This window comes from Alnus glutinosa, chromosome 4, assembly GCF_958979055.1.
Source record: "Alnus glutinosa chromosome 4, dhAlnGlut1.1, whole genome shotgun sequence".
NCBI lineage: Eukaryota > Viridiplantae > Streptophyta > Magnoliopsida > Fagales > Betulaceae > Alnus > Alnus glutinosa.
In genome coordinates, this window is record NC_084889.1 from 30141549 (window position 1) to 30213637 (window position 72089).

General features: G+C 34.5%; 4 protein-coding genes across 13 annotated transcripts; 2 read left to right on the forward strand and 2 right to left on the reverse strand.

Moving 5' to 3' along the window:
* Positions 1-1718: 1718 nt before the first annotated feature.
* LOC133865669 (uncharacterized) lies at positions 1719-18643 on the reverse strand. Of its 3 annotated transcripts, none has more exons than XM_062302097.1 (16): positions 18483-18643; positions 17238-17651; positions 17038-17123; positions 15844-15998; positions 15245-15309; positions 14947-15141; positions 14722-14776; positions 8204-8449; positions 7933-8066; positions 5955-6144; positions 5760-5819; positions 5419-5673; positions 3685-3943; positions 3401-3606; positions 3200-3250; positions 1719-2460 (listed from the first exon to the last, which is right to left on the reverse strand). In XM_062302097.1, the coding sequence occupies exons 2-16, from the start codon at positions 17411-17413 to the stop codon at positions 2170-2172; spliced, it is 2424 nt and encodes an 807-aa protein (XP_062158081.1). In that variant the 5' UTR covers positions 17414-17651; positions 18483-18643; the 3' UTR covers positions 1719-2169. The 3 variants fall into 3 exon arrangements, with proteins under 3 accessions (XP_062158081.1, XP_062158082.1, XP_062158083.1); XM_062302098.1 differs by having other exon boundaries at positions 17238-17662; positions 18483-18640; XM_062302099.1 differs by lacking the exons at positions 3401-3606; positions 3685-3943.
* A 12082-nt stretch (positions 18644-30725) lies between these two features.
* On the forward strand, positions 30726-37970 carry LOC133866835 (amino acid permease 6-like). Its single transcript, XM_062303486.1, has 7 exons — positions 30726-31014; positions 31117-31350; positions 31542-31635; positions 31949-32163; positions 32317-32462; positions 36038-36265; positions 37018-37970. The coding sequence occupies exons 1-7, from the start codon at positions 30903-30905 to the stop codon at positions 37441-37443; spliced, it is 1455 nt and encodes a 484-aa protein (XP_062159470.1). The 5' UTR covers positions 30726-30902; the 3' UTR covers positions 37444-37970.
* A 1541-nt stretch (positions 37971-39511) lies between these two features.
* Positions 39512-48524, reverse strand: LOC133865836 (RNA-binding KH domain-containing protein RCF3-like). Of its 6 annotated transcripts, none has more exons than XM_062302326.1 (10): positions 48379-48524; positions 46899-47617; positions 45669-46133; positions 45289-45543; positions 44679-45020; positions 44286-44353; positions 44070-44181; positions 43562-43718; positions 43361-43410; positions 39512-39864 (listed from the first exon to the last, which is right to left on the reverse strand). In XM_062302326.1, exons 2-8 carry the CDS (start codon positions 47586-47588, stop codon positions 43575-43577), a joined length of 2076 nt encoding a protein of 691 aa, XP_062158310.1. In that variant the 5' UTR covers positions 47589-47617; positions 48379-48524; the 3' UTR covers positions 39512-39864; positions 43361-43410; positions 43562-43574. The 6 variants fall into 6 exon arrangements, with proteins under 6 accessions (XP_062158310.1, XP_062158309.1, XP_062158313.1 ...); XM_062302325.1 differs by having other exon boundaries at positions 39512-39891; XM_062302329.1 differs by having other exon boundaries at positions 43514-43718.
* A 9242-nt stretch (positions 48525-57766) lies between these two features.
* LOC133865432 (probable inactive poly [ADP-ribose] polymerase SRO3) lies at positions 57767-67002 on the forward strand. Of its 3 annotated transcripts, none has more exons than XR_009899720.1 (5): positions 57767-58753; positions 58837-59078; positions 59169-59281; positions 61134-61217; positions 66671-67002. XR_009899720.1 is itself a non-coding variant. In XM_062301837.1 (4 exons), the coding sequence occupies exons 1-4, from the start codon at positions 57819-57821 to the stop codon at positions 59468-59470; spliced, it is 1392 nt and encodes a 463-aa protein (XP_062157821.1). In that variant the 5' UTR covers positions 57767-57818; the 3' UTR covers positions 59471-59719. The 3 variants fall into 3 exon arrangements, 1 of the variants encoding a protein (XP_062157821.1); XR_009899719.1 differs by having other exon boundaries at positions 66744-67002; XM_062301837.1 differs by lacking the exons at positions 61134-61217; positions 66671-67002 and adding an exon at positions 59369-59719.
* Positions 67003-72089: the final 5087 nt, after the last annotated feature.

Consider the following 72089-nt stretch of genomic DNA (forward strand, 5'->3'; position numbering starts at 1 on the left):
TTCCCATGATTAATTTATGCAAATTACAATGTTTTTCATTAATTCAGCAAGTTATGATATTCTCATTGTTAAACTCAATTTCCTATATTTAACTTGATTTTTCATTTATCGAAAGTGCCACCAAGACAATCCTTTGAGTTATATTATTATTAGTAGTATTATGTTTTTATATATGAACTTAAAATTGATGGTATGAAACTTTTATATGTACTTTGAGTTATGTTATAATTTTTGGACATGGATAATACAACATAAAACATATTTTTGTATAAAAAGGTGAAGATTTAGTCTTAAGTTAATTGTTAACTCTCTCTCTCTCTCTCTCTCTCTCTATATATATGTATTTTAAAACCATATTAGCATTATACAAATGATGTATACATTATTTGTATAATGATGGTAAAACAAGATAATGTAACAATAACATTTTTTAAAACTTTAATGAATAAATCAAGGCAATCGATAGTTCTTTTTAAAGTAAAATACGAATCTGTTACTGTTAGGAGTCTACAGTCATATGAAAAGAGATATTATTTATCTAATGAGAATATTATTTCTTTTAATATTCTAGTAGTAGATAACGAGAATAAATGGATAATATGTTAATCTTATGTAGTTGTATCATGTTTATTATTATTTTTATTAATAGTTGTTAGTGATAGAAAATTATCAAAAGAAAAAAAAAAAAAAAAAAGGTTGTTAGCGATAGGATAGTCAAATGATATATTTCTATGAAGTGTTAGTGACGATGGGATATATATATATATATGAGAGTAGTTTATGTTTATCATATTTTTTTGTAACTCTATATAAGCTTATTGAAGATTATTAATATTCAGCTCTTGAATTAACTTGGGAGGTATTAGGATTCCTCGAACTACCCTTATTTATCCGTTGCGTGTTTGAGTAATTAGGCACGTAATAATTTAATAGTTCAAAAACTAAAATCACATTTTAACCATTCTTTTCTGTCCTTGAATCTCCAAGCTAATAAAAAGAGTGAGTACCATGACGATTTAAATGAATATAGGTTTTCTTTTGCTGAATCTCAAATTTAATCATATTCTAATGAATTATAAGCATCATGCTCGTGCAATATTACCGTCATTATTACTTTTTCCAACTATTGGCCCATTTAGCTTAAGCTTTGGATTTACCACTGGCTTGGCTACTAATATTTGTGGCTTTCCTATTCTTAATCCGAAAGGAAGAGAGAATGGGAGATCCTAAATAAGAACAAACAAAAACCGGAAAATTGGTAAACTCTCTAACAATAGAGCCAAAACGAACACAACAATGCAAAAATACAAACAAATGGTAGGAAGTAGGATAAACAAGTATCCCGGTCCTCTCAATACGGCCCCATAAAGGAGTAACAAAAGCAAAATGAGCACAGATTAAGACAAACCCAACTAAACCCCCACTTGAAAACATCAACTAGGGTTTGCAACTTGAATATTGATATTAGCATATAAAGGATTTGGATTTGTCCAATTAGTTGCCTAACATGTAATACGGACAACTAATGTGAGAAGACAAATGAACTCTGCACCTACTTGAATAGGGTAAATGAGTAGCTTGTGTAATATGGGCAGCTAAAGTGAGAGGGCAAATGGGCTCGGCACCTACTGCATAGGTAGGAGCAACCCGTATTGCATGCTAATTGCACAGGATACAGAGATTGAAGTAATGAAAGTGGCCTATGGAGAAGTTTGAAGTAATGAACAATAGAAGGGTAATATACCAAACATTATTATTGCAGACCAGTTGTGCCGCCTCTTGTTCACCTATAAAACGACATGAATCTACCTCTTCTAAACATAATTACATCACTATTTCTTGGAACAGTCAGAATAACTAAACAAACGGTCTACCTTAACATTCACTTGGCGGTTTGAAGTATTCACCTATATCCCAAGGCCTCTTTGGAAGCACACCATGATTCACATTCAGCTTTCCTTCTCGTGGGACCTGCTTCAACCCAATTATTCACAATAGCCAGTGGCTATATACGCCTGCCCATCATGCCATCATATACAAGGACATGGCTGTCATAATGAATGACATCTGACCCCAAGATATACCCACCATTCTTGGTCCTGATGCTGAAAGACAAAATGTGAGAATCCCCCACCGAAGAGAGGCTACAGAAGAAGGCTTCCACACCCATCAACGAAATAATTCCGGGAAGGACCACAGTATGAACCTCGCAAAAATGTCGGACTCCAAAAACTCGATATGGGCAGCGCGTCCGATGAATGTGTTCAAGTTCTTGCCATAGGAGGACATATCAAAGTTGACATCACAGCGCATCAACACTCGTTGCTCAGAAGAAGGGGTTCGCATTTGGTCCAAGCAATTATTTAGCATCTCCAGAAATACCTTGCATTTTTTTGAGGAGTCCCAGGAAGCTGCTTGACAGGATTCAATTCTGGCTGAATGGTACGGGACATAACCGTCCTGAGAGGCATAATGAATTAAGAGCATCATGAATCATGATTAGCAGGGAAAACATGACCCGGTCGGTGAAAAGAAAATGCAAGGAAGTAATTCAATATTTTCTTTCCCATTTACTCAATTAACTAAAACAGTAGTAGTTTTTAATGACATTTGATGCAAACGTCAACAACAATTTTAATTTTTTTAATTAAGTCAAATTTCAAAACAAACATAGGGATAAAAAAAAATGCAAAAAGCAGACTCAGAAGTAAAAATAAAATGCCTAGTCTTTCTTAATCGCTAACTTTGTGAAACATTAACTAAACCTAATGACATCCATCAAAAGTTCAATAAATTTATCATAAAATCACCTAGTGTTTCCATTTGGGTAGATTGAAGACTTACATGAAGTAGTTGCATCATAATCTAGCACTTCTAAAAGTCGGTACAGAAATCATTAAATACAAAAGCACCATTTACCATTTCTTTCACCCTCAGGCCAACATTAACCCCTCAATATGTACCAAAAAGTACAATTTATAGACTCCAAGGGTCCAGCATGTAAGATCATGAACATTATTAGAACAGGAGATTTTACAACAGAAAGCGGAATTATGTGTGGTGCCCGCACAATAAAAACCCAAATTAAAAAAATAAAAACCAATGGAAAATTACTGTTAAATGCAGCCCAAATGAATGTGGCGAAACCAATAATTTGAAGTAGAACTATTCCAAATAAGCCTGTGAAATAAGGGCATACCTGGGGTGAAGATAACAGGATTATATGCCTGAATCTCGCTAGTGTTTTTTGCTGAAATAAGAAAGAACGGTTGTTTTAGGCTTTAGCCAAACAGTTAGATTGCAAGAAAAAAGCATCCCTCTGTTGTTTTGTTTGCAGAAAAAGTGAACCAAAAATATACATGCACCTAAATATGATTAACAAAAAGAATTTTTCCATCACCTTACACAGTTTGTAGAAGAATGTATTTTGGAGATCTGGATTATCCGTGAAAGTAAGCTGATGAATGCATTGTGTGCCCTTGAGCTTTTTCAAGAGCCACAGCCCAGAGTTAAATAAAGAGTTCGAACTATAAAGATACCCCAAGTGCGGACCAGATATAGAAACATACGTATAGAGGTAATTTAGGAAAGGCTCCATAATGCTCTCTGCAAAAACAAAGGCCAAGATCTAGAACCAAACTAGATACTGAGAGAAAAACATGGCATCCAAAGCAATGATCCTACCTGCTAATGCTGTTCTTACAATGATGTTGCCAATAGAATGTCCCACAAAACTAAGCTTAATGTCTCCTAAGGCTCCAGATCTTGAAACTTTATCCATTTTCTTTTTAACGAAAGAAACTACTTCCTGAGCCAGCCTCAGTCCCATTTCTCTGAAATCATCAGTTGTTTTGTCTTCATTTGCCTCTGACATAAGAAACTCCGTCTTTGGATCTATCAGAAGCCACTGATTACGAACAAGCCGTAAATCCAGGTGATGCCCCTATAGTGTTTTGAGTTGTAACAAATAAAATTAATCGGATGATATCAACATGAAGTGAAATATACCATTTTTATGATAGTTAATCTGGGATGAAACCAGTGTACTAACGATGTACTGTACCACTTTCCTATTGATCTTTACAAAATGTCCTTGATGAGCAATCTTGGCTTACAAGAGTTACAAACATTTTTTTTTTTAATAAGTAATAATGCAACTTTATTAAAAAAGCGTAAGGCACCCCTACGTACATAGACAATATACAACAGAGCTCTTACAAACCCAAAACCCATAAACAATAAAACGACCTGTCAAACCCTCCCGGCTAGAAAGCACCTACAACACCCAAAACCCACGAAAAACCCAAAACTCAAAAAATAGTTGAAGCCCTTGTCAAACACCCAAACCTGCCCTGAAAGCACCCCAACCAAACAAACCCCCCAAAACTCACCATAAACCCCGAACAACCCTCCCAAAAAAAACCCACAAACCCACGTGAGACACCCAAAACCCAAGACGACAGAAGCCGAAATAAAAAGCAAACCCAAAATACAAAGGAAAAGCCAGAGCTACAGGAAAGGGGGGAAAAAGAAAAAAGAAAAAAAAAACCAATGGCGGTCAGGTGGAGCGGCGCGGAATCTGCCGGAGAAGCCATCGGAGAGGCCCGTGTGCGGTGAAAAGGTCTCAAACACCATAGATCTAACTGCAAAGCTTCAAAAACTTCCTCGGCCGCACGCGCTGGAACGACACGTGGCAGCTACCCCGACGGCAGGGTAGAGCCAGAACACAACGTAGAGTCCCCCGGTGAGGCACATGCATGGAGAGGAGGTTCCAAACACCATAAATCTACATCATAAGATGCAAAAGAACCAATCAGCCTTGCACACCGGCGCGGTGGCCATCCACAAAATCGACGTCAACAGTTAAGACTAGAACAAGCCAGCGAGACCTCGGGCGGGGTGCGTGCGAAGAAGATGATCCAACCACCGTAGATCTACTCTCAAGATGTAGAGAAACCCAAAACTAAAAGACCAAAAGAGGAAGAAAAAAACACTAAAGGACCTAGATTGGATGGGAACTGGATGAGGAGGACGAGGGAGGGAGGGAGGGAGCTCCTCCCTCCTCACAAGATGTTATTAGAAAAGAGACCTAAGGGTTTTTTGTTGAGAGGGAGACGAGAGAGGGTTTTTTGTTGATCGATGCACCCTGTTATCACAATTTTCCTTTCCAACTTTTAAAGAACATGTACAAGAGTTACAAACCTCAATAAAGTATAATAAGACATGTATTTATTTCAACTGCATAAGCAATAAATTCAAACTAAAAGCAACTTTAGAACTATGAAACACACCTGTGAGAAATATTACTTAGAATAGATTCATTTTTAACAAAAAAATGAAACTCGACACATGAGGATGAAACAAAAATAACAAATGCATTTACATATTTAAGAGAAGCTGTAGGAGAGCACTACTCGCCTGAAACCCATGCACAAAGACAACAATCTTCAAAACACGACCACCTTGTTGTCGGCTAGGACCAGATTGATTGTTCACAGCTGCAGAGCTGGGTTCAGTGACTGAGTCGAGGGAATCTATCATGTCCAAATGTCTCAAGTACGAATTTTCACTAGTACTGCGGCGTGGAGCATTCATCACACGTTCTACAATTACAATAGGAATATTTGAAGGATTTCCAAATATGTGCATGTCTTGAATTGAGCGATTGTTGATCTGCATGAAGCAATATAAAGTTATGGAACTCCAATTATATTGAGAACAAGGACGAGAAAGCAATCCATACAAGAACAATTACTCACATTCATCTGTGAAATGCTTCGCCTATGACGCACAGCACGCATAGCTGCAGCCTGGGCAGGCTGTACAGATAAAACAAAATTCCCAAGTCAGGGACTCTTAAGGGAAGAATCTATTTGTCCATTGTGAGATTAAACCAAGATTAACATTCTGTAAACGTGATAATAAAGCAATGTAGTACCAATATGAGTACTTACATCATCAGTTAATTTCCACAAACTTGAAACTCTTTTATGTACACCATGGGGGGAAGACTCATCGCCTCCACTATTTATATAGTGATGAGGCATCTCAACCTTGGAGTATACCATCCATATTGACCATTCAGCTCTCCGATCCTTAGCCCATGCATCACGCAGAAATTCCAATATTTTCCTTTCATTAGCCCTAGAGTGAATTTCTAGATCAGCATGTAAACAAGCCAAAAAAAAGAAGCAAAGGTAATCAATATGTCACGGCTCAAGACTTCTTCTCATTGACTTGTGGCAAAGGACAGATATCGAAAAATTCACCTAGAAAGAAGTCCCAAGCTGATTGTTCAATGCTTTAAAGGAATTCAGGTCGCCCTATGGAACATATCAAGCTAAGTATCTTAGTAACACTACCCTTTATCTAGATATATATTCTCGAAATGCATCATGCTTCAGAATTTACTAGTGGACAGGATAAGAAGGGATAAAGCAAGTATTTGCTTACTTGTATACGTGCATATGTAGGTAATCCATGTAAATATGCAGGTATCAATATTATATATAAAATCATCAAAGATTCACGTAGGAGGATTCTCAGACACAACTTCAGAAGAAATCTCCGATTTAAACAAAGTCTGCTAATGCTAAAATTATTTATCTCAAATTGGAGCCTTTTAATCTGTCTCAAAGTTTTTAATTTTTTTTTCTTTTGGTATGCTCGTCACAAAGTTTTCATCGGGACTACTGTCAGATAAATTTTCTGCATCTTGGTTAATTTGTCTTTTCCTTTCTTTCTTTCTTTGTCTAAGTGTGTGCATGTGTGTATGTGTCTAAAGGATTACTGCTTGGAACGAATGGCATGAGAAACAAGTTCTTTTCAGCAACTATTCTAGCCCATACAACCAAATTGCTTTGTTAAGATGATATAGAATATAAGAGCTTACTGAATACTATAATTTTCTTCTTCTTATTATTATTCTGATTTTATTATTATTTTTTTTAATGTAAAAATTAGAGGAGAACTCAATTATATATGAATTATACAAAGGAGCCCCAAGTAGGGGTGGGCAGATTGGCCGCCCACCACCCGCTGCCGAACCGTCACCAGGTGGTAGGTGAAATGAGAATTCTGTTTCAACGTCGGGTCAGTTCAGTAGGCAGTAGAAAAGTTTTGAAAAGTCGATTAACTGACTCGAACCAACAAACAAAACGATGCCGTTTTATCCCCAATATATTCATCGCTTGTGAAAAACCCTAACCTAACTCAAATTCTCTCATTCTCACTCACTTTTTCTCAAACATGACGCGTGACTCTGCTCTTCCAAATTTACACTCTGCCATTGAAGTGACACTCAATAGCAGATAACTCAATGCTGTTGAACATGCAGTTATTTCTCTCTCCAAACTGTCCACACAAGTGAAAAGAAGGGCTGCATTCCAGATCGAACTGTTTCTATGCTATCCAAACATTCTTTGCCCCAAAAGTACACATCAACTACCTCCTAAGCATCACCAATTTGACACCAAATAGTCAGAAAAGAGAAGAAAAAAGGTCTTTAATGAGTAACCACCATACAATGAAGTACCTAGTGTATGGTAGATAGAGGTACCCTTAGCTGGCTAGGTCTTATTCAACTTTGGCAATGGATACTATGTTATTTTTTGACAAGAGATATTATTAAAAGCGCAAACCAGGTATACATGATTTTTTTTTTTAGAAGTAAACGAATTATCATTAAAAGCGCAAAGGTGCAACTCAAGTACAAAAGGAGTATACAAGAAAAACACCTTGCTGAACAAGTCAAGAAAATCATGAATACTAAGCAAATTAAAATCTAAAGTAGCTGTCTAAAGAGAAAGAATTTTGAAAAACAAATATTTAAGTTCCGCCACTGTACTTTCAATGTCTTCAAAGCTCTCAAAATCGAAATTAATAAAACCAGGCATAGTCTATACAATTGTAATTATATTGAGTAAATCTAACCTGTGGAACTTCAGAAAAGTGTTCCATAAATATGATATTTGATCGCCCAATGAATGAAAAGAGTTCAATAAATCACCCCTTGATAAGCAGCGAAGCAATTGCTCACTCCGAAAATCTAGAGTACCATTTGCTTTCTGTTCAAGAGTAGAAGAAATTGTTAAGCAAACATTATAAAAAAAAAAAATAATAATAAATAAATAAAAAAAAAAATCCCAACAGAACTTGCAAAATAGAATCAAGAATACTCTGCTTGATAAAATTAAGTAAGGACCTCAAAACCATTTTGTGGCTTGCCTTGTCCTGAAACTTCTCCATCTACAGCACCCGGATTTGCTCGCACAACAGAATCAAACAACTTCATATCATCCATTTTGGATATAAAATCAGTCAAATCAATAGGTCTGCCAATTGCTCGGCTAAGTGTTAGTAGCTCTTCAAGCAAAGTGTCACGAGCAGTTAATAATGCTTTAACAAGCATGACCTGTTTTAAATCTACAGAAGCCACCTGACCCAATGCCTAGCCAATCACAAATTTCAACTGTCAATACATGAAAGACCAGTCTTTAAAAAGCCAGTAGCAAAACAATCATAAGTGAATAAAATAAAATGTGCAAGCACCTCCATACTGACATAGATGAAAGTACAGTTCTCCATTTGGTTGGAGAGACCCTTCTAAAGAAGTGGTCTTTGAGGTTGTGAAAACCTTTTAACTATGACAAGGCTCCGAGCCTTGACATATTTACTATGAATTTCTTCCAAGCATGCTCAAATTAATTCATGAATTTTTCCGTGATTTTCACGCTAAAGGTATGTTTAAAAAAAGCATCAATGCCACATTCATTTCTCTTATACCAAAGAAATCAGGGATTATTGACATTAAAGATTTCGACCAATTAGCTTAATGGGTAGAGTAAACAAAATTGTCACTAAAGTTCTAGCTAACATGTTGGAAATGGTAGTGGAGAAGATCATTTTCAAGTCTCAGATTCATCAAGGGTAGACAGATTTTAGACTCTGTTAGTATTGCCAGCAAGAGCCTTGACAATAGGATTAGATTTGGGGAACCAAGTATGTTGGCAAGCTGGATATTGAAAGGGCTTATGACCATGTCAATTGGAACTTTCTATTAAATTTACTTAGGAGATGTGTTTTTTTGGGGAAAAATGATGTAATTGGTTAACATATTGTATTTCTTAGTGCACTTTTATATTTCTTTGATAGGTAAGAGATCAATTGTATTAGAAAAGCATAAGGCGCCCCTTGGTACACTAGAAGTATAAAAGGAAAACACCTAACTAGAAATAGAAAAGCAAGAGAGAAAGTCAGAAAAAGAAATAAACAAAGGATGGACATAAGCCGAAGTCCAACAATACAAAGTATGATAGAACAAAGAAAGAGTCTCTTCCAAGGTTCTTTCCAAGTCTTCAAAACTTCTATTGTTTCTCTCCCACCAAAGGCACCAGAAGATACAAATAGGTGCCATTTTCCAAACAACAGTACTCATTGATCTGTCAAATGACCACCAACATGCAAGTAAGTCAATAACCCGTCTAGGCATAACCCAAGACACACCGAAACGGCTAAAGAGAGAATTCCACACAACAGAAGCTACGTCGCAGTGGAGAAGGAGATGATCCACAGTTTCCTAGGTCTTCTTACACATGCAGCAACGGTTGATCACAATGACATGTCGCTTCCTAAGGTTGTCCTGAGTAAGGATCTTACCAAGAGCCGCAGTCTACACAAAGAAAGCTGCCCTAGGAGGAGCTTGAGTACGCCAAACACTTTTCCAGGGAAAACGTCTGCCACCAGTGCTAGTTAAGGAGTAGAAGGACTTGACTTTGAAAACTCCTTTTTTGGAGGGGACCCACCACAAACTGTCTTTATTGTCTCTGTTTACTTTAACTGAATGTAGCAATTGGAAGAAAGAGGCAAAGACATCCACCTCCCAATCGTGAACCTCCCTGATGAAGCTCACATTCCACTAGAATGAGTCACCCAACCACTCTAGATTATCCGCAACAACTACGTCCTTAAGGTGAGCAATGTCAAATAAAGCTAGAAAGGCTACTTTGAGGGCTGTGTCACCACACCACAAATCATGCCAAAAACTAATCTTGGAGCCATCCCCCACGACGAATCTAGTGTAACGAGAGAACAAATCCCAGCCTTTCCTGATTTTTTCCATACCCCCATCCCAAAGGCTCCTGTCGGCTCGAGAGAGCACCAACCACCCCTTAGGCTGCCATATTTAGAATCCACCACGACTCTCCACCATGCATCTCGCTCAGTCCCATAACGCCATAGCCATTTGCCTAGAAGAGCACGATTGAAAGTCTTCAAGTTTCCGAAACCCAAACCTCCCTCAAAGATCGGAGAGCAAACCTTTTCCCATCTGACCAAGTGATATTTGAATTCTTCGCCTATCCCACCCCAAAGAAAGTCTCTTTGAAGCTTCTCAATACAGTTAGCCACATGAGTAGGAATTGGAAAAATAGACATGAAATACGTAGGGAGGTTGAAGAGTGTACTCTTGATGAGGGTAACCCTAGCACCCTTGGACAAATACAGCTTTTGCCAACTGGCCAAACGATGCTCCATCTTAACCACAATATCATCCCAGATGGACGTAGCCTTGTGGCGTGCCCCAAGGGGCATGCCAAGATACTTCAAGGGCAGAGAGGAAGTCCCGCAACCCAAGATAGAAGCCAACTCGGCAACATTGTCCACATTGCCAACAAGAACCAAGAGAGATTTAGCCAAATTGACCTTTAAACCATAGACAGCTTCAAAGCAAACTAGTAGTACACGCAGTAAACGAAGATGGTCAGGATTAGCCTCGCAGAAGACCAATATGTCATCTGCAAACAACAAATGAGAGATGTTGATCACAGGAGGCCTAGAACCCACCAAAAAGCATGAGAGTCGACCACTATCAACAGCACCAGAGAGCATTTTGCTCAAAGCCTCCATGACGACAATGAACAGGAGGGGCGAAAAAGGATCACCCTGTCTCAGCCCTCTAGAACTATTGAAGAAGCCAGCTGGAGAACCATTAACCAAAACCGAGTGGCGCGCCAATGAGATGCAATGAGAGATCCAAGAGACCCATTTATCCCCAAAGCCGCATCTTTTTAGCATGTACAATAAGAACTTCTAATTGATGTGGTCGAAAGCCTTCGTAATATCTAGTTTGCAAAGAACCCTTGGGATACCAGACTTGATACGGCTATCCAAGCATTCACTGGCTATGAGGACGGAGTCCAAAATATGTCTACCTTTGACAAAAGCATTCTGAGGCTCTGAAATAATCTTCTCCAAAACACGGCTCATTCTATTAGTGAGAACTTTAGCAATGATCTTATAAATACCACTCACCAAGCTGATAGGCCGAAAGTTTGCGAGATCGGTTGCCCCAGGGGATTTGGGGATTAAAGCAATGAAAGAGGCATTGAGGCTTTTCACAAATTTGTTATGAGCATGAAAATCTGTGAAGACTCCCATGATATCTGATTTGATCACATCCCAGCAGTCTTGGAAAAAAGCCAAGGGAAAGCCATCAGGGCCAGGAGCCTTGTCTTCGTTCATAGATTTCACCACCTCTAGGACCTCCCTTTCCTAAAAAGGAAGCTCCAACTGAGCGGCTTCCTCCAAGGATAAGGAGTTGAAAGCAATGCCATCCAATTTGGGCCTCCAGTTGTATTGCTCAGAAAAAAGAGACTCATAGAAATGAACAATGTGGTCTCTGATGGCCAGTTGATCAGAAGTGACTGAGCCATTAACAGACAAGGATTCTATGGAGTTGGATCTTCTATTCGAGTTAGCGATCTGATGAAAGAACTTAGTGCATTTGTCGCCCGCTTTTAGCCAAAGAACCCTAGATTTTTGCCTCAAGCTAATTTCTTCTTAGAGAATAATTCTTTCCAGATCACTAGCAATCGAGTTTTTCCTCAAAAATTCTTCGGGATCTAAGCCTCTCTCTTCCTCAATTCTGTCAAGCGCACGCAATTCTTCAAGGCGAGCCAATTTAAGGTATTTCACGTTTCCAAACACCTGTTCATTCCAAGATTTGAGATCAACCTTTAGTGCCTTCAATTTTTTAGCAAGAACAAAGCTAGGGGAGCCTTGGAAGGAGTAAGACTCCCACCAAAGCCCCACCCTCTCCACGAAGCCGTCTTCCTGAAGCCACATAATCTCAAACTTAAAAGGTCTTTTCCCCCTATGAATACCACCACTTTCTACTATAGTGAATGTGGGTCTTTTATCGGGCTTCTTGGTGGGATCTAGGAGTGGTGGTGCCATCAATATTTCTCACCTTTTGTTTGAGAACGACACTTTGATTTTTTGTGGGGCAAATCTAGATCATCTTTGCAAAGTTCGTTTGGTTTTTTTTTTTTTTTAATGTTTTGAAGCTGTTTCAGGTTTGAGGATTAACCTGACTAAGTCAGAGTTGGTCCCTGTTGGCAATGTCATTAATGTTGAAGGGGGCTAGCATTTTGGGTTTCAAGGTATCTTCTTTGCCTGTTAAATACCTAGGTCTTCTATTCGGAGCTTCATTTAAGGCCAAATCTATTTGGGACGACACTATTGAGAAGATCCGCTTGGCAAGATGGAAGAGGATGTATCAAGGGTGGGAGAGTTACATGGATTAAAAGCACTTTATCTAATCTGCATACTTACTTAATGTCTCCTTTCCCCCTACCGGTTGGTGTTGCCAATTGCATAGAGAAGTTGAAGTGGGATTTTTTGTGCGGTGGTATTGGTGAAGAATTCAAATTCCACTTGGTTAGCTAGCCTAAGGTGTGTAATCCGATCTCTAAATTCATATTCCACCTGTAACGTCCATGTCCTACATTGGAAAGATAAGAAGTAGCCCACATAAAATGAGTGGTTTATAAAGATAGACACAAGTACTAAGTCTTACATTGCGTAGTTACTAAATGAAACTGGCTTTATAATGGATTCTAGGGAAGCTTCAAATAGATTAGTCCTTTTGGGATGATAGCGCAGATATAGCTAACACTTTTTCCTAGATTGCTACAAATGGTATTAGAGCCACCTAATAACGCCAGGGCATGGGGTATTGGAACACTACATGATGCGGCCCTGACGAGAACTTCAAGAGTTTAAAGGGAAGAGTTTGTAACACTCTTGTCCCACATTGGGAAGATGAATAGTAGCCCATAAAGTGGGTGACTTATAAAGATAGTCATGAGTGTTAAGTCCCACATTACCTAGTTATTATGTGAAACTAGGTTTTAAAATGAATTATAGGGAAACACCCAATTGACTAGTTCTTTTGGGATGATAGCACAGATGTGGCTAGCGTTTTTTCCTAGATCGTTACAAGGATCCAAAATTACTTGTACTGAACTCTTTTGGGGAAATGGCTTTGGCACTATGCTCATGAGAGAGCAGCCTTATGGAGGGTGATTGTGGACTCTAAGTAAAGCAATGTGTGGAGCGGGTGGTGTTCAAATGAGGCCCATGGGACGTATGATGTGAGGCTTTGGAAAAATATCAAGAGTTGGGGGGGATCTCTCTAGTCATACTAAATTTGAGGTGGGTGACGGCTCCAAAATTAGATTCTTGCATGATGTGTGGTGTAGAGATCGAGCCATAGTTTTTCCGAACTTGTTCGTATTCCACGTGTTAAGTTGTCGTGGAAAACCATTTGAAGCTTTCTAGTGCCTCTCATCAATGAGATGTTAACATTTCGAGAGCGGCTCTTGATTTAGAGGTAGATCACTTCACCTTGTTCTTAAATTTGCTGCATTCCTTTGTATTGAGACAGGGTAGTGAAGATAACTTTTGATGGGTTCCTTCCACGAGAGGGTTGTTTGACGTCAAATCATACTAGAATGTCCTTGTTCCCCCTTCTAGTACTCGTTTCCTTTAGAGGAGTATTTGACGGAATAATGTTCCCTTGAAAGTGGCATTTTTGCTTGGTCAGCCTCATTAGGAAAAATCCTTACCATGGATAATCTAAGTGATATGTCATTGTGATTGATTGCTGCTATATGTGTAAGAAGAGTAGTGAGTCGATGGATCATCTTCTAATCCATTGTGAGATTGCCAGTGCTCTTTGGAATGCTATCTTCAACAGTGTAGGGCTAACTTGGGTTATGCCTAGTCAAGTGGTAGACCCCTCTTTGCTTATTGGAAAGTGCAAGGTTGTAGGCCTTAGATTGATGTGTATGGAAGATTATACCATCCTGCATTATTTGGTGTCTTTAGAGGGGAAGAAACGATGGGAGCTTTGAGGACCGTGAGACACCATTGGTGGAATTAAAGGCTTTATTCTTTAAGACACTTTACCATTGGGCTGCTTGCCTTTGACTTTAATATTTCTAGCTTTCATATTTTTCTAAATCTTTTTTCTTCTTCTAGTTAGGTGTCTTTCTTGTATAGATCCTACGTACTTCAGTTGCGCCTTTGCGCTTTTTAATGAGTTCTCAATTACTCATAAAAAATAAACTAAAGCTATACTATAAATTGTAATTTACAATAACAAGGACATCCATTTGCATACATGTATATACTACATAAGCACATCCACCTGCAAGCACATCCACCAATATCAATACAAGCGCAACACATTGATAGCAAACATATATTGTCATCATGGAATAGATAGACCAAACGCCTAATAAATTTGGTAAAATAAGCAAAGGAAAAAAACAACATACAAAATACTAACTGATATGCATGAGAAAATATAAATAGAGCCAAGTCGCCAAGAGCCAGGTAAAGGTTTCAGTCAAATAAATAAAATGGGTGAGAACATACTTGATTGGACCCAACAAAACTGTCACCAACATCATCTTTAGCAGTGCAGGAATCACTGAAATAATTCAACTGACCAGGTTACTTCAACAAATAAAGACTGCATAAGAATTGGTTCAGAACCAAAATGTATAACAGTGAAGCATCCGGAAAAAAAACAAACGGGTAAATAATGGAATGTGACAGTGACCAGGTTATCTATTTTAGAAACTAGAATTCGTGACAAACCTGGGTACCTTCAGTGGGGACGTGGAAGAACCATATTTCAGTAGACTGGTGTGTATGCTTACATCAACAAGCACAGCATGGAAAGCATCAAAATGAACAGGGCAATAAGAATGCAACCCTAGAAGAGCTTTAGGAGGAATTCGAAATTCATGCACAGCAGCAGGGATAGCATCAAGAAAAGCCAGCATCTCAGACCTATGCAAATGAATTACAATCACCACCAACATTAATTTCCAATTGAATTTCGAGCATAATTAAGCAGGACAAAAAATCAAATTATTGTATACTTTCAACTGACCCTTTTTCCATTGCTGGAACATACATAAGCTCAAACTTCAATATAACTGCAGATGTGGGTGGACCCTGCAAAATAGCCAAGACATGATTTGAACAGATTAGATACTAGAGGCCAAAAGAAACAAGCCGCAATTAACCAGATATAACAATCAAATACTTATTTTTCTTTTCCTACTAGAGTAGAGTCAAAGATTTTTCGAAGCTGAGCTTCATGTATACTCTATTGCTCAGATGAGCAAATGATTGATGAGATAAAAACTCTAGTGTCCTCAAGTGAGCTGGCAGAGGGTTTGGCTATGTAGATATTTGACATCGCTGCACACAAATTAAGACCTCTTCTCACTAAACAAAGATTAGCCGACTCAAGATGCCAACCTTGATAAGAGGGATGCTACTGCCAACAAGATCATCTATTTGAGGTAGCAAATAGTTGTGGGGAATCTCACCCACTAATTATTTTCTTATCCCACACAAACACAGAGGCAGGTGCTCGTGCGAGAGCACACACACAAACCTGAAATTATATTTGGTACTTGAAGTGAATCTCATCCTCCATTTTTTATCATAAAACACACACACACACACAGATTGAAGCACTACCTCATGTCCACCAAGAGATAGATTGAATGAGATCAAGATTGATAAAAGAACATCCTGCCTTGCATACTTGATCCGGAAAGGCTGTGTTGAGAAACTGTTGTCTGTGTCATCAATCCTCCATACTCCATATATATCGTCAGAACCCAGATCAGGAGCTACAACTCAAACAAATTTTACGACCTCTTAGTCCGTAGCTCATCTAAACAAACATCACAGGTCTGAAGCTAGTAGAAAATTTTTCATTTATGTGAAACAAAAATAAGTTCAAGCCTGAACAACAACAGAATGCAGAGTATCTAATAAATCAGAATCATTGAAAGTTGTTTAAATTTCTTAAACTACTTGCAAAATATTCTGGAGCAGCCATGAACTTCATAATGGGTATGCGGAACTGAAACTGGTGTATCATAGAATCTACATGCTTACTTAAAATAAAATACAAAAAATAAAGTCACACTCTCAGTCAAATGGAGGAATTAAACAAAATATTTTACAAAAGTTGGTGTAATTGAAGTTAGTGAGGCTAGTCCAAAGATATTGAAATCAGAATACACATGTCAGCTTTTCAACACTACTTAATGATATCAAACGCCATAGTTTCAAATTTTAATTCAAGAATGACTTCACCATATAACAGAAGACACTATAATTGTCAATGTTAAGGCAGGTTAATTAATTAGCAATATAGCTCAATCTTGAATAAACAAAGCCATCGGCCTATTGTATAAACTGCATTGTTCACATTTGAGCCTTAGCAAAAGTTCTTTGTAGGGTATGCTTGCAATTAAGGTGGACTTGCAAATCACACATACACACCAATATCATATATGTCTGTATGTATATTCTAATTTTTTTTTATAAGTAATAAACTTGTCTTATTAAAAGTGTAAGGCGCCCCTAAGTACACTGGAAGTATACAAGAGAAAGTACATAACTAAAAAACGAAAAACGAACAAGAAAATCGCTAAAACTAAGCGACAAAGGAGACATAAAAGCCACCGTCCAAAGATACAAAGTATGTGTATATTCTAATTTTTTTTTTCTTCCATTTGATAAGCAATTCCAATCTCATTGAACTAATAAATAAAAATTTCATAATTTCCATGCTCATATTGAAAACAAAGGGGGGAAGATCAAAACCGGACATGTAATTAATAAATGCAGAGAAGAGCTACTATAACTCCTATAGAGCACCTTCGTATTGAACAACTCTCGCTGGAGTTCCCAAAGAAGTATAATCACTGTCTTCCCATCTGATGCTAATCTTAATTTGATACCATCTGAACAAACAAAAACCCAATGAGCAAAGGAGTAACCCATCTTAGAGATCTATTTAAGTAAACAAATAAATTAAATAGAAGTTTGCAAGAAGTGAGGAATTAACAAGCACATACCCTTGTTGGAAAAGGTCAAGATTGTGAAACCTATGAATGTAAATGGCAATTTCCTGTACAGTATCCAACATAGTCACCGGCTTAACCCTAGCCAGGCGTGGCTTTGCATCAGGCAAGCTCTTTGTTGACCAACTCTTATAATTCGGACCGATGAACCATCCCAAATGCCGAAACATACGTAACCCACTTTTGATAAAACTTGCATCCCTTCTTCAAGCAATATTACTTACAAATATTTACCTCCCATATTTCCTTTCTATAGCCCATAATTCTCAACTAAATCAAACGAACAGTTTCAAGCCTCAATTCACTGAGACACAAGAATTTTACAATAGACCACAGAAACTCTCTCCTCGCCCTATGAATCTTCTCTTATAAGTTCTCAATCTTCAAAATCATAAGAAACTTCTAGTGCTGCAAAAAAGCTTGTGACATAATCAGGTGCAAGTTTGAAAAACCAAGGAACATATGAGAGTGATAAAAATTTCAAAAGCTATGTTTTGGTTATTTGAAGAAAGCATGATTTTGATTTATTTATAAGATTAAATACATCAAATGCAGCTTATCATTACACATATACGCTAAACGAAAGTCAAAAGATGCATACAGCAATCAATAAACATTTAACACTCCATTATTCACAATCAACATTTTTTTCTGAAAAAAAATTTACACTTCTCAATCTGGAAAAACCGCCACTTTGCACACTCAGTGCGAACGAATTCATGGTTGGTTGGGTTTCTTGAATACATATTTGCGCACATATTCGACTTTCTTCACAAAGAAAAGCCAGTAGAAGAAAGGTAGAGGACTACTAAACCCTCCATATTGAGTTCCCTTAAGGCACCCACTAGCAAAATGCATGAAATTATAGTGTAAAAACACTCCAAGCCTCGGAACCCATCAGTTGAAATTCTCGGTAAAAGTGGTTGTTGCTTTATCATTCTTATCAGCATTAATCCCACATTACTAACTGCCTCCAATTTAAACTCTAAACCCAACACACAGAATTAACAGCTCAATCATCTGCAACCCAAGTCTCCAACTATTACACATTCAAAATTTTCGCTATTAGATGGCATTACATTTTGTCCACTAAGAATTAAACCAGGCCAAGCCCAAACGGCTAATAAATCTTATACCATAGCTAAAAGGGAAAACAATGTGACAAAGCAATACAATAATTACGAGAAATGCAAACGGTATTAGACAGTAAAACAAACACTAGTTATCCGTGGAGCATACCACGTGGAGATCTGCTATTTGTGGGCAGAGCTTGAAGCTTTTGTCGCTAGGGTTTGTAGGTATAGCTCAGGCTGAGGGTGCAGAGGACCGAGATTTCTCTGAGAAAGGGGAATGAAAAGGAAAAAGATCTCGGAGCTGTACGATGGCACAAAAATACGTTGATCTTTTTGTTTACTTTTCCTTTTCGGGTGTCATTTACGATTATGTCCCCAGCGACAGAGGCCTGTCTGTGTATTCGGTCTGGGGTAACTTCGGGTGGTGGGTTTTGGAGCAGAGCCAGCTCAAACCCACTGGATATTATACTTTTAAGCGAATTTTGGGCTTCCGGCCCACCACCTAAAGGAGACTTCGAATGGGCGAGTTTTTGGGCCCATCTCAAACGGGCTTGAGGATGATACGGCATTCGGGTTTTTGACAATAATGAATTTAAACTATGATTGCTAAGTGTTTTGAAATTTGATTTGAAAAGAGTTTTTTATTTAATGGAAGTTGGGAAGTGTTTTTAGTAAAATCTATATTTGAAAAGTGTTGTCCGCCAGAGAAAATTGTTTGATAAACTTTTTAACATTTAGCGTTTTGAAAAGTGCTTTTTTTTTTTATTATTATTATTATTTGAAAAGAGTTTTTGATGCCATGGAAGTTGAAAAGTATTGTATTTGGGATCCTTGGTAAATTTTTTAGTATTATTTATTTTTTTTTAAGAGAAAAAAAAATATCAAATATACTTATTTTAAGAAAACGCATGCTTTTTCTTTTTCTTTTTCTTTTTTCACATGGGGATGCTGACTTTTTATTTGAAAAAATTAAAAATAAATTTTGAAGTGGTTGCGTGATCACCCTTAACGGAGGGTGGCTGTACGGCAACTTCCTTCCCTTGGTTGAGGACTTGAGGGTGTCGTGAAGCCATCTCTCTAATTTTTTAATTTTCTAAGTAACAAGTTAAGTTCCAGTATCTCACACTCGAAAAGCTTTCGTGTATTGTGTTTTATTTTTTAAAAAGTATTTTATTGAATAATTATTTTTTAAAAGTTAGTAATGTTTTTATGCCGCGAAGATAAAGACTAGCTTGTCAAAAACAGCTCTCAAACATAACCTGAACTTTTCCATGAAATCTTCAACAATTGGGCATTACATGCCCATCTCTATACCTATTCCTATTCCCTACACGAAAAGACAACTTCAGATATTTGATTAGAATCTAATTAGGAGATTGGATGGGTAAAGTTTACTTGCACGTATCAATAGCTTGAGTTCCAAACTCACTTCTATTATATATATACATTGGGTTTGACTTGAATCAAATTTTAATTTTTATGGGTTCATTTGGAACTCATGCATATAACTTATTCTTCTTCTTCCAATCAATTTTTTAGTGTTAAAAATAAATATAAAAAATAAAAAATCTCAATTTTCATCACAAGCAAGGAAGAAGGTGATAATTTAATCTAGGCATCGGATTGCACTGATTTTTTTTGAAAATAGGTCCATGTGGGGGTTTGAAATTATTATCTAATATCCATCAATTAAATGAAAAATTATAATCTGACTAATTAACTATAACCTTATTAAAATCCATATTAACACTCTCATTTATACCATCTACGTACGATATAGAACCCTCATGGACCCACCCTCCATTAAAATTAATTTCCCACTCTCCTTTAATAGGTCCTATATTATGCCTTTTCAAGCCGACAAAGGTTTTATTTGGTAACTTCTTCTTTTTGTTTTCCTTTTCAAAAAATAATAATAATAATAATAATAAACTCAAAATACAAAATACTTAAAATAATTCTTGCCTTTACGTTACGTTAAAGAAAACTTTTTCAAATAAAAAATAAAAGCATCATCTAAAAAACATTAACAAATTAAAACAGATTGTTTTTCTGAAAATTGAGTTAAAGTGAATTCTTTTAATTCAGTCTATTAAACTGACACGTATTCTTAAATAAAACATGTAATACTCACACTTTTTTTGTTAAGATGCATGTAAAAATTACACGTGGAAAAACTTTTAAAACTCACTGCTGATTGGCGGCTTAATTAGCTTTATTCAAAGTTCTATTAGGGAATTTTTTGTTGGCTTTGCAATTAATTAATTAATTATATAGGTTACAACATATCTATGGCATATCACATCTCTGGACAATCCTATAGGGATTGATTACCTTTACACGATAATTGCATATATTAAAAACATTTATTTAATATTTTTCCAGGAGGAAATTAAAGTAAATATACTATAGTTCAAACTTTTGTTCCATCAGGCTTCACAAGTACTGTCCACCTTTCACATTGCTCATGATTCTCATAGATTTTGGTCCCTGCCCCTTTTTCATTAGCCACAGTACCTTTTTGTATTTTAATGCATAAATTTGTATAATGATAGTTTCATTTTTTTTTGTGTATTTGTAACGTGTAAATTATTACTAATTAAACATATCTATTATATTCTCTATTTGAGACTCGAAAATCAGGGGTGAACCTATATACCTAATGTCTTGCCCTATACAAAAATTTTAAAATTAATCTTCTATATATAGAATTAGTTTCGTTTGTTAATGCTTTTTAAATTGTGTTTTTATTTTTTATTTTATTTTTTTTTTAAAAAAATGATCTGATGTGATATAAAAGTAAAAGTAATTTTAAATATTGGGAAAACTTTACCTTAACCCTCCTAAACTTTTAGTACATTTGAATTTTATTTTTTTTTTCAATTTTACTATTCCGTTAGGATTTCTCTTTAAACCCTAATGGAGGGGTGTCGAAATTCTCAAAAGAGAAATGAAAAATACAAGAATTTAATGAAATTTACAAAAATACACATATTTGAATTAATATTTGAAACTTTATATATATTTTAAAAAAAATATGGGTATTTTAAAAATTTTGACAAGATTTAACGGATGGGTGAAATTGAAAGATGAATATATTAAATTAAGAGTTTTTGAAATTTTGAAGTGGAGTAATTGCAAAAGCGGAGACAATTAGGGAGATAAATTAATAAAATTTTTCCTTAAATATTTTATTAATGCCCCGTGTTTTTTATTTTTTGTGAATGTATTTTAGTAGAAAATGACCCTCACTAGACAAACCCTCTTTGAATTTTGACCTCTTTTACACCGAAAATCCTGTTCAGAAGATTTTCTTTTCTTTTCTTTCGTTTTTCTCCTGGCCTGTCTGGTCTCAAAGTCAAATTTGGCGACGATCGATAATCATGACAATTTTGCAGGGGAAACCCTAACCGACAATACAAATCATCTTTCTTCACGAAGAAGACGATGCTGGCTCTCGCGAGTCCACAATTAAGACATCCATTCAGCAGTACGTCAGCACATGGATGCCTCTCAGTCCAAAAGGGAATGGGAAAGCAAGCTAAGATGCATGCATTCCTAAGAAATCAAAAGAAAGAAAGAAAGAAAGAAAAAAAGTATATATTCTCTCCATCTTTATGGTGAGTTGAAAGCAAAAAAAATCCAGGATTCCCAAGCTTTAAGACCATGGCTTTTATACCTAAGTCACACTCATTTATCTTAGTCAAGCTTTTTAGTTATCTACTAATTAATAACATTATCATACTCTTTTCCGAATTTTTCTTCTTTTTTTTTTTGTTCGAAGGGAATCTTTAGTGTCATGCTTACTTACGGAATGCATTCGATCCGGATTTTGGGTGGAAGTATCATGAAATCCAACACATTGAATATCTAACTAAAATTATGATTAGAGCCAAGGTTTGTTACAAAAGCTTAAGCTGAGAGTCAGGAATAATATACTTAATCATTTTAATTTATAGTCTACCAGCTCTTTTGTTTAATATTGTAAGGTTATTTGGTTTAATAATCTCTTGGCAAGACCTAGTTTTTATCCCCCCCCGCCCCCCCGAACTATTTTTTTTGGTTGGCTAGCTAGTAGCATGATACAAGTGATTATGATTTATGAGCAAGGTAAGCAATCACGGGTTCTTATATTATGGTGGCTTTTTAAATTTCCATTTCAAGCATTTACGACCGGCTCAACAATTTTTTTTCCCTCAATTTTAGTTAAAAAAATCATTTTTTTTCCTTATTTTAGCTATCCATTTTTCTAGAGTATCTCGACTAGAGTAGCTAAAAGCTCATAATAGCTATATTTAGTTATTATGAGCTCTTTTTCTTCTCTAACGGATTAGTTTCAGAGTAGGTAATTAAAATACATTTTTTGTTAAGTGAATAACAATAAGTTGCTACTCACTGTAGCGCAATGTTCAAATTTTTTAATATTTTTTTCTCTTTCTGAAAATAATATTTAAATAAAATAGAAAATGAATCAAAGAATCTGCTTGAGCTTATATGAAAAAATGAATAGGTAAAATAAAAAATAAAAAATGTACTTTTTGACTAGCTAGGTTAAAATACCTTCAACAACTGGAGATGCTCAGCACCTCGCATTTTATATTTTAGCTATTCACTTTGACTATTTTATTTAAATATTAGTGTAAGATGTGAGCGATTTTTCACCCAAATTTATATTCCAACTCACCAAAATAACTTTTTAATTAGCCGGGTGTGAACTTAGTGACAGAGCTAGAGGGGGCTGGTGTCGGACATCGAGCCAAATTATCACTCTAAAATGAAGAAACTCATAATGAAATAATCAAATTTAATTGTATCAAAATCAAATCTAATAATATATTCGAATATATAGAGCTACTAATATATGCAACCAATTATGATGATGTGGAGAATAATATACACAACCAATCGTGCTTGTCCATGCATATATATCCGTTTAACACGTACGGTTGACATTCTTTACGTGAAGTATGGATTAGAATGGCATATGGAAATGGAATATATATGGGATGACATAAAGGAGAAAGAAGACGCAAACTAAAATCCAGAAATTAGAAAGACACCTACAATTAAAGGCATGCATGGTCCCTTGGAAAGAAAGAAAAAGTTGAGAAAAAGTTGAAAACCACCATAGCAAAAGAAAAAAAACAAAGAAATTGTTTGCCTCTTATTTAGTTATGTTTAGAGCATTCACAGTGAGAGCATCTCTAATAATAATAGTCAAAGTAGCTATTAAAAAAGTACAACTCTCTGTTTTAGCTATTACTCTTTTTATATTCTCTCAAACAGATTCTTTATTCTATTCTCTACTTGCATTTAAATATTATTTTGTGTGAAAAAAAAATAGGAAGAGAGAGAGAAAGAGAAAGAAATAAAGGGAAAGAGAAAATAATAATAAATTTTGTGTAGTGTGAATAGTGAATAAACAGAAGAGTCGCCTATTTACTATTCACATTAGAAGAAGAAAGAAGAAAAAAAACCTATTTTGCCTATTTTGCTGAAGATGAAAAATGGTTTATAATAGTCAAATTTAATTATTATGAACCATTTACCTATTCTGTTGGAGATGCTATGAGCTCTTTAAAATTTCTCTAAATTTAACTCTAAAAAACTATTTTTGTTGATTTAGCTAGCTAGTCACTTTTAAAAGCTATTAAATAACAGAGTCTCTAAATGTTTATCTACTTTAAATAAATACTATTTTTTATTGATAAATTAAGTTAACTACTAAAAGCATTCAATGCATTAAATTCAAGTCGAGCCAAATCTTTTGAAGCATTCAATGCAAAAAAAATAATATTAAAAAAATTAAACATTCACTTTTTGACTCTTTAGATTTAAACAGAAATTTTGGCATATGTTAAATTTAACTTTTGATAGAGAGTTTGTTAAATGATAGATTTAGTGTGTTTTGTTAAAAATTTAGAAGGAAATAAAAAAAAATAAAAAAATAAAAACCCAGAATTAAAGAGCTCATTGTGAGTACAACATCTCCAATAGAATAGACAAATAGTTCATAATAGTAAAATTTGACTATTATGAGCAATTTCTCGGCTCCAGCAGAATAGGCATAATAGATTTTTTCCTTCTAATGTGAGTAGTACTAAATAAGCAGAAAAACCTATTCACTATTCACACTACAATCGATCAGTTTTTTATTGTTTAGTCTCTCTTCCTTTCTTTCTTTTACACTCTCTCTTTCTCTTTCTTTCACTCTCTTCTACACAAAATAATATTTAAAGAAGATAAAGAGTATAATAGAGAATCTGTTGAAGAGAATATATATATTTATATAATAACTAAAGTAAAGAGTTATACTTTTCCAATAGCTACTTTGACTATTATTACTGGAGATGCTCTCAGGAGTAATAAAACTCTCGTGAGTATCGTGACGACTACTCACAATCAAAACTTGGGCACCCCTCCACTATTTGTAGGGTGGGGGGCCTGCCAATTTGTCTCCCCTTTTCTCTCCAAAAGGGATGGTGATAGCTGATATGATCGACAATTTCTTTCACTCCCAGCCAACTTTGTTTGATTCCGTTTTCATACGAAATGACTCGTGGGCTGCTTCGATCGACTGAGTGAAACATGGCTCCCCTTCATCATTTATACTTCTTTGTCATCTCTCTCTGCCTGCCCACCATCAACCTCTTCTTATCATAAAGAGGCTGGTGATCTATCTATATATCTCCTAAAATTATGTGTCTCAATTATTAAATATGTCTCCAATATTTTCCAATCCTTGCAATCAAAGATTTTGGCCAATAATGCAAGAATGGTGACATCATAGAAATGTACTATTTATGTACAATAAAAGACATGCAAGTGTTTTTTTTTAAAGTACATTCAATAAAAACAAACAGAAACAGACATGCAAGTTTAAGTTGTATAGCAGCAACTTGATATGGAGGCTTCAATAGTGATCATGTCCTGATTTGAAGGTGAGAAATGAGGCAATCATTGAGTTTATAGTCAAAAGTGAGGTGCTTGACTTTCCCCGTGCTAGAAATTATTTGTGATAAATGATAATTTGTTTACTCTAAGCAGAAGAATTTGATTAGGATTAGATTTGATTTGAAATTATTCAAATAATTTGTAGGCTCTTTAAATAGAGAGCCTTGTACACCGTCAGATTTATTTTTCTTTTTCTTTTTCTTTTTTTAAGATAAACAGGAGAACATTAGAACTCTATCGGGCTTTTTCTTAATGGTGGACGTAAGTATCTAGTACCGATCGAATCACTCGTAAATTCTTTATCTGCATTTTATTTATTTATTCCTCTTCTTCTTTCACTTTATATTTTCAAAACTCAAGCTACAAACTCTCACTTCGAGATTGAATGAGATGTTAGAGTATATAAATAGGATATAAATAATTTGTGATAAACGAGGATTTGTCTATTCTAAGTGAAGGAATTTGATTAGACTTAGATTGCATTTGAAATTATTCAAATAATTTGTAAGCTCTATAAATAGATCCTAATAGCCAAAAAATAAATAAATAGAGCATGATATCGCTCTATCAAGCTCTTCCTTAATGGTGGATATAGGTGTCTCTTAATCGAACCACTTATAAATATTTTATCTTCATTTTCTTTATTTCTTCCGTTTTCCTCTTTTACTTTCTATTTAATTACCAAAAAAAACTAAAAAAATTACAAACTTCTTCATCCCCGGTATAAGTTGCCAAGATTCATTGTGACTCGATAATTGACTTTAGGCCAAATACATCCATATATATAGAGAGAGAGAGAAAGGACTGCTAGAGTTCATTTTAGTGTTCTTCTTGTATGCATCTAGAAGGACATAAATGTAATAATATATATATATATATATATATATATATATATATATATATATATGGCTTTGCCCAAGCAATAGTTTGGTATGAAAAAAATGAAGCCAAAGCCACCGGATCGAGTATATTAGGTTTACATATATTCTACCCCATGTACATCATAAGGGCAAAGTTTTCTCCAATAACAGTCTAAAAAAAATGTATATAATTAATAAACTGACATTTTTAAAATAAAATACATGAGAAATACACTCACAATTTAAAAGATTAATTATATTAAAAAAAAAAAAATTCTCAAACCTAGTTTGAAATTAAGAAAACTCTATCCAATCCGGGTCAGTTTCAAACGGTGGTAGACAGCTATAGGTTAGAGTCATTAATTTCAAGGGGTTAATTAATTGATGCATGGCTTATGAGTAGTTGTGACTGAGAATGGGTCAATTCAAAGAAGTGTTAGCAGCTTAGCATTTAGCGGTTACAGTAGATCGAGCATGCATGCATGAGAGACGTACTGTCATTTTCTTCGGATGTTAATTCATTAGACTGCTTGGCTGGGTTTTGACTAGAAACGTGATATATATATATATATGCTTATCTACCTACTGCAGGGATTCAGGGAATATATGTTGCTATTTTGATGCTTAAATATGTTCTGTCCTTCATATTAATTTATTCGATAGAGATGTGTCATTTTTTTCTTGCATCCGGCGCCGCGTAATCAAATTGTTTAATGACAAATACCAGCAAATTAAAGAAGACTTTTACGCAGTCTGTGAAACAATATATATATAGGCATATAGCGATCGATAGTGACAAGCTAGAGATCAAATTAAAGAGCTAGGTGGTATTAGCGAAGCAAATTTGGTTGCTACTTCTTCTCTTGTTTTGGATGAGATTCGTAAAACCCGTGAATGAAGGGGAACTCCAAAAACTTTTCATTAAAATACGCAGAGCACATGCTATTATTAGTTAGGGCCCTGATTCTTGGCTCAAGAGTCAATTTAATTTGAGTACATATCCCATTCTTGTAGCTAATTAAAAAGTTGGTATATATATATATATATATATATATCTCCCCTTTTTATATATAGGATATATAATTTATGGTACCACACAAACCGGATTTCGATCTTAGTGGGAGGGGTCAAAGCATGAATGAAGAATTGAGTCTAATTTTGATATGAGTTAAGCTTAATTTTTAGGTTAAATATATATATACTTAAAACCAGAAGATTGAGCTCCTCACCCCTCTTGTTATGTCTACCATCACCCATTCTCTAGATCTCATACGATCCAATTTCTATTTATTTAGTTTTTTCAGAAAAAGAAATATAAACGAAGAAGTTGCTCTTTGTATTAATGCATTTTAAAAGATGTTTTTGTTTTTTTGTTTAAAAAATGTTTTGATGTGACATAAATATGAAAGTAATTTTGAGTGTTTTGTGAGTATTTTGTGTTTTAAGTTGTTTGTTAATGTTTTTGTTTTGAAAATAAAAAACAAAAGGGAGAAAAAAAAAATGTTATCAAACAAATTAAACATGCATGTGTGTTTTGCACTCTTTAAATTGGAATTTTATCCTCTTTTTTGAGTTAGATAAAAACAAGGAGAGGAAATTTGGATATTTCAACAAAGAGAATTAAGGATCTACAAAATCCAAATTTTACCATTTGAGTGATGGATTTAACACTTATTATCAATTTTTTCTATCATTTATTTGTTAAAAAATTAACCAATGAAAACGGACAAAAAAAAGGCATCACTTATCTTGCTAAAGATCGACCTATTGCTTCACTAATAATATTCTCAAATGTTATGTAAATCCTATTAAAATGGATGGGAAAATTATATATTATAAGGACAGATATCAAATTAACAAACACATTAATTGGAATAAAACTTTATTCTTACTAAAAGGTATGGAATAATTTATTGAAATGTCTCATCTTTCAATAACAACTAGGCCAGGACTATGTATGGCTAAAATCTTTTACTGAATTTTCAACTTTTATCAAGGAAAAAAAAGGAAAAAGAAGAAAGAAACTGACCCTGGGAGACAATCACATGACTGAAATGATTGTTTGTATTGGGTATGGCTTGTTTTGTTGTCCTGTAAACATGACTCAAATAGATCATTTGTTGTTGCCATAAAAACAGCAGGACGGCAAACAAATCATATTATTCTAAGCACAGACACAAAGATCATCAGATCATATGTCCTTAATTTGCGTGATCTTCTGCACAAGAATAGAACGCAGACCAACCTATATTGTAGGAGATGAGTGTGAGACAGAAAGAAACTCATGATTCTAGATGATCAGTTGTGGCATGTAATTATTAATAACGCTACTGATGGTGCTCAAAGACTATTGAGTTAAGGGACATTTGGACACATATATATAATAAAAAATAGTTTATTTCTTATACGAATAAAAAGTGAATATGAAAATTACATTGTTTATTAAAAAAACACAGAAAAAGTGTCACGTGGTTTCAGTGCAACATGGTGTTACTAGGTTACTATGATACTATTTGTAACGATTTAAGAAAAATGTTAATCACATCTGTGATATTAAATCAAAAGAACTAGTCAAGCTACAATTGAAACTCTTTAAAATCACCTATATATAAAGTCTAGTCTCGCCTTAATTGTAAAGAAAGAATTAATGTGCGACGTCTTAATCTCCTCAACGTGTAACTAACTTTTTAAGGTGTTCGACTCTAATAATAATAATAATAATAAACACTTGTTTGGATTCTTAAAAATCATATTGCAACATTTACATCATATTGAAATAAAGTAAGATGTATATTAGGGTTGTATTCAAGCCAAGCCAAGTTGAGCTTGGGGCTGTCGAACTCGACTCAAATACATAAAATAAGGGTTCGAACTCGGCTCGAGTTGAGTTTTGAATGGTTGTTCAAATTTGGCTTATTAAGAGCCTAGCCAAATTCGAGCTTGGCTCAAACTCAACTAGCTTAATAAGCCGAGCCTCCAATTGAGTTCGAGTGGCTCAAGCTCAATTGGAGTTTTATATTTAATATTTTTTACTTCAAAAAAATTAATATTAAAATTCAGTACAATTTTAAATTTGATCTTTACTTCACATTTTAAATGGAATGTTTGTAGTATTACATATATTATGTTTACTATGTTAATATTTATACACTACAATTATAGAATCTTATATTCATAAAACTTATATGTAAAATATATATATATATGCACACACACACGAGCGACTTAACGATTCAAGTCGAACTTATACAAGTTGAGCTCACGAGCTTTGTTCGAGTTTATACGAGTATGTTTCATTTAATATACCGAGCAGATTATTGTGTTCACAAACTACTCATTATCTTCTGAGTCAAGTTTAAACGAGCCAAATTACGGGCACTTGGGCTAATCTAATACACATTGGTGTAACTACAAAAAATTAAAAATATGATTTTTTTTTTTTTTAAAAAAAAAAAAAAGTAAGAGGTAGATGTGACCCACGAAAGACCAAAAAGGGACCGACCCTGTGGGAGGCACCGATGATTTATCGCCAACTTTCAAAATGGACAATGAATGGATGCCAACAAAAGTCTCCAAGTGGATGGACCAAACGACTCCAAACCCAAGAACACAAGATGTGGGGACCCTTGGGGGGTCCGGGAAGTCCAGACACCACCACCTTCGATGGTGCAAGTTTCTGTCAATAATTCCACTCCTAACTTAACTGTTCTCAAAGTCAATAACTCTCCATTAGTCATTACTGCTACTGCCATTTTCATTTTTTTAATCAACAAAAGTTTTTGCATTTTTTAAAACGCAATATGAATTACATGATTTACTAAAATTGCATATAAAAATTAAAAATAAATGTAACAATTATTACGTGTTTTAAGAACAAATGCAAGTTTAATAAGTAGTGCTATTTTTCACACTCATTTATCATACAAATTAACATGACATGTTTTAAATGCATGGCTTTTGATGTCGGCTACTTAAAAATAACAAAGAAAAACTACATACAACACGTCACGTCAATCAGTGTGATAAATGAGTGTAAAGAATAATATTACTCAATTTTATAAACTAGATTAAACCACTTTGAAGGAAAACTAAAGAGAATATTTGTTAATGGAATAATGTTACTCTTCACATTTATTTATCATATTTTTTTAAAATCGGATGAAGTGACATGTTTTTAAATAAATTTTAGCCACTTAAAAAAATAATAAAAAAGTTAATTAAAGAGTTAATTACATTACTCTTGTTATATGTATTTTGAGATATATTTTTTTGCCACGTTTGCTTAAAGCCTTCTCTCTTTTCTTTTTGCTTTATACCAAAAAAGTAAAAAATATTAATAAATAACTTTTAAAAAAATTTAAGATATGATATAAAAATGAAAAAAGTTTAAATATTTTATATTTTAAATTATTTATTAATATTTTTGTTTCAAAAGGCAGAAACACGAAAAAGTATGGTTCAGAGAGAATTTTAGCAAATGGAGCCTTTATACTTTTTTAATCTTCTCCTTCTCATTTACTTAATTTAATTATAAAAGTAGATATAGAAAAAACGGATACTTGTCCTAACCTATATACTCGGCCACTCCACAGAACTCTCTGCCATTTGACTTGGTACACTACTCATCACCATCATTACCCCCATCACTTTTCTCCTTTTCAAATATATATCCCCTCCTTTTCACCCATTCAAATACTCTCGATCTCTTCCTTAACCATTTCTTGAAGCAAGTAATTAAGCTCAGACACACACACACACACACTTCCAGCGAGATGGCGAGGGAGATGCAGAAGAACACCATGTTCATAGAACATGGCTCAGAAGCATATGACAACGGTGATATTCGGAAGAACCTCGACGAAGATGGCCGGCCCAAAAGAACCGGTATTAATAATTAACTACGTATATACTTCATTTCAAAACCTGTTACTGTCTTCTTGTTTTCGTCTTCTGACATAGTTTGTCTGCTATTTTTTTTTTTTAAAGGAACATGGCTAACCGCTAGTGCCCATATCATAACCGCTGTTATTGGTTCCGGCGTGCTGTCTTTGGCATGGGCAATAGCACAGTTGGGTTGGGTGGCCGGACCGGCTGTTCTCATGGCTTTCTCGTGCATCACCTACTTCACTTCCACTCTTCTGGCGGACTGTTACAGGACACCGGACCCTGTCACCGGAAAGAGAAACTACACCTACATGGATGTTGTGAGAGCTAATCTAGGTAATCGTATGATAATCAGATATTTTGCTGCCTAGCCTGTTCATTTATCTTCTTCTGACCAATCTTTTTAATATGGTGAGAGTTCCAAGAACACATTGTTTAAAGACAAAAAAAAAAAAAAAAAAAGTCACTTCCCTATGCCAAAAAGCTTCCAGTATTAATGGGTTTTTCTTTGGCTTTTCTTCTGGCAGGAGGTCGGAAGGTTCAGCTGTGTGGATTGGCTCAGTATCTAAACCTTGTAGGGATTACCATCGGTTACACTATCACGGCATCTATTAGCATGGTGTAAGTTTCAACATCACTCACTCCAGTTTTGATGGTATTGAAAGAGAAAATGTTATTTAATAAACAGTTAAACAATTGATTCTTGATTTTTATATAATTAAAATGATGTGATAGAAAAAATTAATTATTAATTTTTACTATTACATTATTTTATTCAAAAAAAAAAAAATTGTAATTGGAACAATATATGTTAAAGATATCTTATGAGGTGTACCCGTCCGAATACGTCTTGAGTGTGCAGTTTAATTACCTCTTTGTTCGAAACTCACTCACTAATTATTTTTTAACTTTTCACTCCATCGATCGTAATCAGGGCTGTGAAGAGGTCAAACTGTTTCCACAAAAATGGCCACCATGTGAAGTGCAACACATCAAACTACCCATTCATGATAATCTTCGCCTGCATCCAAGTGGTTCTGAGCCAAATACAAAACTTTCACAAGCTCTCGTGGCTCTCAATCCTCGCAGCCATAATGTCTTTCGCCTATTCTTCCATAGGCCTCGGCCTCTCCATAGCAAAAGTTGCCGGTACGTACCTACGTCTAAGATTTTTCTCACGTTATCAATTATATATGATCAGTAGTTCAGTACTACACCGTTTTCGTCTCAGCTGCTTTTACTGTATATACGTACTTGTGAGTAACTTTCCATTTAAGGCGGTTTCCATGATTGAAAATGAAGGTGGTGGGGGACATGTAAGGACAAGCTTAACCGGCGTCACGGTTGGGGTTGACGTGTCAGGGCCAGAGAAGGTTTGGAAGACCTTCCAAGCTATAGGTGACATTGCCTTCGCTTATGCTTACTCCACCGTCCTCATCGAGATACAGGCAACTCTTCTCGATCTCTACTCTATCCTCTATCTATATTTATCTTATCTATGAATTATATATATATACACACACACACTAAACTTTCTTCCGACCTTATCAGATTTTTATTTAACTGTCTTATTAAAAAACAAATTAAAGAATGATTGATGCTACCACATCAAATCAACCTATTGAGATGGAGACATAAGTATAACATATTCTTTATATATATATAAGAATCAAGATCACGTGAAATAAATTTAATTTGGGTTGTTAATTTTCTTTTTTAATATTGGTTAGCTCGTTAATTTAAAACACGTACGTAACTCTAATCTAAGAGTGCGTTTGAGATTGCGATTTCGTAGACAATAAGTGCGATTTTAAACCAAATCGCAGAACATAAATCGTTTGGAAATTACATTTTTTAAAATTGCGATTTCGTAGACAATAAGTGCGATTTTAAACCAAATCGCAGAACATAAATCGTTTGGAAATTACATTTTTTAAAATTGCAATTTGAAAACGCAGAAAATCTGCTTTTTCAAATCGCAGATAAGATGATACTTTTTTGAAAACGCAGAATTTTGAAGATAAATTCGCGATTTTAAAGGCTAAATTGCGATTTTGCCAAACGCTTAACTGCGTTTTTAAAAATTATTTATTTTCAAATTGTACATTTTAAAATCGTTATTTAAAATCGTATTTTTTAAAATCACAAATCTAAACAGACCCTAAGTAAATGATCCAAAACACGACAACAAATACGAGAGAAGGGATGATTTGCACCGTGTAAACTATAGGAGTGATAGAACCACCCTCTTAGCTTTTCGCGGTTAGAAACGGCCAAAAATAATATGGAAAAAGAAAAGGTGATTTGGTCACTTTCATTAATGGATTTTAAGGGATGATTGGATGCCGAACAATTGATGGAACTACCCTTTCTCTGTTTATACGTGTTATTGCGATTTTTAGGGTTTATATTTAAAATAAACTGTGAAAATTAAAGATATTAGATTTAATACAAATAGTAGACGGGGATCTGGATCCATAATCTTATGTATCTTCTTTATACGTACGGATAGAGTAGAATTATTGTTGATATTAGTATTATTTTAAATGATGCAGTAGGCATGTGGCATGATGGTCTTGCATGCATGGTACATATGTCTCAAACAAAAGAATCTCAACAAAATAATAATGTGACATGCATGCTTGAAAGTTGAAATGCGTGCCTGATTTAAGTGTCGGCACCACATGGCATGCTATCAAAGCGTAGATTTGGCAGATGTCGTATTGCTTATACCCAAAAAAAAAAAAAAAAAAAAAAAAAGAAAGAAAGAAAGAAGAAGAAGAAGAAGAAGAAGCATAAAGTAAAGAATATGCCAGTTTTATAATTCAGGCCAGAAGGAAAGAAAAACGAAACCCGAAAAAGCTATTCTCTTGGAAAAGGTTAAAGTCATTTATTTGTATTATTATTAATTAATTAAATAAATTTATCTTTCTATTATTTTAGAAAAATAACAGAAATACTAAATATTACACTTTTAGCATATTGAGTGTCTAAAAGATTAGGGTGGGGGATCCTAAACTTAGGAGGGAGGGTGCCGGCCGGCCAGTAATTTGGTGGGCAAGTTGAAGGGATCCAATGGAAGTGTAGTCTATTATGGTAGGGACTGCCTTTTTTTGGTAGCAGTGGTGTCCCTGAAAAGGACTTTAGACTTCAGAGCCGGCTAGACTCGAAAAATAACCATAAAGCTATCTCTGACTGCGCGCATCTGCATGTGATTTCTACGTGTAATAGAATGAGGACATGAATCAAAGGATTCGTTTCTTTTTGTTTTTTACTACCATTTTAAATTCTACAAATCTTTCTCAATCTTTCTTGCTTCTATTCTCTCCCTTTTATTATTATTATTATTATTTAATTCAATCTTTCTTGCTTTAATATGGAAATCAACTTCTTGTTACAAAACGAGCCTGTACCTAGAATTTTACAGAAAATGATACATGAGATGGTATATAGGTTAGGATAATTTTTTTTATTTTTTTATTTTATATATATATATATATATATATATATATAGGGTTGGAGTAAATCATTTTATTTCAATTTATTTAAATTGACATGTCCTTAAAATACGTGATTTTCAAGTGTATTTTTAATAATGCATGTGTTAATTTTATTAAAATCACGTGATTTTAAAGACATGTCAATTTAATAGTCTAAATTAGAAAAAAAAATTCACAGCCCCATTTAAACGAAAACTTTATCCTTTTAAGTTTAAGATCTTGAGAATTAGATAATTTATTTTAGAAGGTCACCTATAAATTTTGAATCTGAATTTTCAGTAATTTACTATTCGAATTGCCAAGAGTCATTCACATGTTTAAGAGGATAAACTGTCCAAAATATGCTCAAACAAGTAGACTCTTTTAAAAACCTTTAATTTGCATTTATTGTTTAAGTTACTAATAATTCGTACAATAAAATTGCTGAAAATTCTGCTCATATGTTTAAGTGGCGGTGTGCAACAACTTTGAAGGATTTTAGGTAATAAGTTTGGGGACCTCAAAAAGATTTGATTTTTTCTTTTTCTTTTTCTTTTTTTTCCTTTTTTTTTTTTTTCTTTTCTTTTTTTTAAGCTTGGAAAGAGCCAAAGATTCATAGTGGACCATCTAATTGGTGGGTGGACAAGCATCTCTACGATTTGGGCCATTGAACGTGATGCCCTCTGTCCTCTGGTTGTAGTGCTTTTATCTGTTCTGTTACATCCACACGATCTGTTACGTCTTAAACCCGTCACTTTATCGGATGGTCTGAATTCATTTACGTGGGGCCTTGTAAAGTAGGCCAAACTTATCCTTATAACTTTAGGTAGAGTTTTAATATTTATTATATATCAAAAAAAATTAATTAATTTCTTAATTAATTCCATCTTATTTAATTACATATTTGAGGTTACAAAATATATAGTATTTAATCTAAAAAATTAACCAAACTCCAAATTAAATTTTACCATTGAGTTATCTTGAAAAAAAAAAAAATTAATGGAGAAACTTTACTTAACTCCTATGAATTTTCTCTACTTTTGCATTCTCTCTTTAAAGTTTAATAAAAAAGACTCTTAATTTAGCGTACCAAACTTTAAAAAATTTACAGTCTCACAACTCCATTCGGATTTTTTGTAAAATCCTAACGGAGGGATGAGAAATTCTCAAAAAAAATACCTCGATTATTTTAAAATAATAATAATAATTTAAGGGTAATTTTGTAATATTATAAATTTTACACATATATAAAGCTAATCTTACTCTTTGACCGTCTGATTTAATCTCAAACCCTAACGGGAGAGATGAGATTATAAAAAATTGAAAGTTTGATACACTAAATTGAAAGGTTTTGAACTTTAAAAGGGAGATAGATTGCAGAAATAATAGAAGTTTAAGAAGATTATAACTTTTACTGTAACTTCTTTATAAATTGACATGACAATTAAGCAAGAGTGAAAGAAAAAAAAAAAAAAAAAACAATAAAATTTAAAAAATTTAATTTAATTATTTAGTGAGTGACGTGATAATTGTATTTATTACAGGACACACTGAAATCAAGCCCAGCAGAGAACAAGGTGATGAAGAGGGCCAGCCTTCTTGGTGTGTCAACCACGACTATGTTCTACGTGCTATGCGGGTGCGTTGGCTACGCAGCATTTGGAAACGAGGCACCGGGGAATTTCCTCACTGGGTTTGGATTCTATGAACCTTTCTGGCTAATCGACTTCGCTAATGTTTGCATTGCCATCCATCTCATTGGTGCTTACCAGGTAAACCTTTGTTATTTCTTTACATTATTTTGCCAGTTTGGCTTTATCTCTAGGTAAAAAAAAAAAGTTACTGAAAATCTCTCGTGAAAAAATAAACGGTCAAGATTGTTAGATTGAGAGAGATAATTTGGGGTTGAGCAAAGCTAGGGATTGCCTTTTTATTCTCTTTTTATCGTCTAAGTTGATGTGTCTTTTAAAATTATAATTATATCAAAATTCAATAATAATTTATCTCAAATCTAATGGTGATTTTAAAAGTCACGTCAACTTTGAGAGGATAAAAAGATAATAAATAAAAAATGGTCGCTAGCTAGCATTACTCAATGCTAGATATTACATTTTTATCCTACAATGATGACACAGCAGTCCCAACTAACCCTTAGATTTTTTTTTTATTATTATTATTTTTAACATACTGATTCAAAGGTTGGTTGGAACTACCACGTCAAAATTGTAGGATAATTATGAGATAAAAATGTGGTTTTAGCATGAGTAAGAGTAATGCTACATACTACACCACCATATCACTTGACTGAAGTGGCAATGTCTATCGGCCCTTCGATTTTTTCTTTTTCTTTTTTTTAACATGAGTTTATTCAAGGTTTGATGGGCACTGCCACTGAGTTGATGGGGGGTGTAAGTGTAGCATGTAACAACCGACCCTTGTATTTTTTTTTTTTTTTAACAAAGACTAATCTAAAGATTGATTGTAGAATAAAAATATGATATCTAGCATTGTTCTTTGAGAACAGGTTTTTTGTCAGCCCTTGTTTGGGTTCGTGGAGAGGTGGTGCAAGAAACAATGGCCCGATAACAAGTTCATTACGAGTGAGTACGCCATTGACGTTCCATTATGTGGCATGTACTGCCTCAACTCCTTCCGGCTAGTGTGGCGGACGGTATACGTCATCATCACGGCGGTGATAGCCATGACATTCCCATTCTTCAACGACTTCTTGGGGCTGCTTGGGGCTCTCTCTTTCTGGCCGTTAACTGTCTACTTTCCCATTGAGATGTACATTGCCCAGGCTAAATTGCAAAAATTCTCTTTCACGTGGACGTGGCTGAAGATATTGAGTTGGGCGTGTTTGATAGTATCCATTGTCGCCGCCGCCGGATCCATTGAAGGCCTTGCCCATGATCTCAAGACATACAAACCCTTCAAATCTCAGCAATAAATCTCCAGTCACCGGCTCAAGCCTTGGTTCGGAGCAGTACGTAATACTTTTTCCTTTGATAAGAATTAGTAGTCTGTCTATCTTTTCTCTCTTAAATTGTATCAGAATAAAAAAAAAGAAAAAAAAAAGGGGGGGGGGGGGGGGGGGGGGTATTGCAAGCCTAGTTTATCTGCATAGAAAAGGCATCAATGCAGTCTCTTGCAATGCTTCAATCTACCATCGGAATTGCAACGGCCTCCTTCCATGACCTAAAATGAAAAAAATACATTCCATAAAATAAAAATTACTTCTCTCTTTTTTCTAAATTTTTTTTCTCTTATGGAGTGTATTTTTTGTCATTTTGGATATCGAAAAGGGGACATTACAATTCCAATGATGGATAGGGAGAAACATTGGAAGACATTGCAAAAAATGATGGTAGTGTTAGTGTTAGAGGGAGTAAATGTAATTTCTCTGAAGAATTTGCTTTTTAATACCAACTCTGCTAAGGAAAAATATCATGTTGATCTTGGATTTGCACTTCAAAAGCAATGTATTTGATATGTATGGATGGATGGTTGGAATAATGTTGATAAATGTTTAGTCCTGGCATAATGACAGACAAATAATTCAGCGTTGGTTCAATAGACTTGAGAGTGGTATTCTTCTAAATGATATATGATAGCTTCCTTATGATCTAACATTCTTGCCGAGGATTGTAATCTCTATTCACTTAAAATATATATATATATATATATATAAAAGTCTACATACCCCACCTTAAATTACCATTTTGACAATGTCCTCTCAAACTTTTAATTAGGATAATATCCCCTCCAAACTTCTAAAAATTGTCAATGTAACTCCAATGACAAATATACCCTTAATAAAAAAAATTTAAAAAAAAAAAAAGAAAAAACTTTTTTTAAAAAAAAAATAAACCGGGGGTAGCAAAATTTGAAATAAAAAAAAAAATCATAATAAAAAAAATGTTTTTTTAACTTTTTTCCTAATTTATAGGAATATTTTGTCTTACTAAAAAAAATTTGGGTCATTTTTGTCTTTTTATTGGCCTTGGAGGATATTAACAATTTATTGATAATTTGGAGAACATTATCAATTAGATGGTAGTTTAAGAAAGGTATGCAAACTTTTCTAAAAGAAAAACAAATATAGCTCCATGAGCAAAACTCCTGTCACGAGGAATCCTGCAATGTGTTGGTTATTCGAATATGAAAAATATTTGTTTTCATTTTCTTATCTATTGTTTGTCCATCTCCGTACGAAAGATGTGTCAATCCACAATTAAATCTGTGGAAACCACATATGGGTCATACAAAATTAATTGTGAATTTAAATAAAAGATGAACAAGTAATGTGTAAGAAAATGACATCAAACACATCTCTGCGAACATAACATAACTCGAACACTAGAGTATTTGGCTATGGACACGTGAGCAGGTAAAGGGTACTACCAAGAAAGTCATAAACCCTAAAGAGGCTAGAACAAGGCCTACCTGAAAATTGATCGAATTATTGATTTTGTCCTAAAGACTTTGGTTGGAATAATGTTGATAATGTTTTAAACCAATTTAACATCACGTGGAAGCAGTTTAATTGGCATACACCAGCTTTTGAAATAGATTTGTAACTAAAACAAATGAGAAAAATACTTTTATAGCAGAAACTATTAACAAACCTTTCAATTATGTAAGAGATGCATCAAAACCTTCAAGGATATTATAAGAGATGACACCTGAACAAGATTCAGAGATCAATTAGGGGCATAACATGCATGAATTTAGCTCCTGCTAGGCAGTAGGCACTATTGCTTGGTAAATTGAGTAATGCTATTTAGATTAAACTGTTATATAACCGGGATGATATAAAAATCAGCCATTGATTTTATTTTATTTTTGTCATTACTACCACATCATCAAATTATATGGCTGTCGTATAGCAGTTTACTAAACAGACTTACTCTAAGTAAATTTTATACACAACCAGGGGGACTCAAAACTGCTGCTTTCTCCTAGTTCAGGACAGCCAGTTGATAATTCAGGTTGATTTTGAGAAAAGACATCATAACTCTCTTAGTAATCGTAAGCAATGGCAAATGCATTAATGTTCCTCCATTCATTGGAATATAGATTTTCCAATATTCCACTTGCTTGAGAATAAAATTCTAGCAGTTAAAAGAATCATGCACTTCAAATGCGGGAGAATTTTGCTCTAAACAACTAATTTATCTTCACTTACCCAAAAAAAAAAGTATGCTAATAACATTACATGTTCAGTTTGCTGCCTCATTAGTGCCCTAAGTTTTGCCAGATAATCACAACCTAAATGTCTCTCAGCATGTACCTCTGCAATCAGCAACCCATTTGGCGGTGGATCGTCCAACCGGAATCCCAAAAACAAACAAAAAAAGCCACCACATACCTGCATCCAGAACTTGGCCTTCACCAACTACAATCATAAAAACCCGATACATGTCAAAAGAGGAAAAAGGGGCAGGAGTGAGGAAGCTCCAACAAAATATTCAGTGAATGTGAGCATAGTCGGTTCTATAGATTTTGGTAGTCCATTAAATTTTACCTATTATGAAAAATCGCATTCTAAGAAGAAAAATTGGAAGCCCACAATACAAGGATTTACTTGGTTGACAATTGCCTATGACCGGGAAAGGGATCAAAATCAATTATTGGCAACAATGATTACAAAGGGAGAAAAATTTGCAATGTCACCGTTTGGATTTACTGTTAAAATACCTCTATTTAAATTTTTTTTTTTTTTACATAACAAAACAAAAAACAAAATTGCTACCAGCCCTGAAATGTCCAACAAAGCCGTGGTTCCATGTGTAGAGGGATTTGAATAGAATATTTTTCACGTCTAACACCGAAGACTCTCAATCTTCAAAGTTCCATGTGTTCCACTCTCTCCAAGTACACCACATTAAACACAAATGAACCAACCTCCAAACTTCCAAAACATTATGATTTCTCATTTGTCCCCTCCAACTCACCAACTCTCTAACCCTTCTAGGCATAAACCAAGCACCAAACTCCATAATTCTCTTGCTATTTCATAATGAGTGTGATCAATTGATTCCCTATAATGACTGTAACAATCTAAGGAAAACAATAGTCACATCTGCGCTATCACTTCAAAAGGATAAGTCAATTTGAAAATTCTCTAAAATCCCTTCTAAAATATATTCTCATCTAGTTGGGAACTGATGTGGAACTTAGCATTCATGAGTGTTTTTATAACCACTCACTCTATGTAAGCTACTCATCTTACCAATGTGGGATTGGGGTGCTACAATCTTCCTCCTCAAATTCATGGCGTCCTTGGCATGGCCACGTCATGCAGTACTCCAATACCACATGACATTACTAGGTTGCTCTGATTCCAATTGTAACAACCCAGGGAAAGCACTAGCCACATCTGCACTATCACTCCAAAATGGCTAGTCAATTTGAAACTCCCTTGTAATCACTTATAAAGCGTATTCTCACTTAGTAAGGAATCAATGAGGGACTTAACACCTATGAATGCCTTTATAATCTACACACTTTGTGGGCTATTCATCTCCCAATGTGGTGGGGCTAAGGTGTTACAATTTGTAACAACCAAAAAACGCGTTAGCCAGATCTGCGCTCTCTCTCCAAAATAACTAGTCAATTTAGATCCCTCCTAAAATTACTAATAAAGCCCTATCTCATCTAATAAGGAACTAATATGAGACTTCGCACTTATTAATGTTTTTATAATCTACCCACTCTATGTAAGCTATTCATCTTCCCAATGTGGGATTAGAGTGTTACAATGATGTTCATATTCCTCAAATTATCCAAAATCATTTTTCCCAAGGCCGCCGCCTACACAAAGAACGACACTCTCCAAATACTCTTCCAAGAAAAATGAGAACTTACTGGAATGGGTAACTCATTATGGTAGGACTTCACTTCAAACTTTCTCCTTTTGGAAGGGATCCCACAAATTCTATCATCACCTTATTGCCTTACTATGTGAGAATACAACTAAAAAAAAAGAGACCACTTCCATCTCCTAATCATGCACCGGTCGGGTAAAGAATATATTCCATTGGATATTTCCATTTTGGAACTACATAAGATCCGCCACCCACGCATCCTTACTACATGCAATACTAAATAAGTCCAGATAAGAAATCTTTAAGGGCTATTCCCCACGCTATAAATCATGCCAAAACCTCACCTTGATCCCATCTCTCACCTCATATCTAAGAAATTTAGAGAAAGCTTCCCACCCCCCTCCTTGTATAATTTCAAGTCTCACTCTGAAGGGCCCGCAACTTCTTTAGAACACCAACCTCCCCTCAAACTATCATACTTAGTTTCCATCACCAATCTCCACAAAGCCTCCCTCTCTGTAGCATACCGTCATTAACCACTTTTCCAAAAGAGCTCGATTAAACTGAATCTGATTTTTTACCCCCAAACTCCTAATTTATTGGAATACAAATTTTTTACCAATTCACTAAATAGAACTAAAACTCATCCCCAAATTAACTCTATAAAAAATCCCTACTAAGTTTTTCAAGCCTATTAGCCACACTTACATAAGTGACGATAAGGATAAATACTATTCATCAATACTTTAACGGCTCTGATCCATAATCAATGCTACATTTAACAACTTCTTAAAGAAAATTTACTGCCAGTATAAAACCTTTTTCACCAGACATGCATTTACAGCTTTCACAATCTAAGCAAATCCATTGTAATTTGCACTTCCCAAAATTTATAAACTAGTATCATTTCGTTTCAAAATATTTCAACATGCTCACATCACGTTTGGCTTCTAGGAAAATTGTGAAGACCTAGAGAAAATATGTTCAGTTTATGTGGTACTCACGGTATTGTGAACACAATGTTCAAGAGAAACAACTTAATTCTGGAACTTCGTAGAATAACCAGAAGAGCAAAGTACGGCCTACTTTTAGCTAGCAATTGTATACATATCAGTAATAAACAGTTTAAGGACTGTTACCGCATCATTCAGAAGTAAAATATATGGTCTTTAATTTACCAGATGACATCCATAACCTTAAAATGACCCATTGAAGAGTTAACTCTGGAACACACTAGAAAAGAAATATTACTAATATTACAAATGCAGGTGGCAAATAGAGTTTCCTAACTTACAGCAGTAAAGAAACAATATATAGTATTCACATCATCTAGATCATTTGTTCTATTATTCATAAAATGAGATTTCGAGTCATGTTGAAAAGGATAACACCAAGCATGTACTAGCTAGTAAAAGACAAGGCATATTCCTTTGTTTTTGTGGGCTAGCTGGGTTGTTCATATGTATACTTCCTGTGTATTTAGGGTGCTTTACACTTTTTTTAATAAAATCTTCTTACTTATCAAAAAAAAAAAAAGACAAGGCATATGCCCTTTGGCAAACTTACAATACTCACTAAAAGTAAGACAGAGCAGTACAAATACTGTCCAAATAATTTTCTTTTTATTTTCCTTTGCGAATCAGACTGAGTGAACAACATCATGTAGGAGGAGATTTCAACTAAAAATATTTCGAAAGGTATCAAAGGGAGGTTATCTAGCGTGGTTAAAGGTTCACATGCATAAGTGTGCATAGACATATGAGAACAAATCTGTCCCAGATATAAGTTCTTCACAGTGTATTACAATCTCATCATCCCAACCAGATATACAAGTCAAACACAGTCTTAGGTTAAGACTTCCATGGACATCAAAGATACAATTCAATTGCTCCTTATGTCTTCAAGTGATAATGAGAAGGCATGCTTTCTACAAGAAAAAATTTCAAGTGAGATTGGAGTGCTTTCTATGAAGAGTAATGGGTCTGCAAAGATTAACATCCCATTTCTTTTTGAGTTTATAAGTTCAAGTATACTCACAGAACAGCACCATTCGAATTCCCACAATCTCTGGTCTTCAAGATCCTCAACTGTAGTAATAGCAAGTTTGAATAACATAAATTAAGCATCATACATCAGATTGATTCTGCAAACTATAAAAAGTCAAAGAAACTAACAAGAAGCATAACATACTATGTTTTATGCTAATGAACAAATGGATATGCTCATCAACAGTACCACCTGAATGAAGAGATCAACTGGACTCAGCCTCGCTCAATACAAATGCTTGAATAAGACTCTGCGCAGCATGGCTTTGTTCAGGTGTTCCAGATATTATAATCACAGTTTCCACTGCCCCAGGCTTTGGCTCCGTAATTGCAACTTTTGCATCAGAGATCTGAAAAAAGTGTATATTGGAGTTGCTAAAACTTTTTTGATAAGTAATTATTGATTGAAAACAGTTATTGTTAAAGGAGCATTTTGATACAAGCAAAAAAATAAAAAATTTGCAACCTCTGTGGTAAACTGAGTTTCTTACAAGTTATGAGTGTGCAAGTTGTTAACAGGGAAGCTAATTAATCACTGTTAACGGGTTGGTCCAATTACACATGCACCCAAAATTAATATGATATGCTAAATGCAACGCGTTTGTCCCATTCATGTTAATGGAGATTCTAATAACCAAGAAGCGTAAAGTTTAAGCATGTAAATCTAATCTACAAATGAATTGTGAGATGAAACAATGTACCTGACGAATTTGTTTCAAACATTCACCATCTTCTCCATAGATTATGGGAACAATAGAACTAGGAACGACAACTTCAAGAGTGGTGCTTGTTATAATAGTTGATTGGCTTCCTCTAGTAAACCGTGACAGAAAAAAAATAAAAAAAATAAAAACTCAAAATCTAGGAGAGCAATTAAAAAAAAAATCTTAAAAAAAAAAAATGTGCAGTATACATACCCAAATCTTCTTTGGGGGCCTCCAGCAAAGTCTGGCAAGCCTATAGGGCCACCACCTTCAATTAGTCCCTACAAGGCAGTTTAGGAAATATAGAGTGAATCATCAACTTATATACTCTCTCTCTCTCTCTCTCTCTCTTTGTTGCTTGGTACACATAAGTGCTACAATTCTTCAGTAGCTATTGATATTTTTACTAAAGAAGAATCTACTTCTCTTATGTCAAATTCTAGTGCGGTTTCCAACATTTTATCATGGCATACAAAATAGGGGGTAAGAGCTTATGCTGCTAATCGATAAGGCAACAGCACTAGAAACACATCATGTAAGTTCAAATTGGCTACCCCAAACAACTTGTACACAATCATAGAAAAAGCCATTGTAGTACTTCAGTACCTGAGGACCCCACGGCTTTCTTTCAGATAAAAAAGGGGGGGCACCAAGTCTATGAATATTGTGCATGAAGGGGGAACGATCATCATGGGGAAGAAAACCACCATGTGGAGGCGGGCCACCAGCAGCATCAAACTTGTGAAATGATGGGCCTAGATTAGAATACATTCCTGGAGGTGAGAGTTCCCTCCTTCCCATATATGAAGGGAAGGGAGATACTTGATCCAGAAATGCAGGATTTGAAGAATAATTAATAGAAGGAAACGCATCACGGAAAAAATGATGCCGCAACCTCGTTGTTATTTGCAAGAGAGCCTCTTGAACTGCATCAAATTCTCCATTTATCTGTCAAAAGTAAAAACAGCATCAGCAACAAGCATAGTAGGCACAAAATAATCAGAAAAAGACAAGTTCTTAGAAATGACAAAGGAATGCCCATTGGCAAGTAAAGATGCCATGTCAACTGATACCTTTATTGTGAACAATTGATCATATGTCAATGAGAAACAAATTATGAGCAATTTCATAGGAATGATGTACCATTAAAAAAACCATTTGATACGTTTTCAAGGGTCCAACCTTATCAAGCTCAATGGACTACATACAAACACACCTGAACGACTTCTTCATCTTCTACAGCACACTTTGGAATCTGATCCTTCCCCAATATGCGAATATGTGCCCTAGATAACTTCCTCATTTCAGCTATGATGGAACCACCCTTGCCAAGGAGACAGCCAATTTGATTGGAGGAAACAAGAAGCCTTGCTAATATGCTCTGCTCCTTATTATCTGGTACAGCTCTGACTATCCTTGTCTGCACACGAAGAACTGCATCTTGCACAGCTGATATCCTATCATCAGGGTGCTGCAACAGTTGATTTTGTCAGCACTAATAAAAAATTACTCCATGAAGCAATAACAGAAATTATTCAGCAAGAGAAGACAAAAAAATACATCACATTTTATGATATCAAGCAAGCTTAACCATACCGCTGCACCAGATATGACGATAATGCGATCCTGTGAATCAGGCACACCTTCCATAACTTTGATCTCACAACCTGTCTCCTGCTTAAGAGTCTTTATTATTGTTCCTCCCTTTCCAATCACACCACCTACCCTTTCATCATGGCACAGTAATCGAAAGGTTAATACTTCCTGTGTAGGCTTCATTCGACCAGGGATACCAGTTTCATGATATTTAGCAATCAGAGGAACAGCAGAATTATAATCAGCAACATCACGAGGTCCAGAAGAATAGGGTGCTCCTGGAGCAGTAAAAGAACGGTTGGGCAGTGGATAAACATCTGGCCTAGGATGAAAGTGACCAAATGAATGAGATGGTGGCCCTGAAGAGTTGGTAGAGGAGGGATCATGATCCCGAGGTGGATTCTCCAAAAGCTGTTGAGAAACAGATTGAAGAGCTTTCCTAACTGCATCAACTTCCCCAGTGATCTGCAGTGTATTAAGGAAATACACGGTACAAATAAGACTTCATGAATCAAGAACATTAGCATTTATATGTGGTACTGGAAAACATTGGATATGTTTCTCAATCAGAGGAGTGCAAAGAAAAGCAGCAAAACCTACTGTTTCAGCCAAAAAGAGGGAAGGGGAATCACACCCTCAGGTTTTATCTTTGACTGCCAGAATCATCTGTCTTTTTTAGTGGACATACCCCTCCAACTCCCCCACCCCGAGGGTCTCCAGGGTGGGCGAAAAAGAAATTTGTTCTTTTTTATAGAAAAAAAAAAAGGAAAAATATGTACTTTGACTTCTATTAAACATAAGTCTAAGTTATTTCATTCATTTTTTTTTTTTTTTTTGTGCAGCAAACACAACCAAGGATTTGACTGCAAAGATGCTCTTCTTACATATTTTAACTGCTCAACATCCCCAAGGCAATAAGATTTTCTTTTAATGAGACTGTTGAAATATAAGTAAAACTATGATTTCATGAACATACATATAGCAGTAATTCACTAATGGAGTTTCCATGCCATATGTGCTCATTCTGTCATAAACAGAAACAAGTCTTTTTACCATTGTGACAACCTCACCAACTTCAGATAAATACCCAGTATCAGCATTATAATATAAAGTCGAATTTACAAAATAGCAGTAAGCCCATTAAAACTTATCACATGTACTGACAATGTGAAATATTTGCGGTTTACTATTTATAATGTACTAAATAACAATAACTCCATCCAAACCTACCTGAACTAATTCATCAGCAACTGATGCACACTGAGGAAGTTTGTCCCTAGGAAGAATCCGTATTTGTGCCCCGCTTTCAGCTGACGTCTGCTTGATTACGCTGCCACCCTTTCCCAAAAGGCATCCCACTTGACTGGAAAGCACGAGTAACCTCAAAATAATTGAAGGTTTATTACTGTCTTCTTCCCCTCCACCCGTCTCCATGTCTCCTTCTATTATTCTCTCAAAAACAAGTAACAGGGCCTTCTGCACGGATGAAATTCCCTTATCCAATTTAGGATCTGCCACAGGACCAGATTCTTTGTCTTCATTGTTCTCACTTTGTTCTATTTCACTGTCATGCTTTTCATCCATTTTTGCCTCTTCACCACCATCCTTCTGGCTCAGGTCAGCTGTCACCTCAGCCTCTTTATCAGAACCTGCAACAACAACAACCCTCTCATCACAACCAGGGACAGTTTCCTCAACTTTGACCTTTGCACCAGTTTGTTGCCGAATTTCAGATATAATGCTGCCCCCTTTTCCAATAACACCACCAGTTTTGAAAGCAGGACAGAGTAAACGGAAGACAACACTCCCAGGAGAGGATTTCACAGGTTGATTCTGCGTCTTTTGCCACTTCCCTTTTCCATTAGGCTCTGTAAGGTTCCGATCATGTGGTCTCTTAGAAGGCGTCAACGCAACAGACATATCTACCGAGTATAAGGCAAACCTGCCCACTGAAATCCGGACACGAGTGAAAAAACGTAGACAAAACGAATGAAAACAATTAAAAATTAATCATGACAAAGAACCCAAAATTAAGAAACATTGATTTTCCAAAGCCTCTAACTACAGCAAACCCAATGATTAATCAGACATTTAGTACCCGTAAACCATAAATTTCTTTCATCACACCTTGGATTATCAATACATTAAAACTTTTTTCCTATTTTCATATCGGCAATAGGGCCGTAAAAGAGCCACCATGACCAAAATGCGCCTACTAAGAAATCTCCAAACACTTACCTCAAATCATCATTATATTAGAACTTAGATAGTTGAGTAGTTCTATAACTTATAGCATGTTTGCTAATTTCAACAACATTAAGCAAACTCAACCAAAAAGAATACCATGTGATGGATTTAACTATTGCTCGTTCTTTCTTGATAGCAGTTCCAATCATTTAAAGTTATACAAATAATTATAAAGAAAATAGCAAAGAAACACCAAAGCTCTGGGTGGTTGCGGAAGCAAACGAAAAGCAATGAAGATTTCATTCTCTTAGAAAACAATGTCATTAATCATATTATATATGATGCCCAAGGAGACATAAAACCCCGACTTGGGTTCAGTGACAACGTTAACCGTTACATTCGAACCTTTGCTTTCTCTCACATTTTCTCAGAAACGGAACCGAAATCGAAATGTGAACGGAGAAAGAGAGAGTAGGGATAACAATAAGAGCACACAAAACTAGAAAAAAACTAAGTCACTCACAGAATTATATGATTCCGAGCAATCAAACCGAATCGGTTTCTCGTATTTCCGGTGGAACTTCTGGGCTTCTTCTTTGTTTCGACGAGCAGCACAAGGCAAATCCCTAACTCAGTCGAAGCTGCTTTTAGTTTTATTGGTATCTAATGTCCAATCAACCGGGTCGGACTCTGACACGGTTCGTATTTCGTTGTTTAATAATGTTGAGTGTTTTTTTTTTTTTTTTTTTTTTAAGGGTTTAACAATGTTGAGTGTTGCGGTGGATTAGAATCCTCTCAGATTATTTGTCAAAAGGTCTATTTGAATTTGTAATTTTAAAAATTATAATTTTAAAATGTATAATTTGAAAAAATAAATTTTAAAAATACAATTAAGCATTTTGTAAAATTATAGTTTGGCATTAAAAATAGCAGGTTAACCTTTAAAATTTTGCATTTTCAAAAAAAAAAACACGCATTGTCTGCAATTTGAAAATGCAATTTTCTGCATTTTCAAATCGCAATTTTTTAAAAACGTATTTTCCAAAAAATTCATTTTTTGCAATTTAGTTTAAAATCACATTTTTTGTCTACAAAATCGCAATCCCAAATGCGACCTAAATTTGAAATAATTTGAGGAGTTAAACGTGAGATACCGCTTATAAGACCCACATAACCGGATAAGTGATTTAATAGCCAAATTTTTATTAAAATATGTTATTTGTATGTTAATTAGGTATACATCAAGTGTGGGTCCCATGATGTTAAATGCATTGGGTGTACGACGTCGATGGTGTACACCAAATTAATGTACAAAAAAACATATCTCAATTTTTATTTAGTCATGTACAGTTTTATAAGTAGTCTCTTACAATTAATTAACACTAATTTTTTATAAATTCACCCAACAATTCGCATGCTAGTTATTATTAGCCTATAATTTGAAGAGACATGCTATACATTCTCATGATTTATTTTTCCTAATTTTTTTAATTTTAAAAAATTATTATTAAATTTGTGGCATATTTAATTATAATTTTAAAAAGTAAAAAGATGAAAAAAAAAAAAAAAAAAAGAAAAAAGAGCACGACAGAAATGAATAATTTCTCTAACCCGAGACATGCTCTGGTGTTTACAAATTATATAACCACACAAAAGCACGCATGTGTAAAAATTAATATATAATTTATAAATTAGATAAAAAAAAATAAAAATTAAAAAAAAAATTGAGTTATTCGATCAAAATAATATGTATAATTTATCATGTTTAATAGCACCATAGTTTTGTACCTTTTTTTTCTTTTTTTTTAACAATTAAATCTTCATTCAATCAATACTATGAAAAAAACAAATAGTGATCCCAACACAGGGGATCTAGGGACAATTGAAACAAAAAAAGAAAAATACGAGTGCAAATAATTTCCAAAAGAAGTAAAAGCAATAACCTATATTCAATTTCTACAAACATTGTAAATAAAGATTATTTAAAAATAAAATTAAAAAAAAAAAAAAAAAAAAAGTCAAGATAAATAATTAAATATATTTGTAGCTTCAGTGACATTGTTTTGAATCATATTTCAACTAAAGAGTATAATTATATAACATTCAAATTTATGAATTAAAATATTTATATAGCAAGAAAATATATTGAGAAAACAGTACCAACAACATTAATAAATTAATGCTACAAGACAAAGTAGATGAAGTAAATAAAAATTTAAGAAGAATAATGAAAATATCTCCATACATATTGCAAATTATTTCCAAGATAAATGTTACACCTCATTCTGTTGCCAAACATTACAACCAGAAACTGTCCAACCAAAACAGAGGACAAAACCAGAGCATACCAAAGCTCACACCCACCAAAACAAACCAGAACTTCTAGCTTCGTTGTTTGGGCGTTCTCTTCCACCGGAGACGCAAAGAAAGAGATGTTGCTCTCTCTTCCTAGGGCAACACTTTTCTCTCTCTCTCTCTCCCCACTCCACGGCCAAAGATTTGGGTAACCCCTGATCTCTCGTCACTTCTGAAAAAAATGTACCCAAACTTTAAAAATTATCAATTTAGGGTATTCATCTTTCAATTTTTTTCAATTTAAACCCTCAGTTATAATTTTTTGTTAAATCCTGTCAAAATTTTCAAAATACCGTTCCTTTTTTTTAAGGAAAAAAAAAAATTTGAATTTAGGTGTTGGTCATAATTTAACAAAATTTGCAAAAATACTCATACCTGAATCTTTAAAAAAATTTATAATTATTTTTTAAAAAATAAACACAATGGTATTTTGTGGATTGTGATATGATTTAACTGAAAAATCTAACGGATCATTTAAATTGAAAAAAAAAATAAAAAATAAAAAATAAATATTTAAAAGATGGATACATTGAATTGACACGTTTTAAAGTTTAGATACATTTTTTCAAAAGTAATGAAATAGCAAGGGTTGTAAATGAAGTTTTTCTTATATATAAACACCAGAACAGCTACTCGACTAAAAATGAGAGGAAAATTTAAGGAAAAAAAATTTCCCCATGTTCTCTCTCTTTATCTGCAACTACTCCGTTAAGGATCAGTAACGAAACACCTCTCTCCTCCACCGGTGTTTCGGTGTTCTTCTAACTTTGTCATTTGAGTGTTCTCCCCCACCAGAAAAGTGTTGATATGCTAAATGATAAATATTGTGCCTTAAAGCTAATACCCAATCTCCATTCCCATCACATTTAGGTTGCAATTGCATCATCTAATTGTAATGAAGTTGTTCAAAGTAATGATAGCGTGGTGATGCAAATTTATAAGGTGCTTAGGGGAAAAAATGGCCAAGAAATCCAAAGTATTAAAGAAGCCATAAAGTGACAACAATGGCAATTAGAAGAGACGAAAAAATCAAGTTAATACATTCTTTTTGTTCATTATACTTAAAAACATGTGCACTGGCCCACATAGATTTCTCGTGTTTCGTTGAAAACACATTTAGACAAACATTTTTTAATTGTAAACTTCAAAAGCAACGAAATATCAAGCCAACACATGTAAAACTCCATTGCCTTCTGCAGATGATGATCAACACGGTCATATAATTCATACTTAGGTGATTAGCTGAAATCATTATAGAAAATTAACCTATAAAATATTTATCATTCATGCTTTGACATTTCTATCTTAATATATTTTTCATTTATGCTTTGTCCACTACCCATCAAACTTTCTAGCTCTGCCCCTGGCTGCCACGTATAAATTCTCGTACGTTAATCATCAGGAGGATTCGATGACGGGAATTGGAGGAAACTATTGAGTCTAGGTCCAATTTGTCTGGGCCAGCCTTGGCACATTGTTTGGGAAGAATCGCAAACCCTGGCCCAATTAGGTCTTCAACCTATTAAGCAACTTTATATATATATATATATATATATATATTTTGTAATTACATAATTCAATAAATGAGAACAGGGTTACAAGCAACAAAAATTTCAACAAAAATTGGTTTGAGTTTGTTATTGGAAAGCCACACCTATTGAAATTTTTGTTGCTTGTAACCCCTTTCTCATTTATTAAATTATGTAATTACAATATTGGTCAACTCTTGTTGAGGATGCTTTATGAGTGACTTTTTATGGGTCAAGTCCTCGCATCAGGATCCTCTTGTAATTTGTACGCGCGCAATTTGAAGAGCTTGAGAGATTAGGGTTGAAAGGCTTGGATTGTGATTTACCGTGATTAAATGTTCGAATTGTTAGCAGTTTTGATAAGTAGTATATGAAAATTCATATATAACTCATTTATTCAAATAAATTTTGGACTGTCAAGTTATCTATTCGGGCATATAAGTTTCATATGAATTTTATCATATTATCTACCCAAATTATTAAGATAAGGGATTTGATTCATACACAACACTATCACAACAATCACACAACAACCCCTCACATGAGGGTGAGCCCGAGAGATGATTCCCGTACATCACATGTACAACAAGGGTACAACACCCCTCTCGCATGGGGTGGTCCCCACACACTGTGGAGCCCACCTCATGCGAGAGGGGTGTTGTACCCTTATTGTACATGTGATGTACATTTATCATTTTTCGGGTGAGCCCCAGTGTGTAGGGTCCACCCTTATGTGAGGGGTTGTTGTGTGATTGTTGTGCTGATGTTGTAAATTTAACATTTTCCTTAGGGTAATTACAATGGATCATTGGCGTTGTTTGGCAAACTCTGGAGCAAAACACGATAGTGCTATGCACTAATCTCTTTATTTTTCTCACTATTTCTACATTTTTCAATAACAATCCTCATTAAAACATTCTCACTTTTTATATCACATCAATAATTTTTTCTTATTATTCAATTAAAAAAATTCACTACAATATAAAACTTATTCATTTTTCTATACAAATTATTTTTACTTTATATCACATCATCACTTTTTATTATTTTTAAAATTAACAACTGACTACTCTATTCTGTAAAAACATTTGCCAAACAAGCCCTTATCTTTCTCGCAACAACCACTTTACAGTAATTGTTGTCTTTATTGGTTAAGGCTTTTCACCGAATCTTTTTGTCATATGTTAGTGTCTTATGTGAGTTGATGGGATGTTTATCCTTTAATGGTGTATGATTCTCTCTGTAACTATTTTCTTATATTTAAATAAAAAATAAAAAAATTGACGCGCTTTGAACAGATATGAGCTCCACATCAAACTTCTCAAATTACGTGCAATTTTAAAAATTAAATTTACGGAAATTCTTATCCCAGCCGTTATTCCCAATCCACCGCCACCGTCTCAAAGCTATCCGAATCTATCAACATGGCCACCCAATCCAACCGACTTCTATGTGGACCACGAGAATGTCCTTAAATAAAAAGCTTTTTTCTATCACAGACCCCATCATGCATTGAAATCTGCGAATATGATGCAGATATGTTCGAAACTGGACCACGCTCTTTAAATTCTCAAATCTTTCTTCCTCTCCCCTTTCATTTCTTTTCTTGTTCTACAAGTTCCTCTCCAATTTGTCAAAAAGAGAAAAGGCATACATATATGTCAATCATACATTGCCCCGGTAGAATCAGTAGTAGACATGGATGTCTTTTGTTCACATGGGTTAGGTTTAATTTTAATCATGTGCAGGGCGGAGCTTTCATGACTCGTCTAAGTCCTAAAGTTTTTATCAAAAAATATAAAAAATAAAAAAATTTCTGCTCAAAACGGTACCATTTGCACTCGCTTACATTCAGCACGGGCCGAACTCTCGTCTAACTATTTTTTTAGTCTTGTCTCCCAATTTTTTATTTATTTTTTTAATATTTTTTTTTCAATTTGCCATCTCCAAATTTCAAATGCTGCTCTACTCTTAATAATGTGTATATAAGTTTTTAGACGCCTTCTCATTATAAGTCAACTTTTAAGGGTAAGTTTTACCCCCAAATTATGCATGTACAAGTGGTTGTGGTTGGCGGTTATTAGCTCTAACCACAACTGAAGAAGACAGTTATTACATTTCAACAACCGCAATCGGTCCGCTTTAAGCGGTTATTTTATAATCGACGGTAAGCGGTTAATAAAACCTATAATAAGGAGTTTGCTAATTGCTTTTTATATTTAGACTTTGGACATTTTGAGCCCCTTTTTTTGTATTATTTTAAGGTTTATTTTTTACAAAAATAATAATAGAAATCACTTGGAAGACTCTAATTGGTTGGATAATGGTATACGAGGGCAAGGAACGTTGCCCTCAAATCAATTGAGGCGAGGGGCCTAACTCCTACAATGGAGGATTTGATCAAAAATAAGAACAAGAACAAGAAGTTTAGAAAAACAATATATTTGGCAACTCAGTTTTTCAAAAACAAATTCTATGAGTTTTTTTAAAAATAAAAAAAAAATAAATAAATAAAAAAAATCATATTTTATTCAAATTTTTTTAATTTTACCTCATAAAGTCAAATCTTGAAATTCAAACAATAAATTATAATTGAATTAGTTTTTGAAAAAATTGAATACCAAAACGTCTAAGAAACTTTAAGAGGATTTGTATAATGACTTGGAGGATGACTTTGAATTGCAAGATATGGGAAATGTTGATGCACTAAGGAGGAACATGAGTATGATGGCAGGTGGAATGTTCAAAGAATAGAAGGAGAAGGCAACGGAAGAATTTGTTCATAGGCTATCCCAATTTATAGGCCCTCTGATAGCAGGAAAGAAATTAATAGAATAAAACTATTATATATGAGGAATGCTACACATCATCCCCTTGTCCTCTTTTTATCCTCCTAAAATTGATGTAGCTCTTAAAATCACTATTGGATCAAAATTCAATAGTAATCTATCATAAATTCAATGGTGATTTTAAGAGCCACATCAATTTTGGGAGGACAAAAGGAGGACAAGGGGATGATGTGTAGCATTCCTCATTATATATATATATATATATATATATATATATATATATATATATATATATATATATGGGTAGGCAGTTATCGATTATTAATTGCATCTGCCTACTCATAACACCGCTAACCGCCACGCCTTAAGTGATTGACTATTTTTTATAACCGTATTAAAAAAACAATTATACGGTTAGTGGTTTGCGGTTATAAGCATCCTGTTTGTACAATTAAAATTTGTATAATTTGATATCAGAGTTAAAACAACCATGTTACGGGTTCGAGTCCCAGAAGAGACGAGCTATAGGTAGGGTTAAAATACATATCGGTAAGTAAAGCTACCAAAAGAGAAATGACTACTATTGGGTCGATCAGTATTAATAATAGAGTGAGCTACTGTAGACGTTTGCTGCAGAAGCATGATGAAATGTTATGATTCTTGTGTCTCACATAAGTTAAGATTAATTTTAACCATATTTATATAAGCTTAGTTTTTAAGAGTGAGTTCTACCAAAATAAAATAAAATAAAATTGACCCACCTTCATCTACAAGATAAAACCTAAAAGTCATCGATTTTTTACTAAACTAAAAATACAACCATCCAATTAGACTTCATTATCCGGGGCCTAAAAGGAACCTAAAAAGAACCAAAAAAAAAAAAAAAAATGGACTAACAAACATGGGGTCATAGGGATTTTTTATTTTTTTATTTTTTGTAGCGTCCTCTTTCATTTAAAAGCAAATTAAACATCTTAGACTGAAATAATTGAGCTCTTTCTCTTATTTTTTTTTATTTTTATTTTTATTTTTTGGTTTTGTTTATATGTGACATTTTTTTAAATGATACCATGATGTTGACTCAAATAAGTGCATACATGCAAGCTAGGTGGTTAGTCACTGATCACCGTTAAATTTTTTATAAAATTTAAGGAGAATGTGATTTCATAGCGCTATGTATATTATTAATGAGTGATTTGATTTTTTTTAAACCGTAAAAACTAATTTGATAAAGCACTTATAATTTTATTTGAGTAATTCTAGAGGTACAATTAGTCTATAATGTTAGAAAAAGTAAATGAAAGCAGAAAAACGAAATGCTCATAAGGCTTGTTATAACGTCGCTTTTCTTAAGAAATTATTTATCCCCATCAGAAAGGTATGCAAAATGTTACAGCAAATATTTCTGCAGGATACAATAGAGTCTAGAATTCTCTGTTTGTTTAATTGCATCTTGCACTAACGAAAATTAAACCCGAGCACTTTCAGATTTTTTTATTATAGCAAGAGATAGACAGAAACCTTTTAATTTAAAATACAGAATGTATCAAAAAAAGCACTCTAGATAAAATAAATTTTGTTATCTATTTTATTAATCACTGTACAACAGTTACTTCTGTATTTTTTTTTTTTTTTTTCTGATAATTGGACAGCAGTTACTTCTGTATTATATTGAAAATAAATGCTAATCCAACCGTCCATAACTGCTTAAGTAATAGTCATAAAATGCTATTTTAACATACATCTAAATCTAACTGTCTATGATTATTTAATAATAACCATTAAATCGTTATTAATTAATTTTAACCATTATATCAAATGTGATTTGACCTTATAGTTTATTTTAGTGATGGTCCAGTAAATCTAACTACTGGATCTACCTAAGAAGTATCATATGGTTTAGATTAAACCACCAGATCAATTGATCATGGCTATCCAAAATTGAAAGATCATAATTAGATCGCTCTGATTCTTCGTGCTAACTGCCAAGTGCGCCATCAAAGCGCCGTACAACCCACTGCTACACAAGTGCATATGCGTCCGGTGCGAAACTAGAGTATATATCAAAGTATTACTTTAAATGCTTAAAGTGTGTTGGACCTTATAAATGTCAACTACAGTTTCTCTTTTTTCCATGTGGGACTATCTTCATTTAATGCTCTTTAACACAATTTTTTTTTTAAAACATTCCCAATACGCAAAATAAATCTATATACATATTAATTTTGAAAATATTTTAACATATAATCATTTTATAATTTGTTTATATGTACACCAAGTTATAAAAAAAAAAAAGAAAAAAAAAAGGTTAAAGACATATTTAATACTTATGGTTTAAAAACTTTATTTTTTGATATATCAGTTTCAATTCCCATCATAAATTGTATATGAGTTTTAAGAAAAGACGGACTTGGTATCTCTATCTATTTTTCCATTTAATATTTAACGGTTTGCCACATGTCAACCACTAAGGGTTAACACGTGAGACAATATAAAAAAATAAAAAAATTTTAAATTTAATTAAAAAGTTAGAATTAATAAAATTTTAATATATATATTTTTCCTTTTTTTCTTTTTGGCCATTGGGGTGGCCGAAACACCTCCAACTGTAAAAATTATTAATTTTAATTTTTAAATATTTTTTTTATATTGTGCCACATGTCAACCCTCGATGGTTGATACATGGCAAACCGTTAAATAATGGACAGAAAAATAGATGGGATATAAAATTTGTCTTTTCTTAGCATTTTTCTTCTCAATTAATTAACTTCACCATATGCAACTTGGCATTCACGGCGGACCTCGACGTCAACGTAGAATAAGAAAAAGTCAAAAGGTGCACCTTTTTTGTTATCTAGAAAAATGATTTCCTCGTGTATTCTATATGGGCCCCACATTTCTTGGGGCCTAAGTAAACCGCAACGGTAGGTAAGCCAAGTCCTATGTGGCATTATTTAAGGAAAAGCTAACTTCACCCGCAAGGCAACTTATTACCGTAAACCCTTTGGATTTGGACGTGTAAATCAAATCTCAGCGAACGGCTGACCCCACACGAGACTTGAGAGCGCCACAAACAATTAAAAAAAAAAAAAAAAAAAAAAGCAATATGAAAGTCCAAAAATACCCTTGATAATTCTCACCCTCCCCGAGTAAACTTGCCTGGGGGTAGGGCTATTTTAATAGTTTAATAGGGTCTATGTCATTCAAAGAGCGCTATAAAAGGGTTTGTAAGCGATAAGCGCTCTCGATTCTCTCAGTTGTTTGTCAATATTTGTTTGTATAGGTTGTTGATGAAGGCTGTAGAATCCATGGCTTCGCATGTAATTGGCCAAAACGACGTAGCAAGGACAATGGTGGAAACTGTTAGGGTTAGGGTTCAACGGAGTCCCTCGTCATTGTGTTCACCACCACAATCATCAAGCCCTAGCAAACTCTGCGGCACGCCGGTCCGGTTCATGTTCTACCGGAACGGTTCGTGGATCGATTTCCCGAGCGATGTGCAGGAGAGCATTCGATTGGGGTTCTCTAAGCGCAAGCCGATGGTGGACATGTCGATAGGTGGGTCGAGGTACATCTTTGACTTTCTGCGCATGTTGCAGATTGATTTCGGGACCGGGAATCAGCGATCAATCGCTTGGATTGACAAAAATGGTGACTGCATTTTCCCGAGACAGTTCTTCGGCGAAGAGATCGGGGAAGCGAACGGTGCGGAAGGGAGTTCAGGAAATCAGACGATTAAGATTGAGATTCGAATTGACGGGAATTCGTGTAAGAGAAAGGGGGAGGAATTGGAATCGAGTTCGAACGGGGTCCAGGACGAGGTAAGTTCGTTGAAACGACGACGTTTAGAGCCTGCCGATTTGGAAACATCTCGATGGCCGAATGCGAAGCCTTTGAGCCCAGGAGACCGACCTTACTCGGTGGTGAGCAATTTTTTCCTGGTTGGGATCAGGAAGATTGTTAACGCTGCTTCCATCACTGCAATTCACAAGTGCACGCCCACGGGGCCGTTGGAGAGAGCTCGCTTCGAAGTTTTTCAGAAGCAGATTGAGACTGTCAAGACCGCTCGGGGCGCGTCGAATACTGTGTATGCTTGGTATGGAGCTTCAGCCAAAGAGGTAGCGGGGATTTTAGCACATGGGTTTTCAGTGCCAAGCAAGGTTTCGGGCTCTGGACCTTATGGGGTTGGTATATACTTGTACCCCCTGGGTTTACCCCATATAAGGTAGATTGCGTGATTCTGTTCTGAATTACAAGTTTATTTTTCCGTGATTTTTATTGAGAACTTATGGGTTGGGTTGGTTTCAGTGCTCTGCAATCGGAGACAGACGACAATGGCCAAAAGCATGTGATATTGTGCCGTGTTATATTGGGTAATGTCGAAGAGGTCCAGGCGGGGTCTCAACAATGCCATCCTTCTAGTGAAGATTTTGATACAGGTGCAGATGATGCTAAGAATCCGAAAAGGTATGTGGTGTGGTTCGCCGATATGAACAGGAACATTCTTCCCGAGTGTGTTGTGAGCTACAAATCTTCTGATAAGTTGCCAGGTATCAATGGTTCATCTTGTTTGGTTTGCTTTGATTTTTGTATCCGCTTTTCATGTTTGAAACTAGTTGTACCCTCGTTATTATTTTCAGGCCAGGTGAGAGCGTCGGCAAAGTATCCGTTTGGGAAATTATTTTCGAAGATGGAGAGTTTCCTTCCCACAGAACGAATGCAGGAATTGACGAATCTGTATGACACATTTAGGGTAAGTAGGCAGCTTTCTTGTTTTGTTTGGAGTGTGGAAATAAGAATGATGATACATTTTTTCATATATCTATATGGGTTATAACAGGCTGGGAAGGTGACCAGAGATATCTTTCTGAAACAGTTGCGATCTGTTGTGGGGGAACAGATGCTGAAATCAACAATTCGGGAGATTATAGCCTCAGAATGAGGTCTCCAAGATTTTGTTTCATTTGGGAGATTTAGAATTACGTTTTTCATGTTCTATTGGATGCTAGAATTGCATGTAATCCTACATCACAACTAGGATTAGTAAGGAAAGACTCAAACATATAAAAGAGAAATAACTAGTTTGTAGGTTTTGTTCGTGAAATTGTGTCCTTTTTTTGGGGGGGTTTAATTCACCTCACTATATTGTAGCAATTATACTTCAAGTTCATCACAGAAGTTTTAAGTGTTCTTTTTTTTTCTTTTTTCTTTTTTTTTCTTTTTTTTTTCTTTTTTTAATTTTATTTTATATATATATATATAAGTAAAAAAAGTATAATTGTTCACAATTATGTATTGTTGTATAACCCCAACTCACTGGTTATTTTTGCAACTCATTGAGTAGCATGTTTGGCATTGAGTTTGGACGTGCTCTTCTTTTTAGAAAAGATGCAATCATGCAACTCGATGGGAGCTTAAAACATTGTTAATCTATGAGAGGTGATGATATAGATATGTGCCTGTCTATGGGGGTTTGTGTTTGGGTGTGTTATGTGTTTGAGTTTTGGTGTCAAGTTGTCATTGTGAAGTAGCCAAGTGGAAGTTTGGAAGTACGAATGTGTCTTTGTATTTGATTTCATGCAGATTTTGATGCATCAAAAGCATCGCATGTTTTCTTGATTGAAAGTGTTTTTAATTTATTTTAGTAATAATACGATTTATTTTAATTTGTTCAGGATGTGGATAATAGTTATCATTTTCATTGTTAATCTCTATCTTCCTAGTTATCAAAAAACAAATATGCATAACTGAGAAATATTACATATCTGTAGATGTCATCTTACTACTTCTGTCATTCCCTTCCATTTTTGTTAAGACTCCTTCACAAACTGTGGAAATCATGAAAAAGTTGAAGAACATCAATAATTCTAAAGAGGAATCTAGAGATAGTGACAATCTTACGAGTATCAGCATCTTATTGCAAGTTCCCTTTATTTATTCTTTTTATTCTTCAAGATTAAGATGTCATCTTAATCAATTCTAAATATTTTATTCAAGTTTTTCTGAAGTTTTTTGAAGATCTGATCTTAAATATTTTATAATTAGGGGGTTTGGGAGCTTAAAATTGGGTGATTTGCATTGTATCTCTACTACAAATTGGTAGATAAGTAGAGAAGCCACTGTAGAATTGTGTATGAAGTTCCCCCCCCCCCCCCCTTTTTTTTTCCTCTTTTTATTATTATTATTATTATTATTTTAATTTTAAAAAAAACCATTCTGTTGGTTCTTTAAATATGTATTGGTGGCTGCTCCTAGAGTTTTTGAGAGTTCGGTAAAGAGGTGAGGCAGTTTGTGGAATCTGAAGACTAACTGTAGAAAGTTATTTGAGAAATTAATGGAATCGATTGACTGCGTGTATCGGATCATGGAAAGAAATGGGGGTTTATATGCCAGGTAAAAATGAAAAAGTTTTTTTGTATGCATCAAGGAACATTAAATGTGGTATGTGCATGAGTTCTTTATGAAGAACTCATTGGTAAGTGTTTTTTTGTAAAGCAGTGTACGATTATAAAATCTGCTTAAGATACCTCCAATACTCCTTTTGCATCACATGGTTGTTGGCAAAAGGCTTATGAGCTTCTGACATGTGGATTTGGAATACACAGAAAGAAATCTGGTCTTGAAGTTCATGAGGCAGGCAGCTCATGTAGACTTGTCTCCTGTGGGCGTACCGGCTTACCCCATAAAAGGTACTCATATACTTCATCTAGATATAGTTTGATTCTTTGTCATTATATTTTGATTTGTTCCTGCTGATGAGTGAATTTTCATTTTCCTATTAGAACCTATTGCTAATGAATATTTTTCTTTTTTGATAAGTAATAAAACCAATCTCATTAAAATCATGAGGCGCCCCTAAGTATACAAAATGAACAACCTAACTAGAAATAGCAAAACGAAAAAGAAAATCACTAAAACTAATTTACAGAGGAGCCACATACGCTTCCATCCAAAGATACAAAGTTTCAAAGAACATAAAAATAATATTCCCCATAAATCTCTCCTTATCCTCAAAATTTCTATCATTCGTTTTCTTTCATAAATACTAAAAGAGGCACGTAGGCACCATTTTCCACACTACAACCTTCCTTGGCCTACTAGAGGACCACCAACAATCATACAAATCAATGACACGTCTAGGCATTACCCAGGACATCCTAAAGCGATTGAAAAGATTACTCCAAACAACGAAAGTCACATCCCAATGAAGAAGAAGGTGGTTCACAGATTTTCCATTCCTCTTGCATATGCAACATCTGTTCATCACAATGGTCTGCTGCATTCTAAGATTATCCAAAGTGAGGATCTTGCCTAGAGTTGCTGACCAAGTAAAAAAGGCTGCCCTCGAAGGAGCTTTTGTTCGCCAAACGCTCTTTGAAGAGAAGCTGCTACCTTTCGAAAAAGCCAAAGAGTTGTATAAGGATTTAACCCTGAATAAACCTCTTTTGGAAGGATTCTGCCACAGCTTATTTACACATCCTTTTTTCACTTTACTAGAATGCAATACCTGGAAAAAAGAGACAAAGCCATCAACCTCCTAATCCTATTCCGTTCTAGTGAAGCTCACATTCCATTGGTTGGACCTCCCAAAAACTCCAAATTATCTGCAATAGAGGCGTCCTTCTCACGTGCAAGACCATATAAAATTGAAAAAGCTACCTTTAGAGTCGTTTTTCCCCACACCACTTGTCATGCTATAAGCTAATCTTTGACCCATCCTCCATCTCAAAACTAGTCACAACGCCACCCCAAAGACTCGTGCGGGCTCTAGAGAGCACCACCCTCCCCATAAACTACGAAATTTAGAGTCCCTAGGTGATATTTGAACTATTCACCTAACTCACTCTACAAGAAATCCCGTTGGATCTTCTCAATATGGCTAGCAAGACTCGCCGTAATAGGGAAGAAAGACATAGTACTCTCACTAATATGCCTACGTACTAACCCTACCACCCTTGGACAAATACATCATTTTCCAACCAGCCAACCTATTTTTCACTTTCTCAATAACATCATCCTAAATATGCTTAGTTTTATAGGAGGCCCCCAACAGTAAGCCAAGATACTTGATCGGTAGATAGGAGACCCTACACCCTAGGATTCAGGCCAACCTTCCCACCAAAGTAATATTCCCAACAGGAACCAAATTTGTCTTGGCCAAATTCACCTTTAAGCACGACGCATCTTCAAAGCGCAGGAATAAGCTTCGCATATGACACAAATGAGCAGAAAGAGCATCACAGTAAATCAAAGTGTCATCCGCAAACAGGAGATGAGAGAAGGAAGTATTGCCCATTGAGAACCCATCCAGTAACTCCCCCCCTTCTTCACTATCCGCAACAGGAAGTATTGCCCATTACCCATTGAACATGTACCACTAAATTTGTCTATCTTTAGTAATGTCGGTAATTCTTGTTCAGAAACTAGTGTTTCTTTTGCAACATGGTTGGCCAGTTACAAATATGGACATTATGATTTGGGTTCTGATTGTATAAAAAATCATTGGTTTTGAAATCACATCTCAAGTTGGAGACCTAGTGCTGTACGTGCAAGGCTTGGTATACAGGCAGATGACAATTGCCAAAAGCATGTGATACTGTGCCGTGTTATATTGGGTAATGTCAAAAAGGTCGAGGATGGGCCTCAGTAATGCCATCCTTCTAATGTAGAGTTGAGACAGTTGCATATGATCCTGAATCCTAAACGGTATGTGGTGTTGTGAACCAATATGAGCCAACACATTCTTCCCAGAGTTTGCTCAGTTATCAAAATTCTTTGTGACTGCAATTGATTTCTTATTAACCAGAATTGGAAATTCAAGCCAGGACCATTAGCTAGGTTCGTTGTTTCTTTTATTTGGTTGGTTAGATAAGGCACTAACATTATTTCTATAACTTTCAATAAATAACCTGTGTGAAAGACTTCTCCACATTTAATTAAAACCCTTATATTATGAATTAATACAAATGTACCAATCGGACAGATATAACTTATTAAAGGATCAATACCATATAATTAAAACTATATACACAATACTAATGACATATATTACATGTAGCTACAAACATAATTGTGATAACAAACTACTCCGACACGCCTCCGATGGGGTCATTATCCTAAAATTGCGTCGACAATCTGGACAATCAATACTTCCCACTATAGCCACGGTATCCCTAAGACTCTGGAAGGGATAAAATAACTCCTAAACCCCAAGCCACCTTGTTTGTGTAGCCACCGTATCCCTTAGACAGTTGATGGAATATGTGTCCGCATGTTTTTTGAAGATGAGTTTCCTACAGGCTACAGTTCATTCTTCCCTTGAAGCTTATAACTTTATAGTTGTGACTCCTGTTTCATGTATTGAAATCAAATGAAGGAAAATATATACCTCTATGGATGAAGGTTATATTGAGGTTAAGCTATGCCATATTGTGCAATGGGTTATCATGAACCTCATGGTTGAGGTGGTGACAATCTTTCACGGGAATTGTTGTTTTGTTAAGAGTATGGCAACAAAAAGGAGCAAAAAGGAATTTGCCGTTATCTTGAGCTGCTGACAGGAAAAGAGCTGATATTGGTAAGGTTAAGGAAACAGGGCTTTTAGAATGGCAAGTAGGGTCGTGAACTCAGACAGACTCGAACAATCTATCTAAACAGGTGAGCTTAGGTTGATTTAGTTTTAAAACTTGAAAAGGGAAGAGATTGGCTCGACTTTGAGGTGAAATTTAGAAGTACCACAACTTTTAGTACAAGATCCTTATAAACTTCAGAGGTATTTCACGTGCCCTTATCGCATCTGTTATTAAAAATATTTTAATTTGATTGTGGCTGATTTAACAGTGTCACGTGAATTGTCATGTTAGTTTGTAAGTTCACGTCACACTTATCAAGTTAGTAAACAATTAAATTTGATTGTGGTAGATGTGGCAGTCACATAAATTGTTACCTCAGATTGTAATAAATATTGTCCTCTTTACAAAGAGATGAAACCAAAACTGAACTAACCAAACAATGTAAATTTATTTATAAGGAGATTTGATTATTTTCATTTGTTAATAACCTAATGTCTTGTGCACTTGTTTTTGTTGCTTAAATGCTCTAAAATGTAAATGAATTATTGACGTTATATGATTGGAGGTGTAAATGATTAAATTTGTAGCAAAAGATGATTCGAACTATAAAATAATTACAAAGGTACGAATGAACGGAGCAATGGTTAGCCAAAACCCATCAAGACCGACCAAAGTTTTGGATTGATTTGGTTAGATTAAAACAATGAGATCGTTTCAACATGAAAATATAAAAAATATCGGATCAACTTAATTGTATAAGACCCAGTTCTCTCTCTATGGTATCTTCGTTGAATACCAAATGTTGGAATATGGATTGGGATTTTTTGGAATTTCTTGCCCAAATTCTAGGGAATTCGGCATGAGAATTGCAGGAGATTGGGATGATCCTTAAGAGTGTTGGGTTACTACTAGCAGTAGCATTTTTAAAACTCAATACATTTTTCTAAATGTAAAAAAACCTCTTGAAACAGATTTTCTTAACATTCACAGCAGCTCTTAAAGGGGTTTGTTCCATAAGTTTTTAGGAAAAATTTCAAGAAAGTTACAAAAACTCCTTCGCAGCAACTTTTAAAAAATTTCGTTTTCCTGGAAAGAATAGTGCTTCCCAATGCATTGGGAAGCACTATTCACTTCTTATTCAATTGTTTATTTACAAAATATATTATATTTCTCCTACTTTATTTCTTTTTCTTACTTTTAATTAAAGTAAAGGTAAAAAATATATTATCTCTCTTCTACTTTATCTTCTTTTTCCTACTTTTAATTAAAGTAAAAGTAAAAAAAAAAAATATTTTAATGATATAGGAAAAAATGAAGGGAAGCTGCTGTGGAGTGTTATTTGATTGGAAAGTAAAAAGTAGTTTATTTCCTATATTTTGGGAAAATGGCCGGAAGTTACTAAAAATGCTCTTATTACTTGTCATCCTATTAACTAAAGAAAACTAAATGAATAAAAAATTATATCTTAAATCTAGGAATTGATTCCTTTAACATTATTTTAATATAAAAAGCATTTCTCATTATTCTAGCATTTATTTGAAACAATATTTAAAAGGGCTTCTCTTTCATCTCTCTTTCTCCTAGCATTTAATTTAAAAAATATTTAAATGGTATTGAAAAATAATAAAGGAAGTTATTGTGAAATTTATTTGAATAGAGAAGTAAAAAGTAGTTTGGTTTCTTACATTTAAGAAAAAATTTAAAGAAAGTTACCGTTAGTATTCTAATATAGAGATGTGTTATACATTTTCATCTCGTCTTTCTTCCATCCTTTCACTTTTGAAAATGACCATTAGATCTATGGGCCCATATGACATAGACCATACATATCCAATGGTAATTTTCTTTCTTTCATTCTTTCGCTTTTGAAAATCACCATTAGATCTATGGCCCATATGACATAAACTATACATATCTAATAATAATTTTAAAAAATAGGATAAGAGAACGACGTGAGAAAGAAATAAACCATTTCTCTGTAATATATAACAAGATTTATATCCCATTTTTGACACTGGCGCATGCGTCAATCTTCTGGGCCAAAGAAGCAAGATTGGTGAAAAATCAGAATAAAATCAATAAATGAAGGTGTTCAAGAACATATTTTAAAATAAATGTTGGCCAAGCACACGGTTGGTTGGAATCGATCGCTCTCTTACATAATTTGTTCAAAACACAATCGTGTGCTGTGTGGACATAATTTCACAAAAATCTTGAGAGAGGTCACTTTCATGATAGGCGAGTTTAAAAAATAAGATCTGTTTACAATTTTTTGGCCCCATAAATTTTGGACCTATTTAGATAAATTGGTTATGTGGTAGAAGTTGACTGACTTAGAACGGTTGTGGTTGTCGTTTTTTTTTGTTTCTTTAAATATTTTCCCAAGCCTCTCTCTATTTTCCTCTAGTGGAAGGTATTGACACTTTTGAAAGCACCTGACCATTTTCTTTGGCCACTCCTTGAGAAAGACGGATTGAGATTTCATGGTAATTAGTTGTTCATATTGCTAGCTATTGTAAGGGAGTTAATATAAAATCCTGTTACTAATTGGGATGATCTGATTGATGAAGGTTGTCGAAGCTGGAAGGCTAAGGCCTTGAAGGGGTCCATATATTGACTGATCCTAAGTTTTACTGTGTGCAGTATTTGGCAAGCCAGAAATGAGATAAAGTTTGGTGGGCAACCTCGAACTGAAGAGTAGATTTTGAAGCAGATTTTTTGGGAAGTTCGGTGCAGGATCTCTGAAAAAGGAAAATTTCAAAAGACCGGAGAATGTCAACCTATGTCACAAATGGAATGTTGATACCAATATTCTGACCTGGTTCAGATTGTTGTTTTAGGGTTGTGTTTTGTTTCTTTGTATATGAGTTTGTTATGCCTAGAGCTTCTCTTTGATTGTAAAGTGTTTGTTTTGGTCAACATTTTGTACAGTCGATTTTTTTGTCAATATAAAGTTCTTCTTTTTCTTTCAAAAAAAAAAACCCATATGTCAGGATCGGTAGTCGGACAATCCAATTTTTTTTTGAATAGTTGGATTTCACATGAATTATCTTATAATAATTGTTCAAATTACTAGCAATTTAAATAGTTAATTACCATGGATCATCTTCAAAGGAAGACATCTCAACGCCTGATAAGAATCATTTATCAAATTCGGAAGGTGATTATGAGAAACTACTTATAAGATTCACCTAACCGAATAAGTAGTTGGGCAGCTCAATTTTTATTTAGTCAGGTAAGTCTCATAAGTGATCTCTCACAATTACCTGAACAAATAATTATAGAGAATCTTAATATACCGACACCTCTCTCTTCCTCTCTCTCTCTCATCTTTTTATTTTTTTCCTCAACTTGAGAGCCACTCACCGCTAGTGTCCACGCGCCCCTTCACTATCTTGACTTTTCTGTACACCCTCACCTTCTCCGCCTGTTTTTTCTTGCATCGCAAAGCGAAAGTAGATATGTCTCGTTCAAAGACCTTAATATGCTCCACCGGTGCTAGTGCTATTTCCTCCTTTGGGTTGCTCAAGCGTATCTTGCATGCTGTCATGGTGGTCCTCTTCTCGACCTGCGTCCCAAATATCTTATTGGAGAGGCTTAGGCCCTATTTTCAAAAGCTCTTCTTTTCCACAAACACTTTATCGATTAGGTTGGGATAAATCTGGGAGGCTTATTTTTGTTTCTTTTCCTCCATATTAGAATCCCTACCATCGTAGATTTTGAAATTACGCAAATTTGGCATTTTTAGGCATCAAATCACTTGAAAAATGTCACCGATTAAGCATGTGGCATATTAGAGTTGAGAATTGAGTATATATTCATCACGTTCTTACTCTCTATCTTCTAAAAGAGTTTTAAGTAAAAAATTGTATTTTATGAAGAAGAAGAATTGTCTTTACAAAAGTGAAGAATAAGTGTTTTGAAAGGAAAATTCTTTATGGCTGTCTCGATAACATGCCACCTTTTATTTTCTAAACGTTTCAACGCATAGAAATGGTATAAATTGCGTAGTTTGAAAATCTACAAATTCTTTAAAATTGTAAGGATTCATGATCCACTTTTGGAACGGTTTTGTATTTTATATTTTGATAGCAATAGAAATCTCATGTTGAAATAATAATAATAATCGTTATTCTATCTTAGAAAATAATTTGGTCTTTATGTAAACTACTCTTCTCATTAGTTGTTTTAAACAGAAACTTTTGTGTCGGGCTTTTGGTAGTGAAAACCATTGATCCAACAAGGGTCAGAAAGTGAGTGAGATAAGTTGCCTACCACATGGCCTGAAAGGAAATGAAGGCAAATTCGTAGATTAAGATGTCTAGTAATTTGTTAGTAATTTAGACAATAATTATGAGAGGGTTAATATAAAACTTATATGTCTTGAGTAAGTATTTAGCCATGTGAGTTTTATATAAACTTTCTCGAAATTGCTGCCTAAATATTTGTCAAATTACGGGATCTCCCCGATACGTCAACAATAGCTTGTTATTAGCTATTTTACAGGAAAAATATAAAATTGGTTCATGTGGGCTATGCCAAAAGAACAATTTACTATTTTTAGTCAAATTCCGTCCATTGAATTAATTAATAGGTTTTGTTAATGTGACACTGTCTTAAATATGACACTTGTCATAATTTTATAATTGGTTCTGACATTTCACACTATCGGAATCTGTTAATTAGTGAACGGAATTTAGCTGTAAGGAGAAATTATTTTTTTGGCATACTTTATGGATCTTTGAGTTCGTTTTGATACCACATAGAGCTAATTACAATCACCTAAACCACGATGACTAATTTTTCATTTTTCCCTAATTATTAAGTTGTGGAATTAACTTACTGGAATTCCAGCAATATATGCAGGCCGCTTATTTGGATTCTTCTTCAGGAACTGCATCAGCATTTACAAAAGTAGAGAAAAACGAAAGAACCACCTTCTATGGTCTGGCCATTGATCGTCTACTTAGTTGGGTACTTTTGACTCTTTGAGTGTTTTTGGTTTATTATTTGTCCATGCTGTTGGAAAAAAATAACATCCATATCATGATGCCTTGCGACTTGAGAGCAGTCATGTGCACTAATATCATGTCATGGTCCCATCACTATCATTGCATATTTTTGCCACCATTGCTCCAAAAGGTTGGAAAGTTGTCCATGTCTAGACCTAAGGCACCCAACTTTTTGGAGCCCTCCTGTATGCCATTGTGGGGGGAGTGTGTTACAAAGTTCATCCCTCCTAGCTCCTTGAATAGATTGGAGGAGGTCAATTTAATTCCCTCTAAAATCTTACCCTAATATATCGAGTCACGTTTATAAATCGGGTTTGAGTTGTGTTGAGGAATGCGTATAAGACTATATATGTCAACTATTATCTATCTAATTTAATTAAACGGATCAAACCCTTCAACCCTAACTATCTAATTTTATATTGGGTTCGTATCAGATTCGCAAGTCATGTAAAAAATTGCTTGCCATTATATCGCGTGTCGAATTTAGGTCGTGTCGAAGCATAAGTATAAGACTGTATAGGTCAACTACAATCCGACTAATTTAATCTTCAGCTCTAACCCTTTAATTTCATGTTAGGTTTATGTTAGGTTTGCGGGTCGTGTAAAAAATTGACAACGTTAAACTTACAAACATGATATTCAAGTTTGTAACAATTGGTAGCAGAACGTATGGAGGCAAAGGTGTGAGATGTGGTAGTTGTTTTTGCTGTCATGAATACACGTTTTGATCAGGTGATGAAGAAGACACCATAAGTATTAATGTTTAACTTTGTCCAACTACTACTCTTGCCCCTAAGTTCATGAGCTCTTATTTTTACCAGAACCATATTTCATATTTTGGCTTTATCAAGAGACACCTGAGGATTGAGTCATGCCAAAAAACACTTTAACAATGCTCCACTTGAAATTAAATATAGATTAAGGAATTAATTACAATATGCACAACAAGATTTCTTCACCCATATATAAAATGAAGAAAAAAAATACAAATTATAAAAATATATAAAAGTAAAATATCAGTAGTACTTCCAACCTAATCCAAAAATACAAATTATAAAACTATATAAAAATAAAAAATCAGTAGTACTTCCAACCTAATCCACCTTTATGTACCTAACCTATCTACAAAGTGTTCTTAATCGATAAGATCTTCAATTTTTTAAGACATGCATGCTCCTTTAGGATACAAATTAAAAGCAAAGGAAAATAAAAAAAAAAAATAACAAAAAAACAAAAGAGACACATATTGTTATGCAGATTGATGTTTAGTTTGGATTATCATTGTTTTCAATGTATGCATATATATAAGCCAGAGAGAGCGAGAGGGGACAAGCGATCTACTTACCTGCCTAAATGTTATTTTTAGTTCAAGTAAAATTGTAATTACCTAAGCAATTGCAATTGTCATTGAACATATTGAACATTATGAAAGGCAAGCAAGATTTCATGGGCGTGCTTAAACAACGAGTCTACGCAGAGTCAAACTTATGGCTCGTTTGGGTGTACGATCTTTTTTGAAAAAATATTCAAAATTGCGAATACTGATCAGAGAATTTGTATTTTGAAATTATGTTTAGATGCTTTAGAAAATTTGAGACAAAATTAAAAAAGGTTGGATAAAATCTGAGTATAATTTAAATTATAAAAAATAGTATTTGAAAAATAAAAATCACCGAAGCACTAAAGTTTTCAAAGAAAGAGCATATGTATCTTCAAAGTTTAAATTTCAAAGTGCTTAAAAAATAAAGAAAGAAACTATTGTGCGATGGAAAGACAGTAGTGTCTAAAAAATAGAGCAAAAGGCTAACCATTTTTTAACAAAGCATCAATGAAAATCAAATGGGATATCAAAATTCTATCTTTTTTAACGAAAGCTTTTGCTCAACTCTATCTTTTAATCTTACCACGTGTAAATCGAAATTCTTGCTGAATAGATGAGATGGGTTCATCACCTCCTTTCTTCTTCTTTTTGGTCATGAGATCTGCTCATCCAACCCTAAAAGGACCAGAGATTACCTTCTCCTTTTTATAATGCGAGTATGAGTACTAGAATCAGTACCTAGCTAGTGATCGAATAGACTTGCCAACTTGCATATAGTTCCAAAAGAAAACAGTATTATACATATCATATGATCATATGGTTCATGCGCAGAGAAACCATGCGCATATATATATATATATATATTATTATAATTTATACCACAAGAAATTTGAGCAAAAATAGAATGCTTTATTGGCAGCCATTCCAAAAGCCTTCCAGAAAATACAAAAGAATGTAAAGGAGAAAGGGAGAGAACTGAGAAAGAAACAACAACATTTGGTAGTGACCCATCAAAGACACCACACTTCTTTGTCTCTGAATAACTTTCAACTAGTTTACGACATTTTATTATCAAGAATGTTATGCTAGTTTTGGTTGGATAGTGACACGTACAATATGGTTCTCTCTCTCTCTCTCTCTCTCTCTCTCTCTATGTTAATTCGTGAAAACAAGTCCGAATAATTGAGAGCCTGTGTTAACTATTTCACTGAAGTGATAGAATTGGCCCGATATGGAACACTAAGATTATTGACATGCGAGTGACCACAACCAAATATGATCATATATAAGCTGCGATCGATGGACAAAGAAAATTCAGTGAATCTGGCTCCCAAGTATACTGACGTGACACCAAATACTAAGTTAAATGGAATATCAAAACAAAATCTCAGCTATAAAATTGTTCATCTCCATTTCACTGAAATGGGGAGGGTCCTATCACCTCCATATACATGTCGGTACTCACTCCCTGAAATAACAATGAGAATTAATTATCATTGAATGAAAAACCAAATTGGAAAAACTTCACTTAACCTTCATAAATTGTCGCCGCTTTTGCAATTATCCTCATAAACTTCAAAAACTCTAAACTAGTGTAACAATCTTTCACTTTCTTTTTTTTTTTATCTCAATTTCAACCCTCACTATGATTTTAAA

Excerpts from the sequence above, each read along its gene's own strand:
- LOC133865669 (XM_062302097.1), bottom strand. The coding sequence starts at position 17,413 with ATGTTTCGGCATTTGGGATGGTTCATCGGTCCGAATTATAAGAGTTGG. Across the intron at positions 17,124-17,237 it reads CTTGACCTTTTCCAACAAGG|ATGGTATCAAATTAAGATTA; the intron begins GTATGTGCTTGT and ends TTGTTTGTTCAG. Across the intron at positions 8,067-8,203 it reads AGCCACAAAATGGTTTTGAG|AAAGCAAATGGTACTCTAGA; the intron begins GTCCTTACTTAA and ends ACTCTTGAACAG.
- LOC133865432 (XM_062301837.1), top strand. The coding sequence starts at position 57,819 with ATGAAGGCTGTAGAATCCATGGCTTCGCATGTAATTGGCCAAAACGAC. Across the intron at positions 58,754-58,836 it reads CTGGGTTTACCCCATATAAG|TGCTCTGCAATCGGAGACAG; the intron begins GTAGATTGCGTG and ends GGTTGGTTTCAG. Across the intron at positions 59,079-59,168 it reads ATCTTCTGATAAGTTGCCAG|GCCAGGTGAGAGCGTCGGCA; the intron begins GTATCAATGGTT and ends TATTATTTTCAG.
- LOC133865836 (XM_062302326.1), bottom strand. The coding sequence starts at position 47,588 with ATGTCTGTTGCGTTGACGCCTTCTAAGAGACCACATGATCGGAACCTT. Across the intron at positions 45,544-45,668 it reads TCGTCATATCTGGTGCAGCG|CACCCTGATGATAGGATATC; the intron begins GTATGGTTAAGC and ends CAACTGTTGCAG. Across the intron at positions 44,182-44,285 it reads GGCCCCCAAAGAAGATTTGG|AGGAAGCCAATCAACTATTA; the intron begins GTATGTATACTG and ends ACGGTTTACTAG.
- LOC133866835 (XM_062303486.1), top strand. The coding sequence starts at position 30,903 with ATGGCGAGGGAGATGCAGAAGAACACCATGTTCATAGAACATGGCTCA. Across the intron at positions 31,351-31,541 it reads TGTTGTGAGAGCTAATCTAG|GAGGTCGGAAGGTTCAGCTG; the intron begins GTAATCGTATGA and ends TTCTTCTGGCAG. Across the intron at positions 31,636-31,948 it reads ACGGCATCTATTAGCATGGT|GGCTGTGAAGAGGTCAAACT; the intron begins GTAAGTTTCAAC and ends GATCGTAATCAG.